The 72,089-nt window shown below is 40.3% G+C and overlaps 2 protein-coding genes across 4 annotated transcripts in view; one reads left to right on the top strand and one right to left on the bottom strand.

Moving 5' to 3' along the window:
- The first annotated feature begins 13,596 nt into the window (after window positions 1-13,596).
- On the top strand, window positions 13,597-56,189 carry grm3 (glutamate receptor, metabotropic 3). Of its 3 annotated transcripts, XM_082539318.1 has the most exons (15): window positions 13,597-13,720; window positions 15,679-15,769; window positions 16,681-16,751; window positions 22,796-22,855; window positions 31,532-32,083; window positions 33,165-33,308; window positions 40,189-40,458; window positions 40,949-41,552; window positions 49,526-49,768; window positions 49,873-50,062; window positions 50,342-50,651; window positions 50,763-50,956; window positions 51,096-51,228; window positions 52,904-53,081; window positions 54,042-56,189. In XM_082539318.1, exons 5-15 carry the CDS (start codon window positions 31,772-31,774, stop codon window positions 54,116-54,118), a joined length of 2,655 nt encoding a protein of 884 aa, XP_082395444.1. In that variant the 5' UTR covers window positions 13,597-13,720; window positions 15,679-15,769; window positions 16,681-16,751; window positions 22,796-22,855; window positions 31,532-31,771; the 3' UTR covers window positions 54,119-56,189. The 3 variants fall into 3 exon arrangements, with proteins under 3 accessions (XP_082395444.1, XP_082395443.1, XP_082395445.1); XM_082539317.1 differs by lacking the exon at window positions 15,679-15,769; XM_082539319.1 differs by lacking the exons at window positions 15,679-15,769; window positions 22,796-22,855.
- A 4,678-nt stretch (window positions 56,190-60,867) lies between these two features.
- The window catches only part of elapor2a (endosome-lysosome associated apoptosis and autophagy regulator family member 2a), a 19,719-nt gene continuing 8,497 nt past the window's right edge, over window positions 60,868-72,089 (bottom strand). Inside the window, exons 9-22 of the mRNA XM_082541098.1 lie at window positions 71,962-72,089; window positions 71,736-71,864; window positions 69,517-69,607; window positions 69,312-69,414; window positions 69,088-69,225; window positions 64,072-64,335; window positions 63,811-63,984; window positions 63,534-63,717; window positions 63,174-63,270; window positions 62,986-63,087; window positions 62,762-62,888; window positions 62,183-62,361; window positions 61,700-61,868; window positions 60,868-61,580 (exon numbers count right to left, since the gene is read on the bottom strand). The exon at window positions 71,962-72,089 is cut by the window's right edge and continues 53 nt beyond it. Of these exons, the coding sequence (XP_082397224.1) occupies window positions 61,512-61,580; window positions 61,700-61,868; window positions 62,183-62,361; window positions 62,762-62,888; window positions 62,986-63,087; window positions 63,174-63,270; window positions 63,534-63,717; window positions 63,811-63,984; window positions 64,072-64,335; window positions 69,088-69,225; window positions 69,312-69,414; window positions 69,517-69,607; window positions 71,736-71,864; window positions 71,962-72,089 (1,954 nt within the window). The 3' untranslated portion in view covers window positions 60,868-61,511. The remainder of the gene's footprint in view (window positions 61,581-61,699; window positions 61,869-62,182; window positions 62,362-62,761; window positions 62,889-62,985; window positions 63,088-63,173; window positions 63,271-63,533; window positions 63,718-63,810; window positions 63,985-64,071; window positions 64,336-69,087; window positions 69,226-69,311; window positions 69,415-69,516; window positions 69,608-71,735; window positions 71,865-71,961) is intronic.

Genomic DNA, 72,089 nt, shown 5'->3' with positions numbered 1-72,089 from the left:
GATCAATCAGTGCAGTTCTTGAGACATTGCCTGCCATTTTGGAGTGCCTATCTGCAATTGGATCCCCCATAGCTGTTGGTCTCAGAGCAAAGCTCTACAAGTTCTCAGCAGTCTATGCACTACTGATGTTTTAGTCGATTCTGTCTGTAACCGAAGGACTCCACAAATTCCTGCAGAAAGAGACTTTAGACCTGGCAGAAGCGTTTATCTGCAAACAAGCTGTGTGTGACACAATTAAGGGCAAACACTCAGATGCATTTGCTACAGAGCTGTATGAGAAAACCAAGGCCCTGTGTAACACCCACAGTATCCCTGAACCAGGTGCCAAGACAAGGCACAAACAGAGGAAAATGGAGGATTTTGTCCTGGAGGCAACTGTGGGTTCACGCACTGAATTGAACAACTCAGACACATTGAAAAGAGAGTTACTTTTCCCTTGTGTGGATCGGATGGTTGGCGAGCTTGATCAAAGATTTTGCAGTGTAGATGCAGGGCTGCTAAAAGGTGTCCAGGCATGCAGTCCTGAATCTGAGAACTTCTTGAGTGAACCACACTTGAATGAACTTGCAAAGCACTACAGACTTGACCTGAAAAAAGAGGAGGTTCTGGTGGCCAGAAACTTTCTTACCCGGAAAACAGAGGCTGGATGTCCACCCAAAAATATGTTGTCTGTGTACAACCTCCTTGATTCAGACATGTTTCCCTCTCTGAAGGCAACCATCCAAGTTGCCCTAACAGTGCCTGTCAGCAGCTGCTCGTGCGAACGGTCCTTTAGTGCACTGCGTCGGCTGCACTCCTGGCTGCGTCAAACAATGGCTCAGAAAAGACTTCACAGTCTTGCAGTCATGTCTATTGAAAAAGACACGATTCAGCATCTGAGTCACAACAGAGTGATTGACCGATTTGCCACTCTTAAAAACAGACGTCATTCTTTGATGCTTCCACCCACCAAGTAACTGGTGATTGCAGCCAGAAAAATGTACTTTTTTATTTTCAGTTTTTTTTCTTGTTATTGATGCGGCAAACACATTTCCTCTGTTTTTTTGTTGTACTGTATTATAAAGCAGACTGAAATAAAACAATAGATCTATTGGTGGCCTAGGATGTTTAATCTGTCCAAAAAAGTAGGAAAACAATTTCTCAGTCTTTGTTTTCTGTTTGTGAAATTTTGTGCTCATTCACTACGTTCGTTCATGTCGTGTACATCTCTTGGGGGTTAAGCCCCCCCTGTCCTTGAAACCTAGTGACGCCCCTGGATGGTACCTTCCCAAAGGAAAAAGTACTATAGCTTACTAGGGTATATATATTAGACTTAATAGTCACTATATACAGTAATGGACTTCTATTCATTTTACATCAGATTAAAACTTTGGGTGTCAGATAATTATTTATTAAAAGCTCGACATTTTAAATGAGAATAAGAAAGAAAAGTATGTCTTTGTGCCCCCTTTTCCCTGTTAATGCCCTATCGGCCCCCCTGGCTAAACTTTGCTAGATCCGCCCCTGCACAGTTACCAGCCGTCAGCTAGAAAAAGATCCTCGAGTAGAAAGTAATATTAAATACATTCTAACAACAGCTGATCAAGCTTAAACGTGCTGCTGTTGTTCAGCCGCTGGTTTCCTCTTTCTGGTGCAAAGTGGGCCAAAAACAAACTAGAGAAACGGACTCGCGACAGAAAAGCCGATCAGCTGATCGTTAAGCAGTTTCATGATTGAAGTAGCAGCAGGAGAGGCAGTCGCTCCATATATCGCTTGTTAAGCTTAACGCAGGAATGCTTTACAAACATTCAGAGATGGACTTACACACTTGCTTTACTTCTCTCGGGGATAACTTTGTCGGAGATGAAATGCCGGGTTGCTAGCGAAGCTCCACATGCTATCCAGACCACCGACAGGTCCCGCATGCCACAGCCGCTCTATCACGTGATGCATACTGCTCCGACGTGCTAACGTTCTGAGGTGAGTTACGGCGTGTTGCAAGTTTTGTGAGGTGCTTTCGTGATATTTAATGGATCGATTACATTTTTTATTTTTCTCTGATATCCGATCCAGTAATTTAGGTCAGTATCGGACCGATACCGATACGTAATATCGGATCGGTCCATCTCTAAACAATATACTAAGCCTTGGGGGACATGCACAATTAAGTTGGCTAAGCATTTGACCTTCATTGTTAGCACCCAAGATCAAAGTTGACCTGGAAATTTTTTTAAAGAAACTATAAAGAGTAATATATCATATGTAATGGCATAGAGAGAGCTGTACAACACACATTTTATTTTTTTTTACAGGAAGCCCTACAACATCCCAGTGATGTCATTAAAGACTTTCATCATTATATTGTAATAAAAACTGGCTGACTTCAGCATGCTGTAATAAAAAACACCCAAGTTTTTGTGTAGCCCTTCCCCTTCGAGGGGAGCTGCGCTCTCTGGGTGCTCTTATTAGTAGGTGTGCGTATTTACATTTACTCTTGTATATTTGTCTGCTGTTGTTGTATATCACTGAATGCATAGGATTTGTATTTTGTTTGTTTTTTTAGGATTGACACAAATGTTGGACAAAGCTTTTCACAAGATGCATAGGAAATCACAAATACTGTAGCGTTAAAGAAATCAAAGCACATGTAGAATTTATTTATTCATCAAAATGTTACCAAGATATACAAAGTATATCTTTTGGAATTAACATTTAGTGCATTGTGGTGGTACCTGTAAGGTTCTGTCAAGAGATGCGTTAAGTTTTCTCTGCACCATCATTGCCTCTCCTCAGCATCTTTGAATAGAACAGCACACCAAATTGGACACACATAATTACACATATACACACACTGGAACATATGGTCTCATATGGTCTGTAGCCTGGTTATGTTTCCGCTGATTAGGAAAGGGAGCTGAAATTAAAGGAAGATGAGAAGAAAGGTGGAGAGAAGAACTAAAGTCCAGAGAGAAAAATTAAACAGAGTGCTTAATTCTTTTTTTTTTATTATATTTTTTTAAGATTTGAAATGGTACCAAGGGAAAGTTTCATGCCAGACTAATTGTCTTCCTCTTTTGTTAGTCCAACTTGCTATTTTAATATGTGAACAACTAAGCGTGTGTATGAGTAAGTGTCTGCTTGTAAGAGTGTGTGCACATCCTTTGTGCACATGCAGAGAAAGCTGTAAATGGAGTTCTTGGGCATGTGTCCGTGTATGTGATTTTTGTGTGGCTAGGAGTATTATCCATAACACTGCAGGGCAATTTGAGTCCCTGAAGGGCACTCTGTGTTGTGAAAGAGCAGAAAAGCTCTGCCTTTGCCAAGCTCTCACCTGGACAGCTCTTCAAAGCACTCCTCTCAGAGCAGCCATCCTGGAGCGACTGGCATGGGCAGAAATAGCAGTGTGATGGAAGGAGATATGTGACCAGTTCCAACCAAGGCAACCACTTAAAAAAAAGTGTGTGTGTGTGTGGGGGGGGGGGAATAATAGCAAAGCTAGAAATTCATTCAGTGTCACTATCTGCGCTGTACTTAAGATCACCTGAAATGAGAGCATGCTACATGATGTCTTAATCATTTCATTATAGCTCTAGTTGCAGCTTATTAAAAGTTTTCTCATTGACAGCCTGTGCTGCAATGTTGTGACACAGAAAATAGTGGAGAAGGAATGAGAGGAAGAATAAGGGAAGAACCAGGCAGAGGAAGTCTACTTCAGTTGAGAGGTTTGTAATTAGTGAAAGTGATAATTAACCAAATGGGAGATTAATGGACAAGGATAAAATGATTTCTGCGCTATTTAAAGCATGCATGCACAAGCGTATATCAAAATCGCATGCTACATAATACTCACTAGGAGATAAACTATAAATACATGTGGAAAAGACAGAACAACATGCCTTACCTCAGAGTAAACCAAAGATGAGAAGAAGTTTTGATATCGCAGAGCTGCCCTGGTTTAGATGACTCTTGATAGCCAGGGATGGATCACCTCATTAAAGAATCATCCTTTTTTTTTTTTATCAAATCTCAAAATTAAATATTAAAACATGTGATAATGAACTGGTCTGCCTGCCTTACTGCTGTCAGAAGACAAGACAGATAAGACACACTTCTATGAGTACAGGCATACAAGCACCATTAGTTGATTTAAAGGAGTAAGTCTGCCTCTTATTCATTATAGAGCACCTTTGCCACCTTCGGTTCCTGCCAAGTGCTAGTGAGTTTTATCAGCACTCACTGTGGGCATATCTCACTCTATTCTCTCTCAGCCTGACATCCTTAAGGAAGCAGCCTTTTATAATTTTGGATGCTAGAACCCTGTTATTATCCTAATGTTCATTCTGTGATTTTCAGCACTTACGTGTGTGAGTCTATAATTTTATAATTTGGTGGGGACGTACATCTGTTTAGACAGTCACATAATGGAGACTCGCCTTCCTTTTGGGAACAAATAATAAATCCTCATTATGTAAATCACCAAACAGAGGTGAGGCACAGGTTAGTCTCTAAGAAATAAATGTAAGTTCAGATAATACTCTCTTAAGTGATAATAAATAGAGTAAACACACAAGTGAATGTGTAGCTACGTTCTTATCTTCTACTTTGGGTACTGACAGAAAGAACAAGACTGGAAATACAAGTGGTTCCTCTCCTTTGGTCTCAAAGCACAGATACCTCAGATATGTCACCTACGGTTATGCATGTGCTGAAAGAATTAAATCATTGATGCAAGTTAAAGAGGTAGAGGGAGTTGCTTGGTCATCTTTAAGGATCTCAGAGCTGCTGCTCCTCCAGAACTAAAGGAGCCAGTTGAGGTGGTTTGGGCATTTTACTAGGACACCTATTAGATGAGGTGTTTCTGGCATGTCTTACTGAGAGCAGCCCAGGAGGCCAGATCCATTATACACTGGACACATGATGTGACAGTGGTGGACTGGGAATAACTTGGCATCTCCAGAAATAATGGGAGGAGGTGGCTGGGGAGACATAGACTTGGGCATCTCTGCAAAAGCTACTGCTCCTGCAGCCCAGACCCAGAAACACAGAAGATGATGGATAGATGGATGAGTCCTCTTAATTTTACGGTGTATCTAAGATTCAGATTTCTGCCTCAGATATATCAGTGCAAGTGCTTCTCTGCTGTTTTAACCTCTCCAACATCCAACCCATACAACTGTATGCTCTGAGAGGCACAATTACTTATCAACTCTCAGTTTGTGTTTATTCATTTTAAAAAGCATATATTTTTCTATCTTCAAACTCTATGTTTAGGACCACCAAAATGAAAATGTTGAATTTCAAGAATTGCTTATTTTTAGTGAGGAAAGCCAGAAAGTAAGACTCTCTGGATGATGCAGGCACCAAACTTCAATTACTAATTGTATGGTATCAGTAGCGTTGAAACTTCCAAAGGAAACCCCTAGTGTAATCCCCTCCGTGATTTTTTGTAACACACTAATGTAATGAATTGCTATAATAAATCCAGTAATCACATTAGATTTACTAATCTGTAATTACTTGCATTAGTCTGCAGAAATCTGCATGTGGGGTTGATATTTAAACAAATCATCAATCATGTTCTTTCACTAATTTTAAGCTCCTTATTGCATAATATTTAGATGCTGTACCACAGGGGTTTCTCAACTTTTGGGATAAGCAAAGCATTTTTCCTAGTCCTTCTTTCAGGGTGGCTGTAGTTCAGGAGATAGGTGGTCTATCAATTGGAAAGTCAGCAGTGCGATTTCTGACTATTCTGCATGTGGAAGTATTGGGCAAGTTACTGAATCCCGAGTTGCCATCGATGCAGCCACTGAAATTGTGAGTGTGCATATGAAAAAGCACTTGTATAAGTGTTTCTATGTGTGGGTGAATGGCTTGTACTAAAAAGTGCTTTGAGTGTTCATTTAGAGTAGAAAAGCCCTGTACAAGTACCTGTCCATTTACTATTCTTCTTCCTCTGTTCCTGTCAACTCACTTGGAGGGAGAAGAAAAATAGAATAGCAATCTGCATCTTTTGAGGAATAGAGATATTCTTTTTATATTTGTTGCATGAAAGGGAAAAAACTGTAGTGGAAAACTGCAAACTCCACTCACACCTACAACAAGTCCTAGCAAAGTAACTAAATTAAGTAGCAGATCGGGTTATTAATTAGTTTCAGCTACTTTGTTGTCAATTGAATTAATAACAGGTGCACTAGAGAAGCAACAATGAAACAAAGCAGGAATCATTTTTCACTCTATTTTTTCCTGATTGTTTTTTTCCCACTAGTTTTACATTTGGCAAGGGTCAGTGTCACTACTAGTAGCATGAGGCAATACCTGGACATTTCCGAGGTTGCACAGGTGGTCTAACTCCTACTGGCACATCAATACCTGCCGTTGCCAGAAGGTTTTTGTGTCTCCTAGCACAGCCTCAAAGCATGGAAGAGATTCCAGGAGACAGGCAGTTCATCTAGGACAGCTGGACAGGGCTATAGAAGTCCTTCACCTATTGATTGCTATGTCAGTCGAACTGAATTGAATTGATTCAAGCTGAATTTTGTTAATGCTTGAACACTAAGTAGAGGATGCATGTAGCCTAAAATTTTATACAGTTACCTGTGACAGTGCATCTTCAGCCATTATGTTGACTAGCCCAAAGGTAATCTAACAGGTAGTGTAACAAATTCTTTTCTGTAAGTAGTAAGCGATTAATAAAATTAATACAATTCTTTTTTGAGTAGCACTACCAAGCCTTATAGAAAATATTGTCCTACCTTAATTTTTTACACTGTTTTATGCTCCAAGTCACCTTTTTTATTAAGAAAACAGAGACATGAAGTTTTGTTCTTATCATGACAGACTTAAAGTATTTATAGAAGCTCTTATGCCACATTCATGCTACATACAGCTTACAAAAACAGTACAATAATTTTGTATTTAAGTATCTTAGCTACTCTCTGAGGCAAAGCTATGTATTTGTGTCCCACTTCCAATTTGCAGCTGGGATATAGTGTGAGAAAAATTAGAAAGAGTGCCAAGAAACAGAGGGTAAAATGTGTGGGAAAGTGGTAGAAGACAGGTGTAGCGGCATGATTTTTTTTTAAAGTGGAGCCTTGTGTGGGAAAAATAAAAGGAGAAAGACAAAATACTCACGCATGCAATCACACACATACAAATAAACACACCCCTCTTCAGAACAGACAGAAGGGCACACAAGTCCAGTGGTCCACATAAATTGCATAATATCTTATCTTTTAGTATACACTAAAAATGTCCCACAGACTTGAATACCACGTAAGGGTCAATGCAACCCAAGTCATTTTTTGTACCTAAAACTAACAAGAAGTGTCAGACAGAAATTACTTTATCTTTAAAGCATATATTATATTAGCAGTTTTGGACATAAGTGGCAAGTTTTATCTTCCATACAAAAAGAACAGCATATCAGAAAACACAGACTGTAATTCTAAATAAAAAAATCAGATTGTTTTTTAATCTGGAGGATTTACAACAAACTGTGAATCAGTCCTGCAGTCTTTCAATTTTAAAGACAAGATGGCCAGACTCTCCAAAAGATATACTAAAAAATACTGCAGACTGCAATATCCCGACCACAATATTAATAAAAAACTGCACCAGTTGAGGGCTGTCAGAGTTCAAAGTGTTTGCTCTACAAAATTAGGATTCAAAAATGAAGATCTAAAAAAATTCTGTAACACTGGCTTTAGCTTTAAAACTACGACTGTGCTAACACTTCTTTGATCACCAGTTAAGACAGTTAAGAAAAGGAATAGTCAGTTTGTTTCCAACTGTCTCCAGCATCCAAAATGCTGTTAAAATGTGCATGCACTACATGTTTGTTTATATGGGGGAAAGAAACGATCTAAATTGTAGTTGAATCATGAGTTAATTGAATTATAAGTAATTGAATAAGTAGGTAATTGAACATATCTGCATCCTGTGTCAGAGTCTTTGACTTACATTGATTTGGCCTCTTCTTCTATCATCTATGCACTCTTATTGTCAGAATGTTGCTGCAGATCGCCTCATATCATTAATCAATTATTCACCAGTAGCCTGTTAATGTTTAATGAGTGAGGCTGCTGCGGTCAATTACTAATGAATTGTGGTCATGGTGAGAAAGCTCAGAGGATAGGCCAGATCAGATACTATACAGACTGTGTGTGTGTTTGTATACATATACCTGAAAACACTCATTGCTTGCATTGGTATTTGTATATGTAAATTACATTTTTGTAAGTTACACGATAACAATACTAAAATTAACAGTAATTAAGGGTCATTATTTATTTTGTATTTTGTTTGTTTTGTTTTTGTTTATTCCCCTTTGTGTATGTTTGTTTATTTATAGGTTGTTTTTTTTTTTCTTATATTGATTTCTTTGATTATATATATTCTTCACTATATGATTTATTTGGGTTTTTTTTAGAAAAACAGATGCTTTTTGGCAGTTTGTTCATTTATTTGTTTTTATGAATTGTCATAAGGCTGTGATTGCACCAGGCTGAGAAAGTAATTACAGACACCATTCTCCCCAACATTTTCCAATCCCTCCCAAGGCATTCCCAGGCTATATATCAACTCCTTTTGACACAAAGAAGCAGCAGGTATGCCCCAGAGGTTGAGCCGTGTCACACTGTTCTGCAATCTAAATATTTTGGTCAACACTCAGAGCTCCTGACCAGAGGTGAGGTTTGTGACTTCCAGCTAAGCTCCCACTTCATCACAAGAGTCCTTTTGTTGCCTGGAGTGAACAATCCACTCTGCTTCAGCAGGAAACCATGCCTCAGACTTGGAGGTGCTAACTCTCATGAAACTCAACTTCAAACAATCCCAAATGGGAAGTGAAACCTGTGATCTAACAAAACTAAAAGAAGCATATCAACTGCAAAAAGCAGAGGCTGGACTGTACACACTTCTCATCCCAACTTTGCCTTGAGATTCTGTTCATAAATCTATGCGTATATGAAATATGATTGAAAATAGGATCTCAACAAGGGGTCCTCATACTCCATTATCCTGTTGAACCCAGTGTACAATTGCTTAGGGGACATGGCCATAAGCCAACTCAAATCATTAAAACAATTTAGATTGGAAATGATTCATATTGCCCATCCAAGTGACAGCCTCCTTTTCAGCACCCTGGAATAAAGTTTTTTGGGAGGAGGCTGAACAGTATGATACTCTGTTAGTAAACCCTCAGTCCACTAACTGTTTCTACACAGAAACTATCCCCAGCCTCCATGTGACAGTGAAAAGGTGTGGCAGTATGTAGGGATGTAGTGATTCCAATCCCATTATCAACATCACTTATCAGTTCTCTTATCTATCCTCATTGGGTTCTCTTTGGCTCTGCTTTGAGAGTCACCACCATCGCTAAGCAACATATCAAAGACATTACATTTTTGCAAATTAACTACATGCTGTGTGGTCAAATGTTTGTGCATGTTGTGTGGGCAAACATACTTTTCTTAAAAGTACTGCAGTATGTTACGCCCTGTAGAAAGAAATGTGTTACACTACTCTTCACAGTACTTTCACATGAAATGCTCATAGTTACCATTTCATAATATAAACCTATTGGCTACAGTCCCACAGACCAACACAAATCCTAATGAGGACTCTTGGTATTTACGTATGAACACCAGAAACAGCACATATGGAAACCAGCACAGAGACTTCAGAGTGAACAGCACAGTGATTCTACTTTATAAACATGAATAGGTGGAAAAAGAGGCTGCAACCTGATTGCTCATCTCTGCTTTTGTTACCTGTTGAAGTTCAGGATCTGGCTGCAGGGCTGGGTTCTGGATTCTAGCTTAGCATTAGCATGCAATCTGTGCAGGTGCTTGCAATGAGCGAAAGTTTATAATGCAGTTGTTTCTGCCCTGGATGCAGTTTCTACTTCACTCTTGTCTTTTTGTGCAGTAAAAATAAAAAATAAATCCACACTGTAACCTGCGCCACTAATTTCCTCGCCTGCACAAAAACTGAAATCAGCTGATTGTAGCGCAAGTTCAGCGGATAAGTGGAACTGATAGGCAAGCAAACGAAGTATTACAAGTGATTCAACTAACAGGAACCAGTTCCCTATAAAAGCCAGTTCTCGGTTCAATCCCCAATTATATTGATCACCATGGATGCCAGGATGGGCTCTGGGGTAGGTTGTACTGTAAACCTGGCAACCAGCAAACCAGGGGACCTTGGTATTCTAATAGCATTAGAAAGCAATAAACCATAAAACACAATGAGAATGAGAAAAACAGTGGGAAATAGAAACACAGATTAGAATTCTTGTTTTTGCTCTTCACTCTTTTTTTTCTCTACTAGAAATTTGCATATTTGCATAGCAGCAAATAATGTTTAGATGTAAAACATGGCAGACTGAGGCTGTGCCAGGTGAGTCACTGTTCAGTGACAAAGTATTCAGTACAAAGTTTTTTTGCGTGTATGTGTGTGTGAAGGGGGGTGACTGATGAGCAGACGAACACGAGACAGGTCAGTGCACGTCCTGTGAAGTGTTTTTGGCCCACAGTCTGTTGGCCATGCCTCTGTAACCAGGATAATTAGAGCCCAACCCCCTGTTAGGAGCCATAAACAGCCAAAAACAACATTAACCATTTGATACACAATCCCAAACACACACATTATTATCTATTCATCTAAAACAAATTTAGGGCAAATTTGATATGCGTCTTAATTTCCAAATATGAACATTGTGTTCGTATGCCAGCTACACACTGGCAGACTTTTGTGGAGTAGCGACTGTGACAGCATCTACGCTATTCTGAACAGACCATTCCAGTCTTTTGAATGGGGCCTTAGCAAGAGAAGAGAATGTTATCAAGGAAGTATTCAAACCGAACAAAAAACCTGGGTTACAGGGTTTTGGTTGTTTTTTTTGCAATGCATGTTTACAAAAAATGTGAACTGTAGTCATGTGTAAAAGAATGTCTACATTTTTAGGGTTTCATATATGAGAACTTACCAGGTCCTAAAATTGCAACATCAGGTACAGACAACCTCAGCTGAACAATATCATGTCATTGTTTATTAATACAATCTAAGCCAATATGTGTAAAGGTGTAATGTGTGAAAAACTAAGTTGCCTATCAATCTGGGAACTGTTATGAGGCCTCCAAACAAATTGAACTCCATCACTCTACATTAACAGAGATTATTTACTTTTTCTTATTATTATATTGTTCATTTATAATTACTCACAATTATTCATGTTTTTCAAGCAGAAAACATTTTAGACAGCTGCCTATCTTCCCGAGAGTGGACATCGCGGCATGTTAAATGATACAGTCAGTATTTGTACAGTTAGCCTTGTTTGAAGCCTCTTCTCTCTACAAAGAACATGGCAACATGCTTAGGTTTGCAGCGACACATCTGAATAAACAACAGCACTTAACAACAATAACCATAAGACTCAATTTAAAAAATATACTTCTTTTATGTCAGACAGAAATTTCCCTAATCGCCTCAAGCTTTATGTTTCTATGAGTTCTTTTGTCCACTTGGCAACATCACATCTCATTCACTGACCAAAGCAAATGGACGCTTGTGGTTATAACTAGACCGGTTGTCTGACCAACACTGGGCACACTTCTAAGCACACTCGCGCCTCTGTGTGAAGCTCCATCCATCACGAGGCCAAGAAAGGACAGAAGACCATGGGAAATGAAGCATGGTTAATTCTATTAGCGCATGGACACAAACAATCTGTGGGGAATCAAAGAAGAAGGAAACATAATCCCAGCAGAGCCATTTCCTGCTGCATGAGCTGGAGCAATTCACCATGATAAGGCAAAACGTTAAATTCCTCTACAAATACACATAACAGTATGAGGTAGTTTCATACAGTGACGTTCAGGATGTCCACATTTGCCATCTATCTCATTCATTTCTCTCTCTCTCTCTCTCTCTCTCTCTCTCTCTCTCTCTCTCTCTCTCTCTCTCTCTCTTTCTCTCTCTCTCTCTCTTTCTCTCTCTCTCTGTGTTGCTCTCTCTCTTTCTCTCTCTCTCTGTGTTGCTCTCTTCCTCTCTCTATTTCTTTCTTTCTTTTTTCTTTCTTTTTTCATTCTTTCTTTCTTTTTGACTCTGCTGTCTGTGGGGAAAGGCCTGGCACAAAGCTCTCAAGCTGAGTGACCCTTATGGGACAAAGCTGGCTTTCTAGGCTTTTTGCATATATGCATGCCATCCAGACAATGAGGCCTTTATTAGAGTAGCCAGCATCTCCGAGCTGGAACGACAGGGATGAGGAATGGAAGTCCGAGAAAGCTGTGACTGACACTGGGCACAAGTGAGAGTGTGTGCATTTCCCACCTCTTTCCCATGCATGTGTGTTTCACAGAGGTGTGAAGTGGATGCTCTTACCCTTTCTTCTTCAGTTAACTAAGAAATCTCTTCTCAACCAAAGCTTAATCTCACAGTTTTCTGATGCCAGGTAGCATCATGCATTGCATGTATGGAAAAACGGCCAAGCTAGTTAGAAACTTTCATGTCATAAATCTCCATATAAAACAGGCAAAACAACATGCTGTGGCCTTTAGCTGCAATCACAAACAGCTCTGAGCAAGCCCTCAGACAGGCTATCTCTATGCACTTGACTAACTTTACAATACAAAATCAAGCTTTAGTCGAATGAGTGCTTGTGTTCGAGTGTGTGTCTGTGTGCATTGTACTACGTATTTCTGTGTGTATTGGTGTTGAGTAGAGAAAGAGGACGCTGTGTTACTCAATCATGCGTGAAGAGTATGTTCTGTTCAATAGGGGCTGCGCACTTGCATATTTGCATTCTAATGACTCCATATGCATAATCGTACTAGTACAGATACTCAGATGTGTACCTGTGTACACATAAACACACACCTATACCTACGCACACACTACTGAATGCCACCTTCTGTTGTTCTCCTGATGGGAAATACACAGGTAAGAGAGACTGACACCTAACTTGTGAAAAATATCATGCATCCTGTTAGTGTGACGCATGATGTAAACTTCTAGTCACATCTCCGGGGCTGGATGCCCTTCTCTTCTAATATGCCTGAGCTGAAGCATGGGCTGCATGTTTAGTGCTGTTCTTCATGCTGACAAAATTGACTGTAATAATGTGTTTTAAACATAATAGAGCCTCCATAAAATTAAAAAAAGGGGTAAGGATTTTTATATATACACCACTGCTCATGTGTTTTGAGCCGGGCTACAAGGACAGATGAATGCGAACAAATTCTGTGTCACTCTGCACCTTTATACACATAAAACATCTATTTTGGAGCAGCACACACACATACACACACCTCTCTTCTCACTCTCTCACTCTCTATCTTCACTCACTGAAGCTGGAGTTGTTGTTCTGAGTGGTAAACATGTGCTAAAGGGGGGGGGGGGGGGGGGGTGAGTGGCTAAGTTTTCTTTTTATCCAATAAAAATGTCTCCTTGCCAGATCGATTGTTGTTGCTAGGAGACTGAAGCATCCTTTGGCAAGGGGCTTCAGCTCTGCTCGTCTGTTGTTTCTCTCTCGCTCTCTCTCTCTCACTTACTCTCTCCTCACTCGTGCACGCGCGCTCACGGGCACACACACACACACAGCCACGGAGCTGGCGCGCAGAGCAGTGGCGCCCATCCTCCCCTCTCAGTGCGACTCCTCCGAGGGATCAGGAGTAGACTAAGTCAAACTTCCAGCAGCTTGAGATTTGTGCGCAACCTTTCAAGGATCGAAGCCGTCAAGGTAGGTCAAATCTCACACATTCCTGACTGGTAGGCAGTGGTTGTCAGAGTGCAGTGAAAGAATTGACAGTCCGGGAGCGTTCAAGCGCGCGTCAGCCAATCCTACTGTAGGGAGCAATTTGCTTTGAACTTTGCGCAGGATTTAAAAAGCCAGTTGTACTGCATAAACGTGCTTGTTGTTTCCTTTCAGTCACGTTCAGTAATTCTGGGTTGTGTCAGCGGGGGGAAAATGGTTGCTAATCTCTGCAGCAGATGCACGATAAAGATACAGAAGGTGAAACAAAGACTATCTGCAGTTGCGTATTTCACTCCGCGCGGAGAAGTTATTTGGGTTCAGACAAACCGCACTGAGGCATGTCCCTTGGCTTTAGGCTTCCCGGGGAAGGGTGGGCGGGTAGTCTTTGAAAAGAGGCATACAGGTGGATCCGATATCTGGATCTGGTTATTGTTTATCAATGTTACTTTCCGTTTGCATCTAAGGATCCACTTCACACCTTGCGCTAGAGGAAAGGCAAGTGGACCTGCACTGAAGGTAGAACAAGCAAAATGGGAATGTCCACATTAGTTGCTGTCTATGAGCTATACTGGCTTTAACTAGCAATGTTATATTTCTCACTAACAAGCGTAGAGGGGTAACAGAACTTAGAGGATAACTGGATAAACATATTGATTCATATAGCCAAACCCACATGTTATTACTGGCCTTTAAAAAAAAAAAAAAAAAATCTTCTGCACTCTACTAGAAAAACAACTGCAAATTACAGTTTTATAAACAGTGAAAAATCATGGCCCGTGTCAGAATTCATGTAGAGCAGGTGCATTTTTATAAGCCCCGAGAGAGAGGTTGTAATTAGCTTTAATATATTAAGGGTCTATAATGTGCTGTCTTTTAAAAACAAACATAAAAACAAAAACAATGCATTTTAGGTGTGTGTATTTTTGTGTTTAATTCTTACTGGTGTGCATTTTGGACACACTTCAGAACAGATATCATTCCTGCCCCACACGACCCATGCTGAAACATGCATCAATGTGTTGAATAGTCAGTGAAAGACTTTTGATTATTCTTAATCAATTTTAACCAAAATTGTCATATTTTACTAGAATGATATGCAGCAGATAAGGATAAAATAATGTTTCTGTTATACTGGAGTTACTGTATTGAATTGGGAACTACTAGGTGATATATAATTTTACCAAACCATGATAAAATGTCCATCTGTGATAATCATATACTGTGTTTTTTTTTTTAGCTCTATTAGGAATGCGATATCAAAATGATTAGGTTACTAAATAATAAGCAATGAGAATTTTTAAATTAACTATGTTGCTCAGTTAGATAAGAGTGTATTTGCTCAATGTGAACATGTTATCATTGCTTGTGTAAAATGACAGCTACATGCTTTTTCAGAATAATATATATGAATATAAAATATTCATGTTTCTATGATTATGGTTTTTATGTATATTGTAAAAATGTAATGTTTGATTAACTAGGCTGGGATGTCCTTATTGATATAAAGCAACATCAGTGTAAATTCTTTGTGAAACTTGTTGCATAACTAAGTTTAATTTAACAATTGTACAGAGAGTTTGCACATCATTAACTCTCTGCATGTGCGTGCAAGGATGACAACTATAGGTGGGGATGTAGTGACATGTTAAGACTTTAACTTGTGTTTACATGCTTATGTGTAAATGTATTTATGTGCGTTCTTCAGTGTCAGGAGATTAGCCAAAGTCCCTTTTCTAGAGCCATAAATGAGAGATTATGGTGAGAATTTATGTTGTAGTCAGTTCTTTAAGCTTTTATAGGACATTTAAAAAGTTTTATTATTCATGGGGCACAGTGGCAGTTAATAGCAGTTAAATCCAAAAGCGACTTGTGTATTAGAAATATAACAAAGTACTCATAGAAATTTTTAGAACGTCACCTTTATCATGACCTCTTTTCTGCAGCTATAGCCATATGTGCTGTGGGGAGCTCTAACATCCTGAAATGCACCTGCTCAACAGCTTGACAGGATTGTGCATGACAGCTGAGACGGAGGTGTGTTTAATCATAAGTTGGTGACTATATGTTACCAATAGTAGGATGTACATTAACTGCTGAGAAAAAAAGGAGAGAGGAAAAGGGGAATTTTGCTCCAAGAGTGTTTTTAAGACATTATCTATATTTTTGTTATATTCAATTAAAATTTTAGAAAGCAATATGGATATTCCATGTAGTGTTATTTATTTCTTTATTTATCTATGTGACTAATGTCCTAGTCAGTTAAAAATGGAACATAATTTTACTGAATATAAAAGGATGAGAACATTTAAAGAACTATCAAAACTGAGCAAAATTTAATAGACAAGGATGAAAATATACAAATATTTTTGCATGATTTAGAACTATTTGAAACAATCACATTATATAATTATCATTTGAAATTTTGCTGAGATGTGTGGCGCTCCAGTGAAGAGGATTAAGTGTGACTAACTGGAATATAAATAATTTTAAATAATTTCTTTATTTAATCATTTGTGCGTATGTTAAAAATATCGTTTGTATGCTACATTTTTTAGAAGGATATTTTCCTGTTAAAATGTTTGATGAAGCATACGTCACTAAAACTCAAGCATAGAAAAAGCTGCCACTGACAGTCAATTACCAGCTTTTGCTCCTGCTTTACAGTAATATTCATTTAAACTGGTCAACAGTGTCTCCATACTTTTGACGCTCAGGTGTTTCTGAGGACAGCAGAGTGCTTTTTTATGCCGCTGTCCTTGGTGCTGAATTCATTTTCTTCCTGACTCGAAGTCTTTATAGGCAGTCTCATACCTACAAGGCATAAATGAAATTAACATCACACGAGATTGTATTTTCACAATTGTTATACTGATGTGAAATCATGACTTTTCCTCTTTTGTTCTGTTCTTTCTCTTTCTGGTTTCTTGTGTTCATCAACACTGAAGATGAGGGGATGAAAACATGGAATCTAATCTCAGTGTAAAGCCAAGACGAGTCTAACACAGTAAGCAGACAGGTAGGTTAAAAATGACAGTGACTTGTTTCATGCAAAAAACAAATGAACCACTTTGATGAACAAATATGGACATGAACTATGTTCTGCTTCTGCTTGTCAGTCTGCTCCATGTGTGTTATCCTGCATGGACATGTAGGTTAACAGCTGCCGGACTTATAGCTGCCTCTAAGTTGCTATAAGTATGAATGGCTATTTGTCCCTATGGGATGAATTTATGACCAACCAGTGGCATCACCACGCATTAAAAGAATAAGCGAGTGTCTATTGAAGTAATTAAATGCAATAATTTGCTGCTCACCATCAGCCCAATATTTTGTTAAAGTAGGTATCATTCCATGAAGCCATATTTGCATTCAGCTTTATGTACTATACCATCATAATAAGACAGCACTATCACTTTCATGGCAGCTTCATCACAGAAACAAACAAACAAAAACACACATGGAAGTTTGTTCCAAATGAATAGATCTCTAGTTTCCCCACTTTTAAATCTGCACATTGCCAACTTGCCACATCGACGTCTGGCTTCACCTACTTGATTGTCTTGTTGTTGTTGTTTAAACATGATATTTAGGAGTTTGGCTGTACCAAGGACTGATAATTTGAATATCACTCCTACACTGACTTCCAAAAGCCAGCATGTCGAAATTTTACAAAATATTTATTTGGCATATTTTTTGTCTGTAAGACGGTTATTGACCAATAAAAGTGATGGGACATAATGCTTATAACAGTGACCTAAATTAAGGAATCCTAGAAAGCAGGAGAAGGCATCATAGAGAAAAAGTTACACTGGCATATTTGTATAAAGATTCTGGTTTTCTAGCATGTATCATTTTGGGGTTTTGTTTTTGTTTTTTTGTTAAATGGTTTCATTTTGAGGATAATTGCTGTTTTTAGTGATTCCATGTAGGGAGTAGTCATTAACACAAAAAATAGGTCCTTCATCCATTCTCGGAGGCCTCCTGAAGTTCTTTCCAGTTTTATCATTTTTTTCTTTATAGAAACACTGTTGCTGTGCTCAACATGATCCTTTCACTGTTATGCTCCAGTGAGGAAACAGGGAAGTGTTTGGAAATCACTCCTGCTTCCCACAGCTCACCACTCATCATTAACTACAGTCACAGCATACACTGAGCTGCGCACACACTTACCAGCATCCACGTGTATACACTGCGTGCACTGACATCCCTTTTTCACTACATGCACACATGCATACATACGCGCAGGGGATGAGGCAGTGAGCGAAAGGGCAGTGGGATGTACAGCTGTGATGGTGTGTCTCAGAGAGAGATCAGAGTTGTTAATAAATTATGATCTTGAGCAGGGAAACTGTGTGTGTGAGAGAATGTGTGAAATGCATAGTGAGGGGTGGCTTCCTGGTCATGCAATAGCGGCTATCGATACAAAACAAAAGTTACATGGTGCAGATGTCGTGACATTTCCAGATGTTTTATTGCTGGATTACAACCTTTTTCATCTGATGCCAATTAAAGGTTGTTTTAACTGATAGCTGATAATACACAGCGTAATAACAAGATGAAGATCCAGAACTGGGTTAGTGTTTGGAATGGGCAATTTGAAAATGGAAAAACAGCAGTACAAGTCATTATGTATGTTAATGTTAGTGTTTTATATTCCCTTTGGTAGTGTGATAGTGGCATGCAACTGAGTTTTTTATTACTTCTGTCTGTGAATATGTGATTTAAAATGGAGGGCATTCAGCTAACGGCTTTATCCCTGTTTTAACTAAACCTGTGAGGAGCACACACAGTGTCAGTTTTCTTCTTTATCTCATGTCACTGGTCAGCAGTGTTTTATAAACTGGGATAGGTAAATGACTACTGCGTGAAATACCAAGTGGTTCTGCTTTCATTTTTTATGTCATAACCAGGCAAAACTTCCTGTCACACACAGAATTGTCCAGTACTGTAAAGCGTCTCAGGTCTTGGTCACATTACAGCCATAGTAACCTTTCCTCCCCTGTTGCATCAGGTATAGTAACTACATTGTTCATACAGTATTCACCCATATTGCTCAAGTCAAACTCTCTCTATCCGACCACTCAGCGTTTCCTTGCTCACTGCTGTGCGGGCATCTGGCACACACCTGGGAACTGCATGAGAGCTGTGAATGTCATTGTGAAGTTATCAATAAATAATAGTAGGTACAGCATAGTGCCATAAGTTGAAAATGTCCTTTGGACAATTGTGAATTTAGATTTAATTTTAAATGTATTAGATAAATGTCTTCTGCAAAGCACAACGACTGAAAACAAGTATTACAACAGTGGCAGCCACTTCATTAGGTACACCTCTTCAGCCACTCGTGAATGCAGACACAATATCCAATCAGGCAATAACATGGCAGCAATGCAAAGCATTTAGGCATGTGGGCTTAGTCAAGATGACATAGTGAAGTTCAAACCAAGCGTCAGCATGGGAAAGAAAAGTGAGTTAAGTGAGTTGAATGAGGCATGGTTGTTGGTGCCAGATCGGAGTATTTCAGAAAATGCTGATCTACTGGGATTTTCCCACATAACCATCTCTAGGTTTTACAAAGAAAAGAAAAACTATCCAGTGAGCAGCAGTTCTCGTGATGAAAATGCCTTGTTGATGCTAGAGGTCAGAGGAGAATGGCCAGACTGTGCTGAGCTGATAGGACAGCAACAGCAACTCATATAACTTCTAACTGAAACCAAGCTACACAGAAATGCCTCTCTGACCACACAATGTATCGATCCTTAAAGCAGATGAGCTACAGCAGCAGAAGATTTCACCGGATACCGCTCCTGTCAGCTAAGAACTGAGGCTTTAATTTGCATGGGCGCACCAAAATTAAATGAAAAATGTTGCCTGATATGATGAGTCTTGATCTCTGCTGGATGAAAATCTCAGAGGAATGTTTCCAGCACCAAATTAAGGCTGTTTTGCAAGCCAAAGGGGATCCAAGATCACAAGGAGCAAGGTGTACCTAAAGTGGTCTGTGTGCGTATGCTTTATGGTTGTTGCCTAAAAGTCAGCTTGTTTTATAGCTTTTATAATTTCTCACATATGACCCAATAAACTTAATGTTGCACTAAGTACTTAAAAATTCTCACTTCAGGTCTTATTTATATACATTTGTGCATATACGCTTTTAGTGGGTATGCATTTGTTTTGGGGGGTTTTTTTGTCTTGTTTGATATTGATAGTCACTCATAGTAAAAAAGTAAAAATAAAATCCTCCCTTGCTTTAAAACATAAACATTATTATAATATTCACAAGTCAGAAAGACAAAACTGAGCTTTTTAATATAGTTAAATAAAGACTTCCTGTTTAAATTCAGTCGACTGAACTTTTTGTGCTGATGTGGGAACAATGAATTTTACAATTACAGTGATGAGGATTCCAGGGCTAATGTGGGAGGGCAAATCATAAACTTAGTACATAATTTAAATTCTAATAATTAGTGAGGAATGTCAGCGGTAATTGGTTTTTGCACATAACCACCTAACCGAAATCAAGCAAAGCCAACCAACATTTGGTCCTATCTGAAAGGCTTTTGTCTCTGTCCAACTCAATTAAATGTACTCTTCTAACAGCCTCAGATAGCTTATACTGTGGTCAACACTCCATTACTCTCTACCTGTCTATTAAAGCTCTGTGCACCTCATGTATCGACCATGCTGAGGACAGAGTTGCAAGCTGTGTGAACATGAATTAAGTAGGGTACCACAAGATCTGTGCCATGGTGAGTTAGACTGATGCGTCATGATGTCTCACAGGGTCATTACATGACAGTTAAGTTGATAGATGCAATCCACTGAGGAGTAATTCTACTTCTGACAGGTCCACTGCCTTCTATAGTGATAAACTGCAGGTCTGATGGATGCTTTCACACATTTCGCCACCCTTTTCTGTTTTTAGGTTGAACAGACATTCTTTAATGTTTAAATCATGCAGTCAGACGTGCTGGAGATCACAAAACCCAGGGAATGCACACATGCAGAGACATCTGACTGAAACTTAGTGGGAAAGGATAAAATATTAATCGATTTTCAACACAATGTAGAATAATTTCTAAATTGTTTTTGTGTTATTTTTGTCAATTAAATGTAAAAGTTTCTCAGATGTTGGGTGACGTTGCTCTTTCTTTGCCATCAGCTGTCAACAACTCAAACATGTTGGAGTTACGGTGATAAAACAGAGGAAAAACAGAGACAAATGTGCATATTTTATATGTTTGAACACCTTGTTTAACATTGTAACTTGACACGAGACTCGAACGAAGCGGAGTTGAAATGAAATTAAAACTATTAATACAATTTCTGTCACTTAATGCATTTTCATGGTTAAGTTCAAACCATTTTGGAGGTCTCGCTGTACCGCAACTTACAAAAAACAGAGCGCTAAGTACTCCCACTGCAGACTTTTTGTGGTGCTCGAAGGTTAAAAGCTCTTTTAGTAGAGGATCCTTTTGGAGTACCCACTGCACATGAGAGCAGAGTCTAGCCTGTGTAGCTCTAAACGTGCTCTATACGGGTTAAACCTATTTTCATTTCAAATTTACTTTCAAGTATGTAACAGAAGGAGGATCATTCTATTATGAGAAACCAGAGTTCAGAGGGTGTGTGGTTAATATTTGCAATTCTCTAAGGTCCATTTCTATGTCATGTCTAACATGATACCACCTTTAACCTTGGACCCTAATGGAGGTCAGAAATATACCGATTGATCAATACAGGAAAGGCCGAGTTCAGTACCTGATTATTGATTTTAACTGGTAAATGGTAATAAAAGATGGCATAATAAGCAGAGCTATAAAATGCAAGTAAAAATTTTTAAGAACTTATTTATAAGACTTTTTTTTTAAAAAAAACCATGTAGATTTATGCGCTAATACTAAAGGGTTGGAGGGTTGTGCATCATGTCTTGCTCGTTGTTTGGTTGTTGTATTTTGTGAGATGTTTCTGTCCTATTTATGGATCATCAGTCTTTCCTGCCTAAAACGCACTTTGTAAATAATTAATGGTCACAGCCCATTGCACCCGTTACACTGTCAGAAGTCTAGGACACCAGTTCTACACTCATATGTACACGCACGCACGCATGCGCGCGCACACACACACACACGCAGGTCATTGTTTTGTGAGTGGGAAAATAAAAAGTACACTTTTCACACAATTTGAAAAGGCTACACCGCACTCCGTCTTTAACAATTCATATACCTTGAATTCACATTCACTTAACAGTTGTAAGTACCACTGTTCTTACTTGGCCTTAAAAGATAAGAATGAGAAAGGAGAAAGAGATGGAAGGAGGCTGAAACACACAAAGCCACTGATGAATTAACTGATAAAGCTCTGACAGTGTGCACCGTCTTTAAAGGGGTCTGTTGTTCAGCACACAGCAGCAAAGCTTCTGATGCTACATCCATTCTCTTTCTCTTAAAAAGGAAAGAAAGAAAGACCTCACACACACACACACACACACACACACACACATACATACAGTGTCTTCTCATACTGTGAGATTCATGTCATTGGAGCAGCTTTCAGTTCTGTCAGATCTGTAATAGTCAGATAAACAGGCACATACACACACACACACACAGTCAGTGGAAACACACAGGTTGTGGGGCTATCTCTCCTCTCAGCGTACCATGGTCCATCGACCCTGCATGGCTGCTCTCAGCTGGATACGTGTCATCCACAGCAGCCCTGCCTGTTAGGGAGAGAGTGAGGGCTGTGGTGGGTGTAAGGGAGGTGGAAATAAATAGGAAGAGTGGAGCACCAGCAAAGGAGGGGGGTGGAGGAAGGGATGCAGGGAAGCTGCTTTGGAGCAACCAGAGGATGTAACATGAGAAGCAAAAGAGGAGTGTGGTTTGACTTGAGCAGGGTCAGAGGTGAAATAGGGTTGTCTGTCAGATGTTACTCTGCATCATAGCTCCCAAGGAGAAGGGTCAGTAGTCTTCCTGCTCTCTCTTTTTAGTCAACAGTGCTGTTATTTTCTGCCTGTTCTTTACTCATCTCAAGTATCCCCCCCCCATATCTCTCTAATAGGGCTCTTTGATGATGTTGCTATGTGCCAGCTGGTGTCTTCTCCCATCCTTTTCAATTCAGGTAAGGCAGTTAATAGCTGTGTGTGCCTATCTAATGCAAAGGTAGATGTCTGCATGTCAGTCTGTGAATTAACTGTAAAAAAGAGGTCGTGGTTTTACAGGAAGCAGACATCCTGTTTATTTTTGTTTGTTTGTTTGTTTGTTTGGGCAGATTCTCCCTTGCTTAAAGTCACAGCACATAGCAGCACATAGTGCACATAGCAACAAACCACAACAAACCAAAAAAATGTTTGCTTTAAATTTTGTGCGGGTGCATCTTATTTCTCAAGAATAAACAAGTAAAATGTGTGTTGGTAGTAGTTTGGTAAGTTTGTTACCTTGGACTTAGTTTGGTGTCAAATGATACTTTTGTTTGTTTGTTTTGTTTGGTCATGCTTAAATATGGAGCAGATGGGATAGACAGCATTTTGATGTGCACTTTCATGGGCCTAATTAGGGGTTTAATCATTCAGAAACAAAAATTTAATCAACAGTCTTCGTCACATTTCGATGTGCCAATTTCATGACATTCCATCCAGGCGAAGGGCACACTGGATGTACAATGCAACTGATTGGATTTCACTTTTACTTTACAATCAATCCTCAAATGTCAAAGTATGTCTTTGGAGAAATGTTACATTCCCAAAGAATGGCACCATGCAGTACAGAAGAAAGAAAGGAAAAAAGCTGTTAACCACTAATGTGGCAAAGGGTGTGTTTTGTGATGTAGCAGTAGTGAGAGTTATTTCATTCTCTATAAAGATTAGTACCAGTTTGTTTTCCTGCCACACCAAAAAAACAAGCTGGGGTCAAAACTACTCAGCGTTTTAAATAAGTATTTTTAATACAGCCTCTGTCACTGCTCTGCATGAAAAACCCAAGGCTTATTGTCCTGTACTTTAACCTCCTTGGAAACATTTTCAGTAATGGAAAAGGGGACAAAAAGATTTTCTGTTACACAGTGTGTGTTCCACTTGCACAGTTGCTCTTGAGAAAGGAAGCTGGGTTTGGGAACTTTCCAAGAGGTTATAATGAAGCAAACATTCAATTTCAGCGGACACCATGAGATAGTGTAAAAGTGCTGGGAGATATTGTTTGACACATTTCTGGGAAGTTGACCTCAAGAGCTGCCAATTATAACAAAGCATGGTTTCAAAGGAGTGCATTGGAGGAACTCTTAGAGTTCTAGCTCCATAAATATACAATTTTAAACTCAACAACACACATCCATAAGCATGCGTTTACACCAAGACACCCTCAAAACAAACACATAGCCAGATCTGCAGCCTTCTTGCAGTGTTGTACTCAAAACTAATCTCATGACAGTGTTCTCTTTTTTTAGACTCAATAATATAATTACTAATAATGATATTATTATTATTATTATTATTATTATCATCAACTTTAATTTTTGGAGGCTATATTTATAGGGACTCCAGCTTTTTCAGGGGAATACTGGAAATCATTCAAGGAGGATCTTTTTTTTTCTCCACTACAGACAAACATCAAGGATGCGTGACGGTTTTGAGAATTGATATAAATCTTTCATTGACACCATCAATGTCATCCCCCATGTCCCTCCAAAATATAGAAATTACGTGGAATTAAATATCCATGTCAGGTAATCTCCTGTCAGAATTTGACAGGAACATCACAGTTATATAAATAATATATGCCCATATAAATGATATAAATTTTACAGTTCAAATTATGTATTAGTACTCCTGCCTTGCCTACAGTAAGAATTTATTATGTATCATATAACCTGATTTTGTGTGTCCTTTACGTGCTTCCTGACCACACTCATTCAGATCTCTGTTGGTTGATGCACAAGGAAGCTAAGACATAGAAATAGTCTGCTTTTAGGTCAACCCCTCAGAGAAGCAGAGGTGTGTGTTTGTGCATGTGTGTGTGCACGTGTGTGGGCGGGTGTTTGTCTGGGTGTGTGCGTTCGTCTGTATGTGTGTGATATTACAGAGCAGAGTAGTAAAGGTATGGCAGCCGCCTGAAGAAAAATTTGAGCTGCCTGCATCTAAGAGAAGCTTTCATCCTCCTACCTGCCCACTAAAGAGGGGAGACTTACTCTTTCACTTTCTCTTACACATGTGCGCGTGCACACACACGCACACATAAACACACACAGATAAAGTAGGAATCAAGAGAAGTTTTACCATGAGCTTGCTCCTTGGTCTAGATTGATTTTTCTAGTCACAACGTCAACCTCCAGCTTCTGTCTTATCTCTCCCGAGGATTGCAGGAGAGGCACAAGTGGCAGAATTCAAAAGAAGTGAGCTATGTCTTACTCAAGCCTTGTGAGTGACTTTTTAGTAGCCAAACGCAAACTCAACAACACAGAGAGAATGAGGGAGGCTAACGGGATTGCTTCTTGGGGTTGACAACATTTCTGGCTAAGATCAGACATCCTGGTGATGGGGTCAAGGTGTGTGTGCACACAAAATTCTGTTTGTTTGCTTGCATTTATTAATTTACTGATGGGTAATTTCACTGCATTTGAAGGGGAAAAACATTAGATCTTATATATCTTTTAATTATACCTTCAAAACAATTGCTGTGGACTAAATAGACATCAGCAATATAATCTGGCACTTTGACAAGTCAGCAAAGCAACAGCCTGGTGAGTGTATAAGTTGAACAAATAAACAAGTGCTCTACACTCATGGCCACTGCATTAGGTACACCTGTCCCACTGCTTGTTACCATAAATAGCTTATTAATCAGTGGCAGCAACCCAGTGCATTAAAATCATGAGGACCTCCTGAAGTTCAATCCAAGTATTAAAATGGGGAAGTAAGGTAATTTTAGTGACTTTAAACATGACATGGTCTTGGTACTTCAAAAACTAGTGATTTAGGGATTCTTCCATGCAAGCATCTCCAAGCTTTACAAAGAATTATTAGAAGAAGAGAAAATATCCATTAAGCAGCAGTTCTCAGGTTAAAAATGCCTTGTTGTACCAGAGGTCAGAGGACAATGGCCAGACTGCCCTGTTAGGTAACCAACAGCACCAGATGACCACACCGGGTGCCACTTCTGTTAGCTAACAACAGGAATATGAGGGTATAATTTGCACCTGCAAATGTAATGGTGCAGGGGATATTGTCTTGACACGCTTTGCGACCTTTACTACCCACTGAGTTTGATTTAAATGACACAGTCCACTTGATCGTTGCCAACCAATGTTCATTATGACCTTTATGACCACAGTGTTATCCTAATGGCTGTTTCCAGCAGGACAACCTCCCATGTGACAAAGCTCAGACCATCTCAGACTGGTTTCCTAAACAAGACAGTGAGATACTCAAAGGGCCTCTACGGTCACCAGATCTCAAACCAACAGAGCACCTTTGGATGCTGTAGAGCAGGCGATTCACATCACTGATGTGTGGCTGACAAATATACTGCAACTTCATAAAGCGGTCAGGTCAATATGGACCTAAAAATGTTTCCAGCACCTTGCTGAATCTATGCCAAAAAGACTTAGGACAGTTCTGAATGCAAAAGGGGGTCCAACCTGCTAGTAGCACATACCACCTCATAAGGTGTACCTAATAAAGTGGCAGGTGAGTGCAATTTATTTAAGGCATGTAAGGTTTTTTTGACAGTCTTGTATTTCCAAATTGTGCTACCAACACATCAAGAATCCTGTAACCTGTATCCTGTTGATACCTTTATGTGTCCATGAGCAAATTATCTGTTACTTTAAACACTTTACACATTTTTAAGTGAACAAATCGGTCTTTTTGTTCAATTGAAGAATTCCAGGGAAGTCTTCTTGAGGTCGTACCTTCTGCAACACTTGCATTATGCAATCATAAACTGCCAGCTTGTTCTGGGACAATGTATGCTTTTTAAGATTCTTCACAAGGATCTAGGTTTGTTGAAATAACTTTCTAAGTATTTTTTTTAGGTGTTTTAGCCATAAATCATCATAAAAAGCATACATTGATTATCCCTTCAAAGTAATTTGCATTTAGCTAGTAAGTAAGTAAGTAACCAAGTAAGCATAATTTCTTTTTACTGATGTGTAGTATTGTTTCACATGGGTCTTGGGAAGATTAAAGTGCTCTGATGCAAAATATAAATTCAAGCCCCTCTCAAATGAAGTTAAAAAAATATCTGATATAAAACACAAGCCGCTAGACCAGCCTCCTAAAAGCAGGACAAGTTTTGTCTCATTAGCCTACTCTTGCATGCATTATTGCTAACTTACACATGCTAGGTCTTAATAAATAGAGCAGCTAACATTTGCGGTGACCTTGTTCCCATGTGCCTATACTGTTAGAACCTATCAGAATGCACCAGCATTAGTCAATAAACCAGCGGACCTCAAATATACAGGCGCTTACACTAGCACAGATTTGTAATATCCCCCAAGACTGGATATTAGAAAAAAATGCAGACTTCAGACCCAGAAGCTACCTCCATCATTTAAATAAAGCCTAAATTTGCTAGCGTCATTTTGTAAACACCTTCGCTGTAATCCTTTGCTGTTCTTGCTGCCATGACAGTCTGACAGCTGAAGACTTACTAAACACGATGCCCGTAGAATGCATGCTATCCATGCAAAAAGAAGGCCGCAGTGGAGCGACTATGCTTGGATCGTACGGCGCTACACAAACCTATACCCACTCCCAGGGTATGCTTGATCATCTAAATAAAACTGGTTTGTGAATTAATCATGTTTCTTGTTCATGATGTTTAAGGATTGGCCGAAAGATTTGGCAGTAGCAAAAAACTATTCATCTTACAGATGATACTTGGAATACTGGGACGACTAAATAACATCGTTGCGAGATAGCGAAACAGTATCATTTCAATCTGTTAGAAAGTTCAAGGTCAACATTATTTTCATTCAAATTAGTCACACAATCACATTTTTATGGCCTGACTGCCTTAAGACAAAGGACACAGGCAATGGGCAAGATAGTACAAAAACATAAAATGCACTGCTAGTGGTAAGGTTTGGGTCTGTTTGTTTGGTCTAATCATTATGAAGTTAGACCAAACCATTCTTGCTACTAACTTTGTGGTTCTTTCAGGCAGCCATCCTAAGCTGTCAGTTTGCCAAACCACACTACGAATAAGCCTGTCAAGACACTCCCGATGGCACTCCATTAAAAGTACACAAGATACTCATGCCAAAATTCTTGAAACCCTCGGAATACAATCTCTGCTGTGCCTTATTGAATGCAGTTAATGTGGAGCAACAATGTGAGGGTGTCTGTGATGTGTAAACCTAGAAATCTAAAACTGTCCACAAGAGATGACCAACTGATGGAAATAAGAATATGATTTTCTTTGATCTTTCTAAATGATTTCTTTTGTTTTATTGATATTTGGGGAGAGGTTTTTCTCTTTACGCTATATGGTTAGGTCTTCCACTTGCTCTCTATAGTGCCTCTCACCACTGTTGCTTATTAGTCTCATCTCTGTGGCGTCATCTGCAAATTTTATGATTCTGTTGTTGTCATATTTGGCAACACATTTCTGTGTAAACAGACTGTACTCTAGGGGACTCAGAAAGCAGCCCTAAGGCATGCATTGTAGATGAGAATGGTTTACCTATTCTCACAGTCTAGGAACTGCTTCCCAGAAAATTGTATTGAAAGCAAATCTGTAATCAATAAACAGAAATGTAATTTATGTATTTTTGATTTCAAGGTGTACTAAAGCAGTGTGCAAGGAAATGATATAGCATCACCTGGAACAGTAGGTAAATAACATAATAAATAATGTGTGGAGGATAGCAGCAATGCAAGAAAATCTGAGTCCTAATCCTTTGAGAAGTTTTAAGATCTGTTTCTGTCACCTGTAGACCAGCCCCATTGGGTGGGCTCTGGGGTGCTTGTTGTGAGCGTTAAAATTAGTATAAAAATTGCTCAACTCATCTGGGAGAGAGGCACAGATGTTGATAGCTACACTAGGTTTTGATAGACCTGGATATTTGGTAATGTTTCTTGTTTCTTGATTTAAAATTAGTGGTAAATTCTGTCCAAATACACACACACACACACACACACATACATTTGCACACGTATCAAATGCTGTTGTTGGGTAAGAACGAGTAGCACTGGAATATGGATATTCACAAAGAATTTAAGATAGTCACTGACCATTCCACTAACTTTGAAAAAATTGTAGCCCTGGGGCCCATGCTGCTTTAATGTGGCCTTGGCATTGTCCTCACAGTCGGCTGCAAGCATTTCACTTTCTGCTTGCAGGCATGAAGCAAGAGCACTGACAGGTAGTTGGATTTCCCAAAGTAAGGCGAGGTTTTTGCCTCTGGTTATGCAGGTGAAATGCAGAAAAAGTTCTGGTAGCACAGATTTTAAGTTACAGAAGTCAGAATATCTCCTGTGTGACAATGGCTCCATACAGATCATTCAGTGCCTCTGCAGCAACATCTCACAAAGGGGATTATCTTAGAGGTAGAATAACCTGCGCCTTTTTCTTAAGCTGTTTCAGAAGTGGAAGGCCATAGTACAAGACTAGTTAAATTAAGCAGACAGTGACCTGTCAGTAAAGAACCCTGAACAGAACAGAACACACAAAGGCTCTTTGTATCCTTTGAGAACTGGTTCAGATGTGAGGTTCAGTCCCCTTTTTCCTTGAGCACTGCATGTTGGCATGAAATCAGCCATTCGTTTTGTGGAATAGCAGTGACATATGAAATGAAAACAAGTGAGTGAGAGCATCCCACAACCTCCTCCCACCCTGTTGGATTCCTCCAGCAGCATGGCTGTGTGTTGTTATTTTAAAACCAGCATGCTGATGTTTAGGAGTTCTATACCATACTAAACAAGTTACTTTTGAGTGTTTGTCATATGAACATTTGTTAAGTAGATTAAATACTAATCAAAGGTATCATAGTGCTTCCTCTGGAAAAAATAAAAAAAGAACATTACATTGTGAAATTTTATATCAATTAATCCACTAGTTCAGACTATTCATTTTCCAAAAATGTCAACCTCAAAGGGAGAAGCACTAGTTAATTTCTACTAGCACTAGGGAAATCCATCCAATAATTGTAAAGGCCTTTCAGTGTTGATAGAATTCAGTGTTCTCTATACTTCTGATATCATACATCATTTTGTACTGGTGACATGTGACAACATCTGCCATAAAGATTTAGAAACAAAAGCAATTCATCAGCAACTTAATGTGTTTTGTTGTGGTTAAAAGAAACAACACTGACTATTAACTAACTGTAAACTGTGGTAAAGGTTTTGCTGACCTACCAAGTCAGTGCCACCTGCCGTTTTTCCTATCACAATGGCTACTGTATGAGCTTTTTCACTTGATCTTGAAACATAAAATATGTTGTTTTGGACATTTGCTGGAAAAAAATTGCTTTCCCACACACCCGAGGGAGGTTGGTAAGCAAAAATTGATGATGAGTTACAAACAGTGTTTTTTATTGTGGAACGAACAGTTCCTTAATTGTCAGCTCCCTAACTCCATATATTCTGATGATCCCTAAAAAAGCTAGAGACATTGCCTAGCTGTAGGGAAGTTGATTTGCTCTATTACAGCACACTTGGCATACATTATTACATACTAAGATTTAAGATGACAAGATACCTTATCAATACCTGTTCTAAATGCAAAGGGCATAGTGATGCATTGTAATAGTACACATAATATATATAGGTGCCGTTTCTTTACTTGTTAAAATACTGATCTCAGTACACTAACCTTAATGACTCCCAACAGATTATTTGCCTTGCAAATTCCCACAGCTCTGCACTTCAGCTTGCAATGCATGGATGCTGCTAAAGCTAAAGTATTTTTACAGGACAAAACCCCTCCAGAGCTACAGAAGCTCTTGTATATTTCTTACCTTTATACTCACATGGGTTGTACTGTCCAAACATGTAAACTGCAAAATCTGTAGAGTACCGTCTTTAACATTTAGCTGATATATTTCATATATTTTAGGCCGGCTTTAACAAAAATGGAGGTGGAGCACATTAGTGAAGAAAACAGTCAAAACACAGCTTTAATTGAGTCGTAAGCTGAGTAAGTAGCATCAGCTGTTGTTGGCCTCATTGTTGTCAGACAGCTTCTTTCATGGTAAAATGCATTCAGCCCTCACTCTGTAATTATGCAAGGGAGAGGGGGAGCAATAAATCTGATAACACACACACGCACACACATGCACACATATACTTAGGGGTATAAACTCATGGACAAGCGGAGAATTGCTGGAACAGAGATGAGATTAGAGAAGCTTTTCTGATCTGTGGCATGAGAAGACTTGGCTCGTGTATCAACCAGCCATCTAAGCTGGCTTATCCTGATACAACCAGGGGCAGACACCCCACACACACACACATACGCGCGCGCACACATGTGCACACTTACAATAAGAAAGTTTACCGGGTGATGTAAGGGAGGAGGAGGTTGGAGAAGAGTGGGGTAAAATCTCCAAACAATTCCATATCCCTGTTAGTCATGGCCTTGCTTTGCCTGTAAAGCAGAAATGACTGAGCCCTTGTTAGCAGTGTCCCCAAACTCCACTAAAATGTCTACTTTGCTGTCTTTCTACTTCATTGTACCACAAAAAGTATTTCAGCTTTTAGATTTGCCCTGTGGCATGTGGACTGACAAACTTATATCCCACTCTTCTTCCCTCCTCTCTTTTCTCCTCCTCTCTTCTCCCTTCTTCTGCAAGCAGAACTGATGCCCAGATGGTGTGCCCCTCCATGTGTGGTCCAGTTCAGTTCTCCCTGACCGTTTCATGGGCCACAAAACAACCCAAGAATCCACGGCCGCTGCCTGACTCAACCCCACTGAGCACTGTCCACTTCACTTGTAACCCCTCACCCCTAACCTTAACCCTTAGCCCTTCGCTTCCCTCTGTCTCGCTCTCTGTCACGCCTGTTCTTGCGTTCTGACAATCCTCTCTGAGCACAACATGGTGGCCCGCATTCCCTTTCTTGTTTTGGTCATGATGTGTCAAGGCGTTTTGCTCTCAGACCCACCCCAGTCACGTCGGGAGATCCGCATCGAGGGTGACCTGGTGCTCGGCGGCCTGTTTCCAGTGCATGAAAAAGGAGCTGGCATGGAGGAATGTGGCCGTGTTAATGAGGACAGAGGGATCCAGAGGCTGGAGGCCATGCTGTTTGCCATAGACAGAATCAACTCGGACAAAGCTTTGCTACCAGGGGTCTCCCTAGGGGTCCACATTCTTGATACCTGCTCCAGAGATACCTATGCACTTGAACAGGTGGGTGAAGATTGCCATTGTGCATCAATGGCAGATGATGAATCTAGACAGTGTACAAATGTGATTTTCTGCCATATGGTAGTTTTCCCACACACCTAAAATTTAGTCTCACTACCACAAAATTAGGTCGCATCATAATCATATCTTACATATGTAAGTCAAAGTCAGTTTAAAGGACATTAAAGGTAAACACATGACAGCACTGAAAGTAATCAAATCCCCACAAAAGCATATTGGTGAAATATCGGGATAATCCATGTGAATGCTGATGTAACGTTTTAGGTGCAGCACAGTTAAAATCTAATTAGTTGTTTTGTGCTCCTGGGCGACTTGAACTTTTGCTATATTTTGTCTTTAAAAAGTTGCTCATCTAAGTAATTTTTGGCCTCAGAAGTTAAATGTGCAACGTTTCCATTTTAAATCGAGTAAAACTATAGGCTCTCATTAAAAGGTAATATTCAGGTGAAGTAAATGTACCTCAAAATTCTATTTTATTCACAAAGGAAAAAGGATATTGCCTTGAATGATAACAGCAAATCCGTGATGAGAAAGATAGATTGAAGCTATTTTCGATGGGGGAAATGAGCCAGATAAAAAGAAAGGATGGCACTTTCCCCTCAAGGATTGTTATCTTCAAAAAAATCTTCTTATTGCTGAGCTATTTAGGTATGATGCATCTAGTGATCTTACGCAATGAGCTCTGTGACTGATTGCATAAACCTTGAATTGTTGACATCTGGTTTCTCTAAACAGGTTGTGGATTTATAACTTGTTTCCCACAGCAGTTTAAATACAGTATAATCTGCCTTGGTCTCGTATGAGTTAATTTACAATTTGGACCCTGTACTGAAATGAATCAACCTCATGTGTGAAGCAATAGATTTTCATTGTCCTTAGAGAAGAGAGAAACTTTGCATTAAAAAATAACCTCAACGTATTCAACTTTTATTTATGTAGCACATTCATTACAGCAAAAATACTTCAAAGGCTGATTAAGAATTAATAGAAAACATAGACCATATTGTACCCTACATGATCCATTACACTTGTTCTAAAATATCTGTGTCTCTGTGTTGCCCAGGCTCTGGAGTTCGTAAGAGCCTCTCTCACCAAGGTGGACGACACAGAGTTCATCTGTCCCGATGGATCATATGCTTTGCAGGACGACAGCCCGCTTGCAATCGCAGGAGTCATAGGAGGATCTTTTAGCAGTGTCTCTATACAGGTAACAAAAGTACAGAAGTAGTTATACAAACAACAATCACTGTGATCATCTACTTTTAACTTTCTCATTAAGTTTTTGCTTATTCTCCCGTGGCCAAGGGTTAAAGTGACATTTTCCATTTCTGCTGTTTTCATATTTATGTGACTGTGTATGTATGTGTATGTCTATTTCTTAGAATCAAGCTACATCGGTGTGCTCTTGTGTGTTTTCCCAGCCCGTGTAGCTCTTGTCATAGAACTATGTAATTTGCATAGTTTAGCATAAAACCTCCTTCTCCCTTACTCCTCTGTGACTGCACAAAAGCCTCCTCCTATCAGTCCTTAAATCCCTAATCTCTGAAACTGTCTCTCTGTCTTTTCTTTCTCACCCTGCCCTGTCTTTTTCTCTCTCTTCCGTTTTATATATTGCTTTTTTTTCTCCTCTAAATCTTTGCTCTCTCACTTCTCATAACTTCCTGCTTCCCTTTTTTTCCCTCCATATTTATATGCATTCTGAGGCATCCCTCCCGGCTATTTGGGGAGATCTCAGTGTATGCTGACCTCAGCCCCCTTCTTTTCCTCCTCCTCCTTCCTGGGGCAGCCATTGTTAACACATCTGCACTGCCTCTTGTCCTTCATCAGACATAATTATGCTTTGTTTTCTTGCGGCTCGTTTTTGTTGGCCTTTGTTGCTGGTTTTTTTTTATCGTTTTGTTTTGGGTTTTTTTTTATCTAAACAGCAACCGTGTTTACAAGACCTGAACTGTGTGCTGTTTTGTGATCTAATGCCAGTGAAGCTAATCTAGCTACTCCTTCATGCCTTTGTACTTGGCCAGTCTGTCTGTGGCTTCCAAATGAAGTAATAGGGAATTATTTTATGTTTAACCATGCACAACTAAACTCCAGTGCCTTGAAGGCATTTACTTAGCGAGCATGATTCCTCCCCTCTACTCATTCATGTCTCTGTGTATATGTCTCTGTGTGTGCATGTGTGTGACTTGCATTCCGAGGAGAAAACCCACAGAACCCCTCCTCTGCACCATTTTTTCCGTCCTTTACTTTCATTTCTTTCCATATCCACATCCAGCCCATTCCTATGCATTTCTCCCTTCCCTCTCTCTCTCACAAGGGAAGAAGGCAGCTTTCGCTAACAGAGTAAACTCCCCGTGTCCCTACACACAGCCCTCTTAGGTAGCTGGTCATTGTTCAGTGGCAGGTAATGGAGCAATGCGGTTACATTTTGCAGCGTGACCTTCCGTGACATTTAAGTCTAGTGCCATCTTAAACCCATAAAACCTGCCTGCAGAACTATAAGCAGCCATCAGTGCGTGCGTGCTTGTGTATGTCAGCGCAGGTGTTGGCGTAAGTGTCGGCCTGTTCTGGCGCACATCGGTGTATGTATGTGAGCGTGTGCTCTAATCTTCTGCATTATTAGTCTAATGAGATTCTGACATGTTGTCAAAACAGCTCATCAGCTGAGCTATGAATGAAATATAGAAAAGCACAGACTGATGCACTCTAACAGGATTAAACTGAGGCGGGAACAGAATGGCTGTGTAGTTTGTGTTTATTTGTGGGTGCCTGTGCATGTTTGATTGTGTATGTTTACATGCCTTTGTGAGCGCGAGGATGTCTTCCAGTCGTATCTCTACTGTTTGTGTGACACCTGTGATTGAAACTGCAATAAACAGAACATGACCATAGCCCAATCAATAGTAAAAGGGAATGCAATATAGACGCTACTAGAGCTCAGGCACCCGTCACTAATAAATGATTCACCATGTGCATATGTACTTGCTGTGTTTTCTTTTATTTTCATGTTACGCAAGAAGCAACTTCTACAAGCAGAGATCTTCAATATATGTTGCCATTTTCCATATGGAAAAAAAAAATCTTTTCTCAGCTTTTATTAAAAATATTTGATTAAGTGCCTTGCAGTCAAAGGTTAAAGATCACTTGAAACAGATAAACACTTACACCAACTTTAAATAACTAAGCGCAAGAAGCTTTAGCAGTTTCAAACTGATGCTATTGTTTTTATATATTTCAACCCCATAAACATTCCTTGTGCTGATTCTCAGTTCCACTTTGTTTTAACTTTACCATTCCCTTTCTTCTGCCAAGCCTTGGTACAGCCCTTCATTTTATCCGCTGTTTGTCCTATGAAAAGCAAAACACACCTTCCTGTGGAAGTTCTGCTTCCATACGAATTAAACGTGTAAGTAGCAGCCAAGTGGTGCTTATCAAATACACCTGATTAACTGAGCACCATCAAATGTAACCACATCTTTAATCTATACCTCTGCTTTCTAAAATGGCTATGGCAACACAGCTTAAGTTTGCTAAATGGAAAAAACAAACACAGCACATCAGCATAAACGCCTCATACCAACTGTCAAGCACGGTGGTGGAGGAGTGATGATTTGGGCTTTTTTTTACAGCCACAGGACCTGGACACCTCATAGTCATGGAGTAAAACATGAGGTCCTCTGTGTACCATTTCATTTTAGAAATATATATTTTAACTCAAAAGTACAATTTTTAAATTTAACCCTAACCCTTGTGCGTGTTTTTTATTTTGACAGCGAATGCGCACCTGCGGACCACTTATGTGCACCCCTGGTTATTTAGCTCATCATATCGCAGCCACAGAAATTATTTTGTCCATGAAACCATAAAGCTGCACTTTCTTTTTGCCTTATAGTCAGATTTGTCATAACTTCTCCGTTTTGTGGTAAGCTTTTCTTTGGCTGTCACTTCTTCACCCTGACCTGTCTTATTTGGCTCAGCAGAATTGAAATATAAATCCTGCTGCTTTTACACACGCACTCACATAAGCTCAGCGATTCTCTGCGCGATCAACCTCTCACATGTTTAAGCTGCGGGAGATTTCACTTGTCATGTTTGCGTAGTAAGCTAACGATTAATAAGACGATGTCAGAGGAATTGGTGCGCAAATTATCATCACTCACCAATCAGTGCTGTTGCTCTCTATACACAGTTCACGCGATTGCAAAGTGAAAGCAAAAAACAAGCGCAAATTCGAACGCGATTTCAATATGTCACATATTGACAGTGGCTCACCGATGCCAATGACATAATTACCCAGCTACATTTCCGAAAGAATGCAAAAGCATTGACATATATTTTTCCTTCCTACGATAGGCCGACGGGCAGGGCAGAGATAGATTTTGGTAGCCCGACTGGAAAAATCTCTAGCCCCAGGACGTCGGGCTAGCGATTTTGCGAGCCCTGTATCTGATTGAGGAATCACTCATCTTTGGAAAAGAGAGTTTATTACAGAGAAATGGCTCTTTCCAAAATAAAAGCTATACTATACGCTTCTTCTGGGCTATATTCTCAGCAGCATATTAAACATATCAGGTCCCCATAAGGCGAATCCTGTGCTAACGGCTGTCTAAATGACTCGGGTAAAGTTTGTAACATGCATGCTTGTTGTTTTTGTCTTTGCACTAGGATGATGTTGGCGTAAATGTGCAGTCATATTCGTTGTGTTCCCACTAGTGCTTTCAGGTTAACCTTGTTAAAATGACCTTAACGCCACAACACGGCAAATCTCCGTTAGACGGCCAACACTTAACGAGCTAACTGCGCTAACACACTAGCTCCCACCCATGTAATTGAGCATTGCGTGGCACATCCAACATACTGTTTTACTTTAGTCCATGAGCGCTTACCTTCAGGGTCATACGTCACATGAAAACCAAAATAATTCCAAACGCCAGATCTGAATGAGGGTGGGGGAGGTTCAATTTGCCATATACATATATATATATATATATATATATATATATTAGGGGTGCAACAATACACCAAATTCACGGTTCGGTTCGATACTTTGGTGTCACGGTTTGATATTTTTTTGGTACAAAAAAAATTTTCATGCCTTTTTAATTTGTCATTTATTAAATTTTCACGGCACATTCCGCACCACATCTCTGTGCGTTCATCATTTGTTTGAAGCCAGCTCACCTCCTGCAACTACTTTTCCGAGAATACGTGCTTCTTTTGTGGTTCGGACTCCTTCTGACATTTCTTTGGAGGTGGAGGAACATCACAGTAATTGCTTAAAGGAGCTTCTTCGACATCTTTAAGAGTTCTAAACAAATGTCTGTCCTCCTCCTGAAAATCTTATGTATGCAAACACGCATTGCAACTTCTTATCTTGTGCCCGTTTTTTATTTTGACAGCGAATGCGCACCTGCGGACCACTTATGTGCAGCCCTGGTTATTTCGCTTGTCATATTGCAGCCACAGTCCATGAAACCATAAAGCTGCACTTTATTTTTGCCTTATAGTCTGATTTGTCATAACTTTTCCGTTTTGTGGTAAGCTTTTCTTTGGCTGTCACTTCTTCACCCTGACCTGTCTTATTTGGCTCAGCAGAACTAAAATATTGTGGCGAGCTCAGACAAGGAGGAGACAGAGGTGTCGTTTGGTCTTGCTTCCCGTGAGCTAGCCAGGGAGCACAGCCGTTTATTGACATCTGCAGAAGAACACTGCCGCTAGCTAACTGCTCAGCGCGGCAACCGCACAGCAACAACAACAACAACACACAGGACGCCCTCTGACCCCGGAAGGACACACCGTCGCAGCGAGAGGGCGTCACCCGTCACTATGGCAACATAAACAAAACATAACTGTACAAACAGAACCCAGAACAGCCCTGACCCGCTACATAGCCCCCACCTAAGCGGTCAGTCGTCCCCAACGACCCCATTACCCCACACAAAGTCCTGCAAATGTCCAGGTGCCTTCTTTTGGCACACCGGCCGGTCACGACCGGCGGGGGAAAAGTCACTCGGGTCAGAACATGGGGTGCCACCATCATCCCACTTCTGACACTAATGTGGCGAGCTCAGACAAGGAGGAGACAGAGGTGTCGTTTGGTCTTGCTTCCCGTGAGCTAGCCAGGGAGCACAGCCGTTTATTGACATCTGCAGAAGAACACTGCCGCTAGCTAACTGCTCAGCGCGGCAACCGCACAGCAACAACAACAACAACAACACATAGGGCGCCCTCTGACCCCGGAAGGACACACCGTCGCAGCGAGAGTGCATCACCCGTCACTATGGCAACATAAACAAAACATAACTGTACAAACAGAACCCCGAACAGCCCTGACCCGCTACAATATGCTGCTGAGAATATAGCCCAGAAGAAGCGTATAGTATAGCTTTTATTTTGGAAAGAGCCATTTCTCTGTAATAAACTCTCTTTTCCAAAGATGAGTGATTCCTCAATAAGATACAGGGCTTGCAAAATCGCCTGCTGGGGCTAGCGATTTTTCCAGTCGCGCTACCAAAATCTATCTCTGCCCTGCCCGTCGGGCTATTGTAGGAAGGAAAAATATATGTCAATGCTTTTGCATTCTTTCGGAAATGTAGCTGGGTAATTATGTCATTGGCATCCGTGAGCCACTGTCAATATGTGACATATTGAAATCGCGTTTGAATTTGCACTTGTTTTTTGCTTTCACTTTGCAATCGCGCAAACTGTGTATAGAGAGCGACAGCACTGATTGGTGAGTGATGATAATTTGCGCACCAATTCCTCTGACATCGTCTTATCAATCGTTAGCTTACTATGCAAACATGACAAGTGAAATCTCCCGCAGCAAGCTTAAACATGTGAGAGGTTGATAGCGCAGAGAATCGCTGAGCTTATGTGAGTGCGTGTGTAAAAGCAGCAGGATATATATTTTAGTTCTGCTGAGCCAAATAAGACAGGTCAGGGTGAAGAAGTGACAGCCAAAGAAAAGCTTACCACAAAACGGAAAAGTTATGACAAATCAGGCTATAAGGCAAAAAGAAAGTGCAACTTTATGGTTTCATGGACAAAAGAATTTCTGTGGCTGCAATATGACGAGCTAAATAATAACCAGGGCTGCACATAAGTGGTCCGCAGGTGCGCATTCGCTGTCAAAATAAAAAACGGGCACAAGATAAGAAGTTGCAACGCGTGTTTGCGTACATAAGATTTTCAGGAGGAGGACAGACATTTGTTTAGAACTCTTAAAGATGTCGAAGAAGCTCCTTTAAGCAATTACTGTAATGTTCCTCCACCTCCAAAGAAATGTCAGAAGGAGTCCGAACCACAAAAGAAGCACGTATCCTCGGAAAAGTAGTTGCAGGAGGTGAGCTGGCTTCAAACAAATGATGAACGCACAGAGATGTGGTGCGGAATGTGCCGTGAAAATTTAATAAACGACAAATTAAAAAGGCATGAACATTTTTTTTTGTATCAGAAAAATATCAAACCGTGACACCAAAGTATCGAACCGAACCGAACCGTGAATTTTGTGTATCGTTGCACCCCTAATATATATACATATATTCATGACAGAAACTAATAAAAGTTACTATAAATGTTAAGTTTGACATATTTTGGCCCTTAATTTTTTTACTCTACCTTTCAGACATTGACTACATTCAGTCTAAGTGTCAAATCATTCCTAAAGAAAATACTTTTTATACTATCACCTAAAAAAATCATCAAGTTCATAGAGAATATTTTAATAAAATTCAGACTTATTAGATTGTATTCACACTGATCCATAAGAGTATAATCAGTCAATTCTAATTCAGCTCTGGATACATAACATTAAAAATATAATTTACAAAAAATTATGGGAAATCTCCTTTTGCTCCTTTATCCCTGGCTCTTCTCAATAACTTTACGGTGTTATCTGCAGCAAAATATTAAAGTTAAAATATTAAAATATATTTCATCATGTCATAGGAGCATGGGCTATGAAAATCCAGTAAAAAAAAAGATATCAATCAATCAATGTCAAGACTCTAATTTTAAAGCAGTTGCAATAACTTAATTTTACAACAGCAGGCTCAGAATTATTCCACCTGATTTATGTGTTCCCTCAGGTTGCCAATCTTCTCAGGCTCTTCCAGATCCCTCAGATAAGCTACGCTTCAACAAGTGCCAAACTCAGCGACAAGACGCGGTACGATTACTTTGCCCGCACTGTGCCCCCTGATTTCTACCAGGCCAAAGCCATGGCTGAGATCCTGCGGTTTTTCAACTGGACCTATGTGTCCACCGTCGCATCCGAGGGTGATTACGGGGAAACTGGTATCGAGGCTTTTGAACAAGAGGCACGCATGAGAAACATCTGTATTGCCACTTCAGAGAAGGTAGGAAAAAGAATTCATTTGCACATTTCTGTTGTCAAATCCACATGGCTATAAGAAGCAAACAGAAAGAAAAGCTAAACAAAACAAACAAAGCCAAAACTTCCATGTGGAATGTCACCCTGATGTATGGCCTACGGCTGCACCAGCAACAATAAGCAAAGTGCTAAATTTGTCCGCTTATAAAAGTTTGTCTTTACATCTTATCTCGTCCTACACCAAATAGGGTTTAATATCACACTGTTGTTATCAGTCGTGAACCAGAAAATGAAAGCTTATCTCCAAGAACTCATTCTGGGTGCTTTCACAGTCACATTTTTCATCTAATTTGCTACAGAAATACATGTTGGTATGAGACTGTGAGACATATCTTTTTTTGTCACATTTCCGCCTATGATTTATGTGATAAATAATTACGAATAGGGAACATAAGGAGGAGGAGCATGTACAGTATGTCTGTCATTAAATTGCAGCATGTCTCTTCTTTGTCCAGGTGGGACGGTCTAACGCGAAGAAGTCCTATGAAGCTGTGATCCGTCAGCTCCTCCAGAAGCCAAACGCCCGTGTGGCTGTTCTTTTCCTGCGAAGTGACGATGCCAGAGAGCTGCTGGCAGCTGCTGCCAGGCTCAACACCTCCTTCATATGGGTGGCCAGCGACGGCTGGGGTGCGCAGGAAAGCATTGTCAAGGGAAATGAGGTCACAGCTGAAGGAGCCATCACGCTTGAATTGGCAGCCAATCCCATACCAGAATTCAACCGCTACTTCCTTAGTCTGAACCCTGTCAAAAATCATCGGAATCCCTGGTTCAAGGAGTTCTGGGAGCAGCGGTTTCAGTGCTCTTTTGGGGGAGGAGGCGGAGTGGGCTTGGGAGAGACGCCTCCCCCACCATGTGACAAGGACTTGTCGATGGACAAGAATAACTTTGAACCCGAGTCCAAGATCATGTTTGTGGTGAATGCCGTGTATGCAATGGCTTACGCCCTACATAACATGCAACGTAGCTTGTGCTTTAACACCACCAAGCTGTGTGACAGCATGAAGGCCTTGGATGGGCGCAGACTCTACAGGGATTACATCCTTAATGTCAGCTTTGCAGGTAAGAGAGCTATAGCACGGCAAACAGAATGAAGAGCGATAAGGTGTTGAAGTTTTATGAAGAATAAGAAGTAAATGTTGGAGGGGAAGCTGGTGGAAAGACAGTAGGACAACGATGGGAATTTTCAGTCCCTAGTTAACAGTCCTCTGTGAAACAATACAGGGATGTTGTCCTTCTCCTCAGCCAAAGCAGCCACGAACATAAAAAGTACTGAAACAAATCCACTTAATTGCTATGTATTGTCAGAGCCAGCTTGCCATTGACACCTATTACCCATGCGTAATTGATACGACACTTGAAAGTTTCTTTGAGGAATGAGAGCTTCAGTTAATCCGTCAGCCATATTCTTCTCTCTTGCACTAATGAGATTGTGTGTGTTATAATAGCTCCTATAGCAGGCTGCCTGTCTGTCTGTCAGTCTCTGTAGAGTTGGGAGTGAAGAGACAGAGGATTGGCTTGACTGACAGATGGCGTACAAAGGAAGCGTTATAAATAAACTGCTGTGTCTCAGGGACTGACACAGGTTTAGAGGTGCTTATTCCTCCACCAACCGTGACCAGGAGCAGACATCAAAACAGCCAGACAAACAACACTAACACGGCAGATTTGCCATGGGACGCTGGGGAGAGAGAGCAGCAAGGATGGATGGAGGATGAGAAAATGGCATCGCCTATGAGGGGAGGGGGGGAGGGAGCTTACAGATAAGAGTGACAGGCAGACTAAAATGAGAAAAGAGAGTTTGGGGTAAGGTAAGAGAGCGTAAGACAGAAAAAGAGATAGGGAAAGAAGGAGGGAGAGAACAAGTGAGCACCGAGGCAATTCCGGAGTGGGACGGCATGCGTCAGCAGAAGAAGAGAATTCTCTTTGAAATTCCCCATCTTCATTTCTGCTACAAATCAAAGTGGAGCATTTCTGTCTGAGAAGAAGAGCGAGTATAAGATAGAGACTGAAGAAACAGTCAAAGCAATTGCAGTTGCATCCTCCACTTGGCACCGATGATCCCACTCCATTATAGAGTACATACAGTGAGAGATAGGAAGGATATGCAGATTTACACACACGGGAAGCTGACAAATGCTCTGGAGTGGGTTTTGGGGCAGAGGAGAGAAAAGCAGGGAAAAGCAGAGGACAGCAGATGAGAAAGAAGGTGTGAATCCCTCTGTGACTTTCCTACATCTCTATGTCTGATAATACACTCCCTCTAACACCGCTTCTGCCTTCTTTTTAATACTGATGTATGTCTGCGAATTGCACGTTTTTATTCTTCAGCTGGTAAGAAAGAACAGCAAATACAAACAACCTGAGTCCTTTTACACTGACAGTGCTGACAGAATGACAAGCAGCTGTATTGGTAAAAATCCATTCAGAGAAGCTGTGCTGATAAGAGCTCAAACTACGTGGAAGACGGTACAGTTAAACTGGGAACTTGCGGCAGTGTTTGTTTTGAGGTATTGGTTCGCCCAGAATGACTCACTCTCGCTCTCTGCTGTACATATACATCCTTCCGACTACAGTATGTAAGGAAGAAGCTGAGGTGAGTTGAGGTTGAATGTGGGGTATGAATACTGCAGCATCACCATCCGCAGTGCTCTCAGTCTGAACTGTAGCAGACGGAAAACCAACACTCTTCAGTGCTCTCTGTCTCCCTCCTTTCGCCTTCTCTTATACACACATGCAGGTTTATTGCACAGTCTTTGCATTGCATCAAAATCGGAGCTTCCTTATAGCTTCCAAATGTCCCCTAGGACTGTGATTCTTAAATGTAATAAGACTGTTGTTTTATTAGCTTTTACTGACATTGTATGTGGTGCCCTAATGCACTATTCTGCATTAAAAGCAGTGTTTTCATATGCGGCTCTCTTCATCTAATCTCGTCTTGCTCGTTGCTATGGTAATTGCCAATTGTTGAAGTGATCCGGTAGATCATGGGAACTGCTCCTTACCAACTAGTAACAGACACAGAGGCGTTTTTTTACACATTTTTATGAGGCCTTACAACATGCTTCATACGCAAAACGTAGACATACATACACACAAGAGGCACATAAACGCCTTCCTAACAGTCTTTTTTACAATGAGGTGGCTTGAAATGCTTGTTTTTCTACCAGCATGAAATTGCAGACACCCCCAACCCACACACTTCTCAAAGCCATCATTCAACTCCCACCCACCCACCTCCCCGATCTGCAGCAAACAGATCAGTATATACACACATGCATGCAGTCTTCTGTTCAAATAGTGGTGATAGATGTGATATTCCCCCTTCTCTCTTTCTCTCTCTCTGTGTGTGTGTGTGTGTGTGTGTGTGTGTGTGTGTGTGTGTGTGTGTGTGTGATATGTCTGTGTTAGCAGAGGCGGTGTGCCTTCAGGGCCACATTGAGCTTGCTGCAACGTTTAGATGCTAGAGAACAACCTTCACTCATTTTCTCTCCCTCGTTTTTCCCTCAGTCTCTTTTCCTCTGTCTCTCTGTCTTTGTCGCTGTCTGTCTTTCCGTCACTCTTTCTCTCCCACCTCATCACTCCGTCTTTTCTAGATGCTTGTCCCCCTTTTTTTCTCACCCGGAAAGTGTCCTACTCTCTCCTACATTCAAAAACAGCACATCCCACTCAGACTTCACAAGGTTGCTCTCCTGCCTCCACTGCCTCTCTGCGCCAGTCTGCTTCTCCACTCCTCTCCCTCACTTTGCTCATCTGTCCATCCAGCCTTCACCTATTCTCTGTTGATTCCTCTCTCTAAAGGCTCTCCTTTCCATCCACCTGTATCTCAGCTACCATGACATCAGTTTCTTGCTTTTCACTTTTGCTATCTCCTTTCTCTTTCTCTTGTATTCTTCTCCCTCTACTCGCTTGTCACTTCCCTCCTTTCTTTGCCCTTATCTTGTCTCTTGGCTCATTCTCCATCCCAGCACCTTCTGTTTTTCTCTTGCCATTTCTTTCTTTTGTCTCCTCTATCTCACCACCTTTCTTTCAGTCAAGCCTCAGCTCTCTTCCGCTACATTTTACCTCCTATACATTTCTGTCCCTTACTCTAGACTTCCTTTTCTCTACCCTATCTGTCCTCTGTTCCCCTGTGGCCTGTTGTTCTGTGACCCAGTCAGCGCCTCCATCCCCTTGGACCAAATCCACAGGGAGAACAAATATAACTAATGTGATCCCTCTGTGTGAATTTGTGACATGTGAGTGAATACCTGCATATATGCACTGAGGGGACATGAGTGCATGTATGTGTGAAGTCACGTAAGCAAAAACAAAAAAAGATTTACCCTCTCCACGTAAATCTGTGCACTTCACTTTCACCGCTTTTAGATGACTTATTCCTACTTATTCATCCCAAGCCGCCTTTGCCTCCTCTCGCTCTTTCCCCCTGCCTTTAATACCCACAATCCCCCTTGGGCTTTGCTTTAGCCCGACATGGCCGATAACATAATTAATTTCTCAGCTTCTGAATGAAAAGCCTGTTTTCACCATGCTTCTAATTAAGCTAGAATAATAAGGTGTTTCTCAAGTTAGTGGGAATGCTAAGTGTTTCGCAAAAATTAGGGTTCTGGTTAGGCTGCTTTATAACTACAGTTTGTCTTGCTTAAGTTGATTTGCTTTTTCTTTCTTTTCCCTCTTTTTTTGTATTTTTTGCTGTTTAATTTTCATTTCTCCCAGTTGTCTAATCAAGTGCCATTACAAAAATGAAAGAGTTTGTTGCCATTGCAGTAAGATAGTTGTATATTTAGATTTGATTGGGACAAAGCAAACCCTACGTTTCACCCAGCCTGTGAGACACCGTTTCTACTCTACTTCTAGTGTACCACATGGCAGATGAATTGGCTGACAGTATTGCTGGATGTCAGTGAGTGAGGCTTGGTCTTTTGTTTGCTGATGACACTTCACGGGCATAAAAAGTCACCCGGAGCAGTAGGGAAGTATTGTGTGGATGAGGTGACACAGAATCATCTATAACACTGTATTAGGTTGCGTTAAAAGATCTGTTACACATGGAAACCTAAGAGCCGCTGTTAGGAAGCATCGCTACAAATCATTCCGTCAGTTTATTGTTCAGCGTGTTGTTGTAACAGAAACATGTTGTAGAAAAGTAGCTGACAGATCAAGGCTTTTGTGCACATTGGAAATAATATGAACAGGCTTTTTAAAAATCATTTTTTAAGCAACACTGTTTCGGAAACACTGCAGGTCGGTCGAAAAAGACAGTTTGCATATTTGAGATGCCGGACTTGAACACAAAGACCTGTCACAGTGCTTCAGCTTTGCTATAAAGATCCTGAGGCTTTATTGAGGTTTCCAGCTGGTTAAATGAGTCTAACTTTATTTGATATTAGAGATTTCAATTTTCTTTGTCAATTCTGATTTTTTTCCTAAAAGTGACTTGCCTATGCTGATTTTCCCAGTTCTGATTTTCTTTCTAAGAACCAAAACCAACACCAAATAAAATTATACAGAAATTACCAAATTAAACTTTACAATTCCCCCAAAACTGCAGTAAGTTACAGCACATTGTCTATTAAATATCTGAAAAATAAGTGTTCTGCTACCTGAAAAAGATACTGTACACCCATCATCAGCTGACATTTAGGTGTAACAGGTTTATACAACAATGTTAATTTAAGGTGTTTACATTATTTTCCAGTATGTTTATAACTTTAACAGATAACAGGACACCAACCACTTTTTCATTTGTCTCCATAACTTTCCTCTTAAGTGCTTTGATCTGTTGCTCATACCGAGGCTCATATAGAGCCTGCAGGCGTGTGGCTGACTCTGTGCACTGGATAGCTTTAGCTTTAGCCACTTTGTCTTTGTTAGTTTCTTTAAAATGTCTGTATTCAGCTGGGTGAGGGTGATTTAAGTGCCTGATTAGGTCTGTTGTTACAAATGTTTTCGCACTCATCCACACATGGTTTACTTTGGCAAACTTTGAAGACAAAGAGACAACTGCTTTCCGAAGAGCTTCCATGCTAACAATATATTAATGTGTGGTTATGAGTGTGCACTATTTGTCTGCCCCGCTGTGCGTGTAGCATGTGTTGCGCATGCATGAAACAGACCGGCTCATAATTGGACATATGGGCAGACTGGTTCCCTGTTCGGTCCATCGGTGGAACTGAATTTAATACGTGCATTTTCATAAGATAAATGGATCTCGATGAGTATCGCTGACATTAGAGTTGCATCTGTTGATGTTTACCAAGACTATATTTAAAGGACATGGCCACTATAATCACTTTTAGTTGGTATAATATGGCCACAGCTAACCTGTTGATAGTAAAAGCACATTTGTGGTGCCCTAACTTGCTGTAATTGGAGATAAAGTATCTGAATTTCAGGTGCAGGACCACATCTCCAAACACGCTCTTCCGGTTCTCATCTCTATAAGTTCCCCCAGTTCTACAAGCTGTTCATTCTCGTTTACACGCCCCACCATCCCTCCCCTTTTCAATTCTTTAACTTCTTCACTTCTATTTAGTACATGGGGATCTGCCAGGCTCGGGAGCCGCCACCAGTCCACTTCGAGGCCTTGCCTAAACTGCACCTCAATTCATGTCCAAGCCATTCATCTTTATTTACTAAACCGCTGTCAAACCTCAAATAAGGACGTGCGCCCAGCAAGTGAATTACATGATCAGTATATATATCTATATATATATATATATATATATAGAGAGAGAGAGAGAGAGAGAGATTTGTAACTATTTGGGAAATCAGGAAATCCTAAATGTATATATTTTTTAATTCAACAAAACACGCTGGAGATGTGGACTGACAAATATTTATTAACTGTTTTAGCTATTATTTAAATGGCCAGTCTCAAAATTTCAACATGCTCAGAAGTTTGATTCAGTGAGTCTACGGCCATAGATGCTTAGTCCTGTCAAAACAAAAACCTTTGTTGTTGTTGTTTTAGTTTTATTTTTTTTTAGTTCAGTCCAGGACAGTGATGAAGAGAGAGAATTTTGTCCATCAGTCAATAACCTGGGCTACGTGTCTCCGCTCTCTGCAGTCAGTTGAATCTTGGTGGCCTTCGCTAGCTCTGACTTGCACCCTCATCCACTTTCTTGATAAGCCATTCTGTCATGTCAGCGAGGTCACTGATGTTGGAAATAAGGAGGAATCACCGGTCCTCTGAGTCTATTGCTGCCTGAATGCGATGTGTTAGCGGGAAGTCAAGGACAAAAACAGTGCCTTCAAATGGCTCTGTAGGCCAATACTCTTATCTCTTTTGTCTGTATTACACGTAATTACCACATGCAGCTAATTAGGCCTCAGCACATATCTAAGGTCCTAATAAGGTGCAGTTATGATAATTAGCCACTGGTAACGTCTTCTGTCAGTGTGTATTGGTGTTTAAAAGGAGGAGGTCCCAGCTTGCCTTATTGCTTGCTGATATTAGCAGACTTTATTATCTGGCGACGTGCAGCATAATGGATTCATATATCTCCTTTATCTCAAGATATTATCAGCACCTTCTTATTGAAATCATTTTCATTTAGCTGTCACCTAAACATTTAGCTGCAAAATCCAAAGAAGACTTGACAGTTAGAATTTCCTGTGACAGAGGGAGATGAGAGAGGAGAAAGATAGAGAGTTGTGCTGTCTCTGTGATTTATGGATTTCATAAACCCTAACCCCCTCTGCTGCCATCTGACACGCCATTCTTTTCTGAGCACACTGAACTATCACAACAATAGCACAGCTTTAGCCCCTGTCAGTGCTGCGTGCACATACGTACACATTCGCACACACACACAGCTAACAGCAGGGTCAGAGCTTTGGTTCTGTCAGCACTGCCTCCCACAGCGCTCAGAGCAATACCTTAGCCATCAAACTGTAAAGCAAAACCTAATCGAGCTTCAATCTTGTGTGCACATCCTTACACGTACACACATGCAAACTTTTCAGCCCAACAGCTTATTCGCAATCTGTATCCTGATTCACTCTACTGATCCCAGGCTGTATGTATGGAGAATGAATTCAGCCCACGATTTATTCAGTTACCCAAAGACAAAGAGATATGAGGAAGGCGGCATAGCATCATCAAAGCAAGCTGCACGGTGAGGACCGAGAGCCTTGTTACAAATTGAAGAACGGTGCTTTATAAACCCAGCATACACTGTGATTTCTCTAGTCACATCATCTTTCGACAAGGCACCACCGTATAACACGCAAGCCTGTGTGTCAGCAATACAGAGCTGACTGCTCTGCTGTAAAGGACAGCGATGGCACAATAGGAGTGGCATACACTTTGTCTGTGTCAAAACAACCAACTTTCAGCACTGTCAGGTCCAGCACTGCCTGCAAAGCATCAATAACTTACTGTTTTCCCAGTCCATAGCCCTTTTCTATTTGTTTTTTTAATGGTGACCGCACATCCTGCCAATTTTACAATCTCTTCTGTTCCCACATCCTCAGGGTAGATGGTAATCCTTTCATAACAACATGTATACAAACCAATTTGGCAGTTTCAGCAGTGCACCTCACTCACAGAAGAGACCCAGAGGCTAAATCTATCATTGTGTGGGTAGCTATAGCATTACCAAGGGATTCAATTCTCTGCTTCCATGCCTATATGGCTTTATGGGCAGCTTGTTAATGATGCATCTGGTAATAAACTTTATCAGATCTGATTTTAGAACAGCAATTTTGTCCCTAGGTGACCTTATGGACAGGTGGGAGGCCAGTGACACACACATCACCAATTATACTGGGCATTTATAGCCTTTTAGAAAACACTTTTGTGACTGGCTGGTCTTCAGTAATGAAAACACTTTTGTAGTGCCTTTCACTATCTGTTTTGGACTCCTAAGGCTTACTGACCATTGCTTATTGTCCCTCTCTTCACTGCTGCTTTTAAAAGACATCAATGAGACCTCAATAAGGTGATTGTTTGTGATTGTTAAGCTTTGATCTCCTTTCCCACTGGGTTTATCGCCTTTTTTCCACTCTTTGTCTCTGTGTTCTCTCTTCAGCCCCATTTTCTCCTCCAGGCAGCGAGACAGTAGTGAAGTTTGACACCCAGGGGGATGGCGTAGGCCGATACAACATCTTCAGCTACCAGCACTCTAGTGATCGTTATGGTTACGTGCCAGTAGGTGAATGGGCAGAGAGTTTAAGTCTGAGCAGTGATTTAATTCGCTGGCCCAGAGAAGTAGTGCCCACGTCGCAGTGCAGCGACCCCTGTGAGCGCAATGAGATGAAGAAAATGCAGGCAGGTAGGACGGTGAATTTCATTAATTTCGTCTTTGTTGTAGTGACATTCAAGGTAGCAGCACCTTTGGAAAATCTGCCACAAACTGTTCATATTCTTGTTTCCCAGGTGAGTACTGCTGCTGGATTTGTACAGCCTGTGAGCCTCATGAATACCTGGCTGATGAGTTTACCTGCTCACCTTGCGCTCCTGGCCAGTGGCCCACTGACGACCTGACGTCCTGTTATGACCTTCCCGAGGACTATATTATGTGGGAAGATGCCTGGGCTATTGGCCCAATTACCATTGCATGTGTAGGGTAAGTGACAGGGAAACTGAACAGAAGTAGCTCACAACAATAAGTAAGTGAGGAAAAACTTAGCATGTGGTCAGCCGAGGCTCAGCGTCATACAGATACAGAAATTTTCATAGCTATGCACAGACAATGACATGAGCATATACTGATTTCAGAATATTTTGTTGATTGTTTAAGTCAATTTTGCTATTTATAACCATGCTTTATGTGTGTGACAGCATATAAGCAGTGACTTCATGACACTGATTGTATGTCTGGCTGCAACTTCCTCCCTGTCCCCAGATTCATGTGCACCGGCCTGGTGATTTGGGTGTTCGTCAGACACAACAACACACCACTGGTGAAAGCATCAGGTAGAGAACTGTGTTATATCCTCCTCTTAGGAGTCTTCATGTCCTACGCCATGACTTTCCTCTTTTTGGCCAAACCCTCTCCTGCCATCTGTGCCCTGCGCCGCCTTGGCCTGGGCACATCATTTGCTGTCTGCTACTCCGCCCTTCTCACCAAAACCAACAGAATCGCCAGGATTTTCAATGGTGTGAAAGACGGAGCGGGAGCCGTGAGGCCACGCTTCATTAGCCCATCCTCTCAGGTGAGTGATTGCAGCATCATGTCTATCCATCTGCATCAGTCAGATGGATGGATGGATGGACAAACAGTAGATCTCGATGACCTTACTTCCTCTTTTCCCTTTTTTTTCCAGGTGTTCATCTGTCTGAGTCTAATCTCTGTCCAGTTAGTAATGGTGTCAGTATGGCTGCTGCTGGAAGTCCCCGGCACGCGTCGCTTTACATTGCCGGAGCGACGACAGACTGTCATCTTGAAGTGTAATGTACGTGACTCCAGCATGCTGCTGTCACTGGGATATGATGTGCTCCTGGTCATCTTGTGTACTGTGTAAGTGTGTCACAACTAAACTCACAACTACCCAAAATGTACTATATAAAGTAGTTTATGTTCTACAGATCAAATCAGGAACTGCTGAAATGAAAAGGGTATTTTGTCAACTTAAAAATGTGATTCTCTTCTCCACTAGGTATGCCTTTAAGACCAGGAAGTGCCCTGAGAACTTCAATGAGGCCAAATTTATTGGATTCACTATGTACACCACCTGTATAATTTGGCTGGCCTTTCTTCCTATCTTCTATGTTACATCCAGTGACTACAGGGTATGGTTTTGAACATACACATGCATGCACGAGTGCGTGTTTCTGTATTTAAGGAGGACACTGATCTGACTCTAGCTCAACAAGATGCAAGCCTAACCTTAAAAACTATCTAGCAGCAGCACAACTGTGATGGTATGCTTATGGTCCAAATAAAAAGCAGAATTAAATACTCTGGGCTGTTTGTGGTAAAAATTAACTATTGGCAGTTTCACATTTACTGTTTTTTCCCATAGACTGCAAAAGTTATATGTAGACATTTTGATGTTGGATGTTGTATAAAGCGTTTTGAGTGCTCAGTTAGAATAGAAAGCTGTTTCATGTTCCACCTTAAAAGTTTTTTATTTCTGTGATAAAGATGAGCGTTTTTTCAATGGGACTCTATGGCAACTGACTCGCTTTGGTGTTTCAAGTATGTAATGCGGTTATTTGAGCAGTTTTTATCTTCTCAACATGATTTTTTTTTTAAAGATGCACAGCTAACAAAGCAGAAATCACATAGGTGTAGTCACAACTTCAACAATTCCTAATCCTATTGGCAAATGTCCCAGCTGTGCAGTACTGGGAGTGACACTTGAACAAGCTCTGTCAAACTGCTGACACATGTTCAGATTTAACAGCAACGGGGAGTGAATGTTCACCTGACCATACAAATCTTAGGCATACACACACACACCTTATATACACACTCCACAAATGCACACGTTGTATCAAAGGGCGCAAGAGAGGAGTGCCGATAGAGTGCTGATGCCAGGGCTGCTCATTTGATCCCCGTAAAATGTCAAATAAATGACCCTCTTTCGCTCACTCTCATACTCTCTCTAGCTCTCCTCTCCACCCCTCTAAATATGCATTTTTTGACGTAATGTTACTGTAAGATTAGACAGATATGGGAAAAACATCGCCAATATGCATACCCGCCCACTCACATACTCTATGTACATACGTACTCAGAGGAGACGTTGAAGGGTTTATTGCTGATATGCTCAAATGTACTGTGATCTCACTGGGAATTGCTGTTATTCAAACATTTGTAACACTTGTGATAACGATTATGGCGGGATACAGCAACATATAGTGCGCACTGCTGCGTGCTGGAGATCAGGAATCAAGAGAGAATAAGAGTGTACTTAATTGGCATTGATTTCACAGAGAATAAAATTAAAGCTTCCCTCCAGTGAGAGACTTTGGCCACTGTGGTCTCTGTTGATTAAGTCTTTTATTGATAGATTCTAGTAAGTGTTATAAGCTAACAAAGTATGCTAACAAAGACTTGTGCTCTCACTTTACATGCATGATTATCTGCAGCGTGTGCAGACACAGAGATTCATTTCTTTAGTGTCTTTAGCAGCATTTGCTTTCATTTCTAATTCTATTCAAAGCACTTTGTCATAAGCACTCAAATGTTCCTTTGAAGTATTTTCATTATTATAGATTGTTATCATTAAATTAGTTTGTAATAGCAACTGAAACAGTACAAAAGTATGCATGTCAGGATTACTGGCAAGTCTCAGCTGACCGTAGATGCAAATGTTAGCAAAAACGATTTAGTCCATGTGACAGTGATAGACTTGCAAACTGCTCACAATGTGGCTGATAGCTAGATCGATGGATGCATGGATGGATGTCTTGTGCTAACCTGGCTACTAATTACTGTCTTCTTATGTTTCCTCTGCAGGTTCAGACAACTACCATGTGTATCTCAGTCAGCTTGAGTGGCTTTGTGGTGCTGGGTTGCATGTTTGCCCCCAAGGTCCACATCATCATGTTTCAGCCCCAAAAGAATGTAACCAGCCACAGGCTTAACCTTAATCGCTTCAGTGTCAGCGGGGCTGCCACCTCATATGCATCTCATGGTAGGTTATTTGGTTATATGCTCAACATTCTGTACTCAACAAAAAGTCCAATATTTCCCTGTCTATTACTATTTATAATATTCCCAACCTCCTTACTTACTTAACAGTTGGCAGCCATTGGCATGTTTTCATGAAATAGTGCTTCTTTTTCCCCCTGGTGAAAAATCCCTGGTGATTGTGGCCAAAAAAGCTTCATCTCTGACCTATCCAGATGTTGCTCTGCATACATCAGACACTGATTTTAGTGATGAGGTCACAGGTAATGTTTTATTCCTGATGACTCTTTGATGTAGGGACCCAGTTTGTGCATTAGTGCTGCACAGTGGAACAGCGCACCACCATGCCTATTTTAGCTAAAGCTTCCAGCAACTGTTTTGTAGTGGGTGGTTTTGATTAGACTTCCTGCCCAGCAGACCTGCAGTTTTATCTGAACATTTTCTCTCAGATGCTGTCTTGATTTCCACAGTTTCTGTAAACTCACGTTGCTTAATGGTATTTTGGATAGTGGAAACTAAAACTAAAAGAACATGGGTTGTATTTATAGACTCCCCTGAATTGTAGATACCCAAACCAATTAGCTTATTTCCAGATCACTCAGTTTCTTGGAGCAGCCCGGTTGGTGAGTGTTTCCACAGGGCTTATTCAGCTGAGAATTGTTATTACCTGACAACTCCTAATGTTAGTAAGTTCCTGTGAGTAATTCAAGACTTAGTAAAAATGTAAAATATGTTAAATGTGTGTGTGTGTGGGGAAGAGGGTGGGGGGGTTATTGCTGCAGGGTCATTTCTACTGCAAAATATGAATATTTGTGTATCCTTCTATTCTGTATGACAAAGATGTTGTTGTTTTTTCTTTTACTAATTTGACACCAACAAAATTGAATATTTAACTGTGCTTTTTTTTCTGTCTGTGTAGTTGTATTTTCCCTTTTAACCCCCTTGCTCCTTTTTCCTTTCCTAGCTTCTGTCAGCGCCCACTATGTTCCCACTGTGTGCAACGGGAGAGAGATTGTAGACTCCACTACTTCCTCTCTGTGACCACATCCAGTCTACTCTCCAAATCTGCCCCCTGTGACTGTTAGCCAGTTGATGAACATTATCCTCTTCTTTGCCCGCCTCACACACACACAACGCTCACAGATAAACAGTCACATATGTGCACATACACGCACAAACAAGCAGACACCTTCCTTGTGGACTAGAACTGTATCGTTTCACATATGTAGAAAGTGTGTAACTATATGGAAATTATTTTCTAGGGATGTATATACATGGAAATCAAAACTTGTTGTATGTAGAGAAACAAAAGAACAAAAAAAGTTTTTAGGAGGAATTTTTGGAGCCTTTGTTTTTGATAGCTTTGTTATGATGCAGTGTAAATAGACATGCGCTTACTCATGGTAGGAGGGGCTGTGTCCCTCAGTCTGGATGCACATTTGTGGCTCTGCTTGCCTCACCTGCAATACCCCACAGACTTTTTATTCTCATGCTTTTTTGTAGGTCTCATTGTAATAACAAATGATGTATGTATTTCTATTGTGTATCTGTACATTTGTATATTATGCTACTGATGGTTCAAACAGCACAATGTTGATGGTCTTACAACCCTAGAGTGAATGTGGACTAAAGCATAACCTGGACTGGTTAGAACAGCTGGAATGGACATGTATAAAAAACAAAATCTCTCAAATTCATCAACTTTCAGTTTGAGAATTCATCCGTTCACATCTTGATAGATGTGCTTTGCATCCTAGATCTATTTAAGAACCTAATGTGGTTGTTTTTTGCGGGAAGGTATGTTTTGCTTTTGATACAAATGTTAATTTTTCTATTTCTAATCATGGAATCCCTTTATCTTAATGGCCATAGTTCCAGACATGTGTTCACCAAAGCAACAGTATTTTACTCCCACTCTTAAACTGCTGTTTCTATGGAGGATTTCTGTAATGGATTGCTAATAATAACTAATAGCAGGGCTGAAAAGATACAGTACAACAAACACCTTTTTTTCTGCCTCAAAACTGTCAACACAGACAGTGCAGCAATAGTTGTGTCGACAAAAGCAAACTGGTGTCTTACCCTGTAATTATGAACTTTATGTACTCAAATGACTCAAACGCTAATGGAGGAAAATGGTCTGCTTTCATGAATACATGCTGAATTTCTCCAGCTAGAGGGGAATGGTAGCTGATGTTTCTGTGCCCCATAGATACAGTATGTGGTGATGTTTTGAATATGGCTATGTGCCTTAATGTAATGTTTGATAGTTCTCCAGGTAGAAGTTGTAAAAGATCAATTTTACATTACCAGCTGCAAATCCCTGTTTGGTAAATGGAAAAGTGGGCTAACTATAGAGAACATGCAGATAGTTTTATTTCCTAACGAGCCTTCTGCCATTGATTGTTTACCTGAATTACTGAAACGGCGACTCGGAGGAATCCCTGGGTTAAAATGCCTTTCCCTACCACCCATATCTTTTCCAGTCTGTTATTAAAAGGGAAAGGGTATTTCTGATATATATGCCCATATATTTTTACAGCATAGCATCTCCAATAAAATGAGGGAGGGGAAGAGGAGCTCATATACCATTAAGATTGAGTCTTTGACTCACTGAGTTATTGAAGTGTGCAGTTTACATATCTGTGTTAAATGTGTTGATGTTGAGAGGCACAGAGGAGCAGCTGGCTTTGGCAGTCCCAGAGAGGCTCACGAAAGGAAGCAGAGCACACAATGTCAGCTGCTGGCTGATCCCAGCTAACAAAAGGATGTTAGAGAAAAACTCATATCCATAAAGTACATCCAATTTATCAAAACATCCACACACATCAAACTGTCTGTTTCAAGCTGGAAATGTTGCAGACTCGCTGCTGGGTGACAGTTCTGAGGTGGTGGAATAAATGAATGTTGCGAGAAAATCTAAATATTAGCAGAGTAATTTAGCATATTTTCTTTTTAAACAAGTGACTCATGCAATAATTTATTGCATTTAAGGTGGTAGTAAATTATTAATAAATTGATCTTAAATGTTTACATATAATATGCTGTCTGGAATAAAGTGTGACTGTTATATTTGATGTTTCCAGCAAAATATGTGATCGGAATCACTCATTTTCTTCCCCCCCCCCCCCCCCCCCCCCCGATCGAGCCTTTTCAAACTATTCTCTCAAATTTCATACAGCAGATGTGGGTAGAACTGTTGAACATTCATCTCATGACTGGTCTACACCTTTATGCTGCCTGTCTCCAAGAGCACCCTGTGATTATCACACTGAATGATAGATTGAAAGAATTTCAGAGGATGCGCCAAGATGAGCCGACCTACATTGGGGCGTGTGTGTTAGGTGCAGAGAGCAGCAGGAGAGAGCGCTGTGGCAGAGCAGAGGGAAGCTGCTGCTGGATTATGTAAAGCACTCCCACAGCCCAGAAGTCACAGTGCTTCTATGGAAGCTCAAAGCATCTCAGAGATTCGCAGGCTTTGTTAGAAGAAGGCTTAGCCATTCACTCAGTGGTCCTGCTCCCACAAGATACACCCAGCATGGCACGTTGCTATGGACAACCACCATCACATCCGCTGCTGGAATGTCTGTTTGTCCGCATGAAGAGGAGGGGTGAGGAGTTGCCGAAAAAGGAGGAAAAGAAAAACGAGTTGCTGGTTCTGATTCAAATTGGCAGTGACTGATGAGATTTGGCTCTGCGAGTCCCTGTACCCTACTCCCAGCTTTTAATAGTTGCACAAATAGAGCACTTAACCCTGTTCTCCACTCATTTAGTCCGGGGACCAGTCTCTGACAACAATCTCACACTCTTCTTTTGACCCCGTCTCTCACAGTCTGCCTCACCCCTTCAACCATTCCCTCGCCACATTTGTCCACCTCATCTCCACTCGATGTGTGAAACTTGCTACACAGTGGGTCTCAGCCAAGACCACCTAAGCAAGACCAGCAGGCTGCTAGGCCATACTTGAACTGAAGCATTTAGATCTGGGAGCCCACTGCAGGCATGCTGTCGAGGCATAAGGAGGTTTGAAAAGGGTTTAACGGGTGTATGGGAAAATCTGTTGGAACTGAGACGTAGAGGAAACGCTTTACTTTGAAATGCCTCACCTTTCCGAGTTTTACCATGTCATGCACCAAGTAACTCACTCTGGAAGCGTCCTTGATTGGCTTTACTCATGAATATCCTTTACAAGCAGCCATTCATTATAAACATTGTTCCTCTATTCAGCCTCGGCCAACTGCTGTGTGCTCCACAAAGATCTCTGTGCTATAGCCCCCGCCGTATAGCAGAATGTGTCCTTGGCCTCTTTGAAACAAGATGAGATCTCTGCAGACAAAATGAAGCTGAGGTTTAAGGGACTCTGGAACTGATCAACCACAAAAGCAATAGTTCCGTGTTTATGGTATGTGCAATAATAAGGCTGTGATGACATCATAATAAAATAACAAGGAAAAAAACCTGGTTTTGTCCACTCATCCTTCTCTCTGTTCATCTCAGAAAAATATCAATAAATGCAGCTAAAATGTGTGTCGAAGTGCAGATACATTCGTCTCTCCAGCAACACTAACAGCCTCTCAACATCACTTTCATATCCACATGGGCTCTATTCAACGTGTGTGTTGCCAAATGTTGAAAGATGGCTCTAACACCCTGCCTCATCTGTTCCCCAATGAAGGCATTCTTGTTAAACCATCTACCGGAGAGCCCAGTGTTTTTGCTAAATGCAGTGTGAAGGTTCAGTCTCTGAAAGTAAGACGTTAAAAGTGTGTATTAAAAAAAGATAAAGATGAAGCAGTCTTTTGGTAATTTTCCATTCTACACTGCAGTCAGTAGCTTGTAGTTTGACACAACGTACGTTAGAGAAGCTATTTTGTTTTGCTTTTAGAAAAGTCGGGGACATGTCAAACTGTTGAAATGAAAATCTTATCATATTTATTCATTTTATCTCATTTTACTTTATTATTTTTACAAGATTACATTATCGTTATCTGTTCTGTAAAACAGGATTTGGACTCTTCTTTTGTATACTAGTGAATGTCGCCCTCCAGTGGTTAGTTTCAGTAATTACACTTCTGACCACCATACTGTGCTGCGGTTTACAGCAAGGAGTTCTCCAGCGGCATTAAACACTCGGAAATCGTGTACAGGTAAATTTTCAGAAACTTGTACTGAAAAATGATGTTCTGTAGGGAAGCAAAAACCAGGGAAAAATCAGAGAGGACGTTAAATTAAACGACATGAGTTTACCTTTTAAAATCTTAATGTTTGACTGACCTCTGCAGGACGATATGGCGAATGCCAGTGAAGACCAGGGTGAGTTGCTAAGGAAAAAGGTGGGGGGAAAGTGGCTCATCAAATGTATCATTTCTAACCGCGAGAGGGATTTTTTTTTCTGCTTCAGCTGCTTCAGCTGTAGAATATGTGTATACACACACACACACACACAGAAAAACATTTAGTATACACATCCAGAGTTTTTTTTTTTTTTTTTGCATATACTATTATATATTGTACATATATTTATTAGTTTCAGATTTAGCCATTCGTATATTTTGCCTGTTTATGTTGTTGTATTTTGCACAACTCTGTTGCTTGTGAAGCTCGCACACAAGAATTTCACTCGCATGTGCTGTACCAATGTACCTGCACATGTGATGTGACAATAAAAAGTGATTTGATTTGATTTGTAATTTTCGCATCCTGTATATCAGTAAGTCAAAGGTAGCCACTTCTGAGCCAGCATGATGATTTGCGCAATGGTAACTTTAAAAAGTAATATATCATTTTAAGGTAATATTGTGCCCTCCGTTGCTAGGATATTATATTACTGTTGAAGCCAAGTGCCAGAGGGGTTTGGAAATACTGAATGCTTTCAGGCCACGATATAAATCTTCTGACTGATGAATGCCATTCATTCCACTATAACAACCAAAACCAGGAAAAGAAGTTCTGCCTTATTTGTAAACTTGTTGTGCGATGACTAGTTGGGCAGTTTGGAAAATATTATTAAAACATAATGCAATCATTTGCAAATCTCATAAACATTAAACTGAGACATTTTTACCATTTTATGAACAATATTTGCTTAGTTTGAAATTGATAGCAGCCACACATTTCAAGAGCAAAAGGCTGGAAACATAAGTAGTACTAAAGAGAAATATCTGGAGGAACATTTTGCAATTGTGCAAAATTAATTGTGCAACAGGTGAGTAACATATTCTGTATTTTTTGTTTTAAAAAAAAAAAAAAGCATCTTAGCTCGGCAGATGTTCACCAATCTGCATCTACAAATTGTGGAACAATTTCATAATAATTTTCCTTAATGTAAGATGTTCAATAACTCATTATCTTCAGTGCATCAAAAGATTCATAGAATCCAGAAAAATCTTGTTGGGCAAGGCAAAAGGCCAAAAATAAGTATTGATTGCTCATGATCTTTGGGCCATCAGGTAGCTCTGCATTAACAGACAAATATGATTCTATAATGGAAATCACTGCTTGAGAACACTTCTGGAAATCACTGCAAACATAATCCAGAAACACACGTCTTCTCTGGGTCAAGGCTCATTTATACTGGACTGAGAAAATGTGGAAATCACCATTTGTGGTTAGATTGTTTTAAATTTGAAATTATTTTTTAGGATAACATTGGTCAAATATTTCTCACACCAGAAAACCAAAAATACAAATAAGACCCAGGACTGGTGAGCAGCTATTGAGTCCATTATCACCTCTCCCAAAAAATTCCAGCACATGGTCTCCTTTGCTCACAATTACAAGCTGCTGTTAAATGAAATGGGGACATCACCCTGTCCCAAGTTTTTTGGAGATATGTTGATCCCATCAAATTCAAAATGATCTTATTTGAAACACATCACCACTGTGATGTAGAATGATCTCCTGCATCTGGCGTTGCACAAAACTCAAAGGTGCTCTATTGGATTTAGATCTGGTAACTGTGGAGGCCAAATGAGTATGTTGAACTCACTGTCATGATAAAGAAAACAGTGATATCTGATGTGGCCTTCTGCTACTGCAGCTTATCTGTTCTAAGCTGTGACATGTTGTGCATTCAGAGGTGCTCGTCTACGTATCTTGGTTTTAACAAGTAGTTATTTGAGTTACTCTCATTATCCTATCAGGTCAAAGTAGTCTGGCCATTCTTCTCTGACATCAACAAGGCATTTCCCCACAAAGCACTGCCTCTGTGGGGAAATGTAAACCTCGAGGATGGTTGTGTGTGAACCAGCCCAGTCCGTCAGGTACCAACAACCACGCCACATTCAAAGTCACTTAGATCTCTTTTCTTTATTCTAATGCTCAGTTTGAACTTCAGCAGGTCATCTTAACAATAGGATCCCCTAACAAAGTGGTTGATGAGTGCATATTTCTTCACGAGTTACATTTTTGTTTGCCAGTTCCATTTTTTATGGATGCCCCATAGTGTTAATGACGATTTGACATAGCTTTTACTAAGGCCGTATTAGAAACAACTTGAATTTTTGGTGACAATCCCATTAAAATAGAAGCAAGTGCACCAGATCTATATAACTGGACATCTGTGAAATGTCTTCATATTTTAATAATGACTGTTTGTGCAAGCTTGTATATATATGTTTACAGATGTTTTAAATGTCTCTTTGTATTCCTCTTTTCAGTCTGCAAAGCATGCAAAAGTACCTTGAGTCTAAATAGTATTGAACAAATACATTTGACTTAACCTTAAGTCAAATGTATTTATTGCTTAATTTTTCAGCAGCTTTTTAATAAGATAATCAAACTGAGTCAGATTATACATAAATACATCATGATTTATTTGAAGTACATGGACAGTCCACACCACAACCCAAACAGAATATGGCAAATTCAAATTTCAACTGATCAGTAGTTCTCTTCATTATATAATTTCAAATAAAAAAAAAAACAACAAAAACATGAGAAGGTAATGATTGTACATGAAAAGAATAAACCATCTGTGTAAACATCTGTGGGATATGGAAAGGCAAATCATAGCTTTCCTGAAGATGAACTATACCACAGGTATCAACGAAATATTGGACGATACGCAAACTGAAGAGAGAAAAATAGCAAAACAGGACATCTTAAATAGGTCTTTGTCTTACCCTGAGCTCTTCTATCAATTTTTTCCTGAAATAAATTAGAATCAGACAGCTATCAGGAAGTGTCAGCCACACACCTGCTTCACAGTCTTTAACTGGACAGCTCCATCGTACCAAGCTTTAAGGCCACCAGGTTAGTGTGACTCGTTTGAGCATGGCTCTGATGTTATGTCTATATGTGTGTGCACATACAAACAGTTGGTGTTCCAGGTATCAAAGCTTATAAAGGGGATAGTTAGATAGGGGTCACAAAGTGGGAAAAGTCTCTTGAAGGTCTGATTTCTCCCCTCAGCCCCCTTCACGGTTCTTCCACTCTAGCTCCACACCAATGTTTTGGAATGAGCCGAATTTAGCTGCACATTTTCATAGTTATCTCCATTTCTCTAAAATGAAAACGAAAAGAGAATTATTTCGCAACACTATATAGTTTGTTTGTTTGTTTGTTTTTTTACCACTGTGGAACTTTGTGGTTTTAAAAGTATAGTGATACTGTGTCTCTCACCTTGGATGCTATGGCTTTGAGTTTTCCAAGTAGAGAAGGTTTTGTGTATACAACTTCATCCTCCATGTCTGCCTCATTCTCCCCCTCCATCACAGCACAGCTGTCAGCCACTGGCATTTCACATTCCTTATTAGCAGACATCACCAGCCGGGAGTACTTATACTCCAACCTTGCACAGAGACAAGTGACAGAATCAATACTGCAGAAATTTACAAGAAGAAGAAGAAGACGAAGAATCTTCACATAAATACTGTGATGTTACAGAGACAGAATGGCAAGAGATGGGATTTGGTAATAATGGAGAAGAAGAGACAAAGTTAAGGAAAGAAAACAAAACATGTGAAGCTAAAATCTTACAGCAGTGATGAGGAAGAAGGTGAGAAAGGGAGAAGGGGAGAATATTAAGGGGAATTAAGGGGAAAATGAGAAAACATGTAATTAAATAATGATGTGAGAAGTTAAAGAACAAGAGGCTAAAGATACCGTTTGTTCTTCTTCCAGAAATAGCAGGTCAGGGAAACGAGCAACACTGCAGTGAAAGCTCCCAGTCCTGCACCAAGCTGGATCCAGAACTCAATGCCCTCACAGGTCTGTGTTTTCTTAGCAGGCAAGGGCACACCACCCATGCACAGCTTTGGTTCATTCCACACATACAGCAAGTCCTAAGGGTGGATATACACACATGAATGGGACAGCGCATACACTAGTAAGTGTAAATATGAAATTTGAAGTGTTCAATAGGTTTGTCTTCATTCCAGCAACCTGCATTTTAAGTGAAACAAAGACTGTTATAGTGCTGACTTTAAGCTTTGTGGGATTTTTCTACATACATGGATATTTTGGATGCTAACAACCTTTAGGCTTGTTACCATGAACGGTTGTGGAATTATAACCCGTTTGGTTGCTTGGCTGGCTATAAAATTGGATAAGAATTTTAAAATCGGAGGTGAATATAAACCACTTCAAATGAAAGCTGCAGTACACAGTCTGTTTTAATTCACATTAAACATGCCTTTAAGAAAAATCCAGTACTCATAGACAAGTATATGTCCACGCACACACCTGATTTCCTCCCTTGCAGACTCCCTCTATCTGATGGTAGTCTCTTTCTGTGCATGTAGGACAAGCCCCTGAGCTCTCCCATAAGAATTGAAAGGTGCAACCATCACACGTTCCAGCAGGACACTGACTGAAATAGCCAAAGGCACAATTTGTTCAGTAAGCTGGACCACAGCACAGAACAGTGACAAACACATGAAAATTAGAGAGACGTTGATGAGAAAGACCTGGGTACTGAGAGCTCCCCCGTAGTGCTCTTGTCTGGGTTACAGCGAAGTGTCACCACCACGCTCCGACCCGACTCGCAAGATGAAGTTGTCTCCAAAGACCTTACACCAAAAAGCACAGAAAGCAAGAAGCTTAAAGCAGTGATTTTTTTTTCCACTCTATAAATAATGCCTGTAATGATAGGCACCTGTAGTAAAAGTTGACATCAGGAACTTTCTTGGAGGTCTTGGGAAACAGATCTGGTGTTACACTTATTCCTTCAAGGTTGTTATCCACAGTTGTCCCTGTTAATATTTATAGAAATGTATTACTTAATAATATGTCTACTTTTAATTTGTCTTTAATCTTTTCTATGACAGGAGTTTAACATTTAAAGACAAGCAAAAAAGACCTTTTATATTATACGAGTAATGATCCCCACAAAAAAGGACCTTTTACTTATTATCACATATTATTTTATTCTTTTAAAATAAAAATAGAGGCATAAAAAAGTAAACCTAAATTCAATTCTCTTCACTGCCACCGTCTGTGTTTGATGCTCACTAACCAACAAATGTGTCAGCCAGGTTAATGGACTGCGAGGAGAGGGCTGTGTGGAATCCTCGTCCACTAGCTGGGATTATTGTTGATTGACAGATGAAGGTCGTGATGGCATTGGGCCCTTCCTTTTCTCTCTGGGAGTCAGTGATGGATAGGTCTGTTACATTGTCTGTACATACTGCCAACTGACCCTTAAAGAAAAAGAGAAAATTGCAATGACATTCAATTTGTGCACAACACATTTAAAATTGCAGGATTTTCTGCGCATTTTCATCTTTGCACACCTTTCCTCCACAGATACTGATATTGAAGTGATGGAAGTACTTGGTTCCTTTTGAGGTAAAGCTTGGGCCATTCATCAGTGACCCCACTGGCCCAAGTGAGCTGAAGTCAAAAGTCAGAGTGGCATTGCCTTCTGTGTAGGTGAAGTGACAGTCACTATAGCATAAGCTGTGCTCCTGGAAAACAAATACACAGGTATCTGGTGTACCGCCTTACTGATAACAAGAATTTTCTTAAATTCTTTCTCAATCATAGCAACAAACCTTGTCACTTTTGCTGGAAGGTCCACAGGATTTGCAGGCATCAGGGCCTGGTGCAGCGTGAGGCATCAGGTATGTGTTAGGTGGACACTCTGTGCACTGGCTCGTACTTGCGTCTATGTAATGCCCAGGTGGGCACGGCACACACGCAGAGCTGGACGGTTGTGCACCGAGGGCACAAACCCGACAGCTAGAGGACACTCCGTCCACCGCGTTACTCACAGTGATGGAGTAGATTCGCGCCACATCTTTGACATACTGTCGTACCTTAGGTAGAGAGAGATAAATACACATCAGCTAGATGACATGAAATAAAATCTCCAGTGTTGATATATTGTGCAAGACACTGAATGACACTTCAGAATTTATCTTTAGAACCAAAAAGAAGGGAGTACTTGGTGTGCCTAAAGTGGTCTGACCTCAAGAACTCAGTCATTTCAGATTTTATTAGCTATTGCACAAATTACAACACAACGACAACAACAGCAACCAAAGACAGTTTAAAACAAAAAGCAAGAAGCAAAGGTTACTGCTATTCTTTTACAGTTTTGCACTTTATGATATGTAATAAGGTTTGCAATTATATGAGATAACTAAAATATTTGAGGTAAATTAAATTAGAGTTATATATTTATATATAACTCTAATTAATAATATATAAATATATTTATAATTTTAAAGGACACCCTAGCCCACACGTCAGTGATCGATTTTGTAACTGTATCATCAGATCTGCAGCTGTATGTGCTAGACACTCGGGTGAAGAGAGGTGCTGAGCTGACAGCTGATCACCACCTGGTGGTGAGTTGGCTCAGGTGGGACTGTGGGATCTTCCATAGAGGAAGCAGAGTCTGGGGAGGAGGGGGGCGAGTCATCTATCACCACCAACTCTTTGGTGGGATAGCCCCTGGAGTGGATGAGGTTCCTAAAGGCTCTGGGTGTTGTACAAAGACTGAACTTTGGACACAGGAGCAACAATGCGGTTTTTGTCCCGGTCGCTGAACACTGGACCACCTCTTTACCCTTTTGAGGATATTTGGGGGTGCATGGGAGGTTGCCCAACCAATCTACATGTGTTTTGTGGACTTGGAGAAAGCATCTGACCATGTGCCTCGGAGAGTTCTGTGGGAGGTGTTTCAGGAGTATGGGGTGTCTGGCCCGTTGCTTTGAGCCAGTTGATCCTTTTGCAACCATTGCAAGAGCTTGGTCTGCATAGCCTGTAATAAGTCAGGCTTCCCAGTGGGTGTTGGACTCTACCAGGGAAAAAGTAACTGAGGAAAACAAAGACATGTTCTTATTAGGAGACTTTAATATCAATTGGTCAGCTCCTTCTTGTCCTTTAAGGAAAAAGATAAGTTCATCAGCGTTGGCTTGTTGCCTGTCTCAGATGATCACCATTCCCACCCGGGTCACGGTCAACGCAGGAGGTCATAGGTCATCATCATGTATTGATCATATATATATATATATATATATAAATGTTCCTGAGCATTGCTCTAATATTGTTTCTATTCCAGTTGGCTATAGTGACCATAATCTTGTAGGTTTGACCAAGAAAATGAAACCACTGAAAACTGCACAAGATTATTTTTCATAGATCATACAAAAATTTCAATGCAGATAAGTATATTAATGACGTAAAAGAAATTCACTGGACTGACATCTGCCTCGAGAGTGACCCTGATATGGCATTATCTATGTTTATTGAAAACTTTTGCTACCTGGCTGACAAACATGCCCCCTTAAAAAGATTTACTGTTAAAAAGAACTACGCACCTTGGTTAGATAATGAACTTAAGGTTGCAATGTCAGAAAGGGATATAGCAAAAGCAAAAGCACATAAGTCTGTCAGTCCACAAGAGTGGGCACGATATCGCGAGTTAAGAAATCAAGTAACTAAATTGAATAGGCGCAAGAAGAAAGAATATTATCAACTTAAGCTCAAGGAGGCCAATAAGGACAGCAAAAAGTTTTAAATAATATAATGGGTAGAGATCTTGCTCCGGTGATGTCTCACATCTACACAGGTGGTACGTTTATAAGTAAAGCTAAGGACATAGCCAATTATTTTGCGAATTATTACAGCAATAAAATAACAAATTTAAAATCTAATATGAGCAGAGGCGATCCCACCTTATCACGTCGTCTTATACAGGATGTTATCATGAATAATAAGCAATGCCAATTTAAGTTTGAGGCAGTGAATGCGGAGATGGTAGAGCGCTTATTGATATCACTTCCTGACGATACATCCTCCGGCTCTGATAACATAGACAGTAAACTGCTCAAAGTTGCAGCCAAGTTTGTGTCCCTTCCTATATGTCACATATTTAATAGATCTTTGGCATGCAGCTTATTTCCATTGCAGTGGAAAGAATCGAAAATAATTCCCATTCCTAAAAACAAGAATGACGTTTTTAATGGTGTCAATAGCAGACCTATTAGTCTACTCCCCGTTCTAAGTAAAATTATGGAGAGGATTGTCTATGAACAAATTCAACATTACCTAACAGAAAATCAGTTACTCACTCAGTTTCAACATGCCTACAAACCTGGTTATTCCACCAGTTCAGCTCTCATTCACATGACAGATAACTGGTACAAATATCTAGATAATGGGAATTTGGCCGGGGTGGTATTTTTGGATTTTAGTGCTGCATTTGATTTGATAAATCATGATCTTTTGATAGATAAACTAAAATGTTATGGATTTTCACCAGCTGCTTTGTGCTGGATGGAAAGTTATTTGTCTGGAAGAAGGCAAAAGGTTTATTATAATGGTTATTTCTCGGAGGGCTGTGAAATGAACTGTGGTCTACCCCAAGGCAGCTGCCTCGGTCCACTTCTCTACTCAGTCTTTACAAATGATTTGCCGTATGTCCTGGATAAATCTCATCTTGTAATGTATGCTGATGATTCCACCATGTTTTATTCAGCCAGTAGCCACTCTGAATTGACAAGCGTATTACAACTAGATTTGCTGAACGTGTTTGATTGGATAAGTAAAAACAACATGATTTTAAACGTGTCTAAATCCAAATCCATGTTAATAGGAAGTAGAGGACGCTTAGTCAACAGCCCACAACTAAATCTTTCCATAGCTGGATTGGTATTAGAACAGGTCACCCAGATTAAATTACTTGGTGTTACCATAAACCACCACCTTTCATGGTCTCAGCACATCAACTCTGTTATTAAGAAAATGGGACAGGGCACAGCTATAGCTAGGAAATGCTCTTTTTATATCACTTCTTCAATTATGAAAGATGTCATTAATGCACTAGTATTATCTCATCTAGAGTACTGCTCAATCATTTGGTCAGCAGCTAATAAGACAGATCTGAACAGACTTCAGTTAGTCCAAAATAGGGCGGCCAGATTAGTGTTAAGGTGTTCATATTATACAAGTATTGATAAAATGCACGATAAACTTTCTTGGCTTTCTGTACAAGCTAAATTATACTATGGATTACTTGTATTTTTAAAGAAAGCAATACTGGTAAACACACCACACTTTTTTTATGCTCAGTTGCAGTATCCAGATGAAATACATAATCATGCTACACGATTCTCAACTACCGTAACCACAATTTAGTAACTCCTCGAGTTAAAAGTAACTTTTTGAAAAACTCTGTTATATTTAGAGCATCTTTTCAGTGGAATAAGTTCCCTTATGCAATTAGAGAATTGGCTTCTATTCATAATTTTAAAAATCACCTAAAAGCCTATTTAGGCAGTTTTTAATTTATTTGTAAAAATTGTAGAGGGTAATGTCACTTGTAATGGAAATTGTGTATTTTGTTTGAGTGTTTTGTTTTGGTTTTTTTGCTTTTTTATATAATTTTTAATATTCACATGTTTACATTTTCAGAATTGTAAAACCTTATTGTGGATCTAAGAGCCAAATTATGTGGACAATTTGCATCCAACTCATTGTGTAACATTTTATTTGGTGGTATTTGATAGTTTGGGCCCCAGGAAGACTAGCAACCACTGTTGTGGAAGCTAATGGGGTTCCTTATAAATAAACAAATAAATAAACCAGGGTTGCCGTTTGTTACAGATTCAATTTATAATTTAAATGGGCAGAATTTCTAGGCCAAGTGACAGAAAGCTTCAACTTGGGTGGTCTCAGAATCTCATCTCTGCCTTTCGCAGATGTGGCTCCATTGACTTCATCAGGCGGTGGCCTCCAGCAGCAGGATGAGAATCACCACCTCCAAGTCTGAGGCCATGGTCCTCAGCCAGAAAAGGGTGCCATGTCCATACTAAACCAGGTTAGGGACGAGTTCCTGCCCCAAGTGGAGTGCCTTGGGTCAGTATCTTGGGGTCTTGTTCACAAGCGAGGGAAGAGGGGAGTAGGAGATTGACAGACAGATTGGTGCTGCAGCGCCAGTGATGCGAATGCTGTACCGGTCTGTTGTAGTGAAGAGAGACCTGCACTTAAAAGCTAAGCTCTCAATTTCCCGGTCTACGTCCCTACCCTCAGCTATGCTCACGACCTTTGAGTAGTGACCAAAAAACGAGATCGTGGATACAAGTGACGGAAATGGGCCTCCTCTGAAGTGTGGCTGGCCTCTCCCTTGGAGATAAAGTGAGGAGTTTGGCCATCTGGGAGAGGCTCAGAGTAGAGCTGCTACTCCTCCACATCGAAAGGAGCCAATTGAGGTGATCTGACAAGGATGCCTGCTGGGGTCTCCAGGGTGATGTGTTCCAGGCATAACCCACTGGGAGGATGCTGCGTTGCAGACCCAGGCCAAGCTTGAGAGATTATATCTCTCATTTGGCCTGGGAACACCTTTGTGTTCCCCCAGACAAGCTGGAGGAGGTGGCCAGGGAGAGGGAGGTCTGTCTGGGTGTCTCTACTTAGGTTGCTGCCCTAATGACCCAGCCCCGGATAAGTGGAAGGAAATGGATGGATGGGTGGAAAGTATTAATGAACATCGTTCACTGACAGCTTTGAAGTGAATGTAGTTTAAATTAGTTCATATCTGTGTGTAATTGTGTACTTCTACTCACATCTGAAGCTTGGTTAGTCCTCTGGAAGGCCCATGTGTAGGAAACTGAAGCATTCTTTGTCATGATGTGTGTGTAGGTTTGCCTTGTTTTGTTTTTCTCCCAAGACTCCACTATTTTTGTACTCTTCCTGTTTACATCCTAAAAGATTCATTAGACAAATTTCTGGTTTGAAAATCTATGGTAACATTTTTCAGAGCAGCAATCATGTCAGTAACTCTTCTCACCATCATGAAGTAGAGCTCACAGTCAGCTGTGCAAGAAGTTTCAAATTCAAATGTAATGCGACCAAATTCTTCCCCTGAATGACTCGACACTGAAGTAGGAAGCCTGATGGCAAATAAACAGAAGAAGGGAATTAGTCACAGCTGAAAGAAATAGCTCAGTGGCAAAAGTGATGGAGGCTAAAAAACTCAAAGCTACTATCCTTACTTGAATCCAGGAACATGGAGGTTGAGGATGAGGTAATCATTATCAGAGCTTCCGGCTCCAGCCTGGATGTGATTACCTGCAACCTCCCAACCTGAAAATAAATAAATAAATAAATAAATAAATAACTGATCAAGCACACACATCCATACATATGCAATAATACTAAGTGCAATAATCCTTTCTGTCATCGTTGTATTTTTACTCAGTTGTATATAGTATTTGTATTCTATTTTTATCTTATTGTATATTTATTTTATTTTATTCTACTGTATATAGTATTTTATTTTATTCTATTCTGTACAGTTGTGTACTGTATTTATTCTTATTGTATTCTAATTTTTGCCTCATAACTTTTGCACTGTCCACTTCCTGCTGTGACAAAACAAATTTCCCACGTGTGGGACTAATAAAGGTTATCTTATCTTATCTTATCTTAAATAAATAAATAAAGTATAATAATGTATAGACATTTAGAAAACTGCATGAACTCTGGTGTATTTGCTTAAAATAAAGATAAACCGTCCCACCTCCTCCCCAGACAGTGGAAAAATGTCAGTCCTAGTTTTACTGGATCTCAGTGCAGCATTTGATACAGTTGACCACAACATATTACTCAAACGACTGGAGAACTGGACAGGTCTTTCAGGAACTGTACTAAACTGGTTCAAAACATACGTAGAAAACAGGAAATACTTTGTATCAATAGGTAACTTCACATCTGAGCAGACAAGTATCACATGTGGAGTTCCCCAAGGTTCCATCTTGGGACCCCTTCTGTTTAACATCTACATGCTCCCACTGGCACAGATTATAAACAACAACAAAATAAACTATCACAGCTATGCAGATGACACACAAATATATATCACAATGTCACCAGGAGACCGAGGCCCTGTACAGGCTCTTGGTAAATGCATTGAGGAAATCAATGACTGGTTGTGCCACAATTTTCTCCAGCTAAACAAAAACAAAACTGAGGTAATAGTCTTTGGCGCCAAAGAAAAACGATTACAGGTCACCAGAGAACTTCAATCTATACATCTAAAAACCACAAACCAGGCGAGAAATTTGGGTGTAGTGATGGATGCAGACCTAAACTTAGAAAAACACATTAAGACAATAACAAAGTCAGCTTACTATCACCTCAAGAATATATCAAGGATAAAAGATCTGATGTCTCAACAGGACCTGGAAAAACTAGTCCATGCATTCATCTTTAGTAGGCTTGATTACTGTAACAGCATCTTTACAGGTCTACCTAAAAAAAAAAAATCAGTCAGACAACTACAGCTCATTCAGAACTCTGCTGCTCGAGTCCTCACTAAGACCAAAAAAGTGGACCACATCAGTCCAGCTCTGAGGTCTTTACACTGGCTGCCTGTCCGTCAGAGGATAGACTTTAAAGTTCTGATGCTGGCCTATAAAGCTCTGAATGGTTTAGGACCAAAATACATCAATGACCTCCTGACCCAGTATGAACCATCCAGATCCCTCAGGTCATCTGGATCCGGTCTTTTATCAGTTCCCAGAGTCAGAACCAGACACGGAGAAGCTGCATTCAGCTTTTATGCTCCTTATATCTGGAACAAACTCCCAGAAAGCCTCAGATCAGCTGAAACACTCAGTTTATTTAAATCCAGGTTGAAGACTCACCTGTTCTCAGCTGCATTTGAATAAAGCACCAAATCCACACTTTAAGCTTAAATTTCAAAACTTACATTTAACTACTGATTTTATCTACTGTTCTGATTTTATCTGTTTTGATTTTATATACTGTTTTGTTTGTTTGTTTGTTTGTTTGTTAATTAGTTAGTTAGGTTATTTGCTTGTTTTAATCAATTTTAAATCATGCTTTTTATTTGTTCTTGTTTCTAATGTCTCTGTAAAGCACTTTGAATCACCTTGTTGTTGAATTGTGCTATACAAATAAACTTGCCTTGCCTTGCCTTGCCATGAGCACAATTAACTAGTTTGTTGGAGGAGAAGGAAGAGCTGTTGGCATCATTGTTGTCGTTGGGGGTGGGGGGTGGGGGGCCTTGGTGTCAGTGTTGCGGTTAGTGTCGTGTGGGTGTTGCGGTTAGTGCGTGTTGCTAATGGTAGCCAAATATTTGCCATGCTTTTTGATTCACTTCATTGGAGTCATCACACAATACAGTGACAAAATAGACCAGAATTGAGGGAAAGAGCAAAAGTGGGCATGTCTTGCCATAAACACCTACCATTCATACTGTCACACTTGGAATTGCCGACATTAAAACAGGAAGTCTTCATGTTAGAAGGAAGAACATTCCACCATTTGTACTCATAACCCAAGGTGGGCTCAGAGCCTGCAGGACACTGCTGACATGCTGGGGACAAACAGTGAAAAACACAATTGGGAAACCGCATGAAACAAAAGGTAAGTGGAAGACAAATGAGGACTGTAAGATAGAAAGTTTTCAGTACGTTTCATGCCATCGGAAAAGGTCCCAGGTGGACATGGTGAGCATGTGGCCGTGTCATTGTTATAGAAACCAGGGTTACAGGGGGGGCAGGGCTCTCGTTCTCCACTTGGAGGCAATGTCACAGCTCCA

This window comes from Aulonocara stuartgranti, assembly GCF_965226115.1.
Source record: "Aulonocara stuartgranti genome assembly, chromosome: 7".
Classification (NCBI taxonomy): Eukaryota; Metazoa; Chordata; class Actinopteri; order Cichliformes; family Cichlidae; genus Aulonocara; species Aulonocara stuartgranti.
Note: the sequence above shows the minus strand (reverse complement) of the source record. Positions and strands in the feature narration are given on the sequence as shown.

Excerpts from the sequence above, each read along its gene's own strand:
- grm3 (XM_082539319.1), top strand. The coding sequence starts at position 31,772 with ATGGTGGCCCGCATTCCCTTTCTTGTTTTGGTCATGATGTGTCAAGGC. Across the intron at positions 50,063-50,341 it reads ATTACCATTGCATGTGTAGG|ATTCATGTGCACCGGCCTGG; the intron begins GTAAGTGACAGG and ends CCCTGTCCCCAG. Across the intron at positions 50,957-51,095 it reads CTGGTCATCTTGTGTACTGT|GTATGCCTTTAAGACCAGGA; the intron begins GTAAGTGTGTCA and ends CTTCTCCACTAG.